Consider the following 72,089-nt stretch of genomic DNA (forward strand, 5'->3'; position numbering starts at 1 on the left):
TTGCTGGGTCATAGGGTAGGTCTATTTTTAATTTTTTGAGGAACCTCCACACTGTTTTCCAGAGTGGCTGCACCAATTTGCATTCCCACCAACAGTGCAAGAGGGTTCCCGTTTCTCCACATCCTCTCCAGCATCTATAGTCTCCTGATTTGTTCATTTAGGCCACTCTGACTGGTGTGAGGTGATATCTGAGTGTGGTTTTGATTTGTATTTCCCTGATGAGGAGCGATGTTGAGCATCTTTTCATGTGCCTGTTGGCCATCCAGATGTCTTCTTTAGAGAAGTGTCTATTCATGTTTTCTGCCCATTTCTTCACTGGGTTATTTGTTTTTCAGGTGTGGAGTTTGGTGAGCTCTTTATAGATTTTGGATACTGGCCCTTTGTCCGATATATCATTTGCAAATATCTTTTCCCATTCCGTTGGTTGCCTTTTAGTTTTGTTGGTTGTTTCCTTTGCTGTGCAGAAGCTTTTTATCTTCATAAGTTCCCAGTAGTTCATTTTTGCTTTTAATTCCCTTGCCTTTGGGGATGTGTCAAGTAAGAAATTGCTATGGCTGAGGTCAGAGAGGTCTTTTCCTGCTTTCTCCTCTAGGGTTTTGATGGTTTCCTGTCTCACATTCAGGTCCTTTATCCATTTTGAGTTTATTTTTGTTAAAGGTGTGAGAAAATGGTCTAGTTTCAATCTTCTGCATGTTGCTGTCCAGTTCTCCCAGCACCATTTGTTAAAGAGACTGTCTTTTTTCCATTGGATGTTCTTTCCTGCTTTGTCAAAGATTAGTTGGCCATACGTTTGTGGGTATAGTTCTGGAGTTTCTATTCTATTCCATTGGTCTATGTGTCTGTTTTTGTGCCAATACCATGCTGTCTTGATGATGACAGCTTTGTAGTAGAGGCTAAAAGTCTGGGATTGTGATGCTTCCTGCTTTGGTCTTCTTCTTCAAAATGACTTGGCTATTCGGGGCCTTTTGTGGTTCCATATGAATTTTAGGATTGCTTGTTCTAGTTTCAAGAAGAATGCTGGTGCAATTTTGATTGGGATTGCATTGAATGTGTAGATAGCTTTGGGTAGTATTGACATTTTGATGATATTTATTCTTCCAATCCATGAGCAGGGAATGTTTTTCCATTTCTTTATATCTTCTTCAATTTCCAAATATACTTTATTTTATATCAGTTCTTGTAATTTCTTGAAATTTGTTTTATAGACAAGGTCTAAGTGGTATATTTTGGCTAATGTTTGGTAAGTACTTAAATTCAATGTACTGTTACTGAGTCTTGTGCTTTATAAATATTGATTAGGTCAAATTGGTTTACATTTTTTTTAAAGGTTCTGTACATCCTTATTGATTTTTCTCTTAGATCTGTCAATTAGTTAGAAAGGGTTGAAATCTTCAAAAAATTTTAAAGAATGTCTTCTTTAAAAAAACAGGTTATGAAAAGTTGTATAATTGATTTCAGCTCACATTCCATTGGTGTAATTTAAGTTATATTCATAATAGTTAAATGTAGTTTTTAGATGGGAGTCATGTGTGTAGATAAAAAGAGGATTCTGTTACTTAAATGAAAGAAGTTTAGAAACTGGGGGAAAATGTTCCATCTCTGCCATGATAATTCAATCATAACCTACCTAGAACAGACCATAAATTCTGTAGGAGTTCAGAGGAAGGAGTCTTCAGTGTCAAACAAATTATTGGGTAGTGGGACATCAATGCTGACTAGGCTTAACACAGATTGGGGATTTGATGAAGGTGGAAGGAGAATGACAGCAGTAGAAGTGAGAACAGTGTATATCGGGCAGAGGTTGAGGAGGTTCAAGCAGTGAGTTAATATTGGATGTTACTGGGAAATCAGGATTGGAAGGCACATTGTGGGGTCAAATTAAGGAGGTCCTGAAATAGCCAGATAACAGAACTTACATTTGCTTCAGCAAGCCAGAATTCAAGTTTTTGAGCAGGGAGATCATTTAATGAAAGAGATGCTTCCTAAGGTAAGAGAAACCACCTGGTTTAGTGTTCCAGGTGTGACATGATGAGTCTTCAGTGGGAATGGAGAGAATGCAACAATATTGCTTTTATTCTTTGCTGGATATATTGACAGGTGCATCAGCTACTACTTCCATTGTTGCTACCAGAGCTGGGTCATGTGGCCTGTGAGGTCTAAGTGACCATGCACTGGTGGGCAGATTAAGATATCTCAATGTCTCCATCTTCTTAATGGAGGTCGGTGGAGGTACTGAGACTCCTTTTCAGGGCAATCAAAGCTCTTTTAGATTCATATTGAACAAACACGTCGGAAAGTTTTTTTGCGACTCAAAGTCCAGTTCATCTCCAACCATTCAGGGTTTTTTGTTTTATAAAAATGCTGCAAGTCAATTCAGAACAATGAATAAACCAGTAGGAACAAAAGCCAAGTTGTCTGCCCCGCCTTTGGGTAGTAATCAGCATTTGCTTCCTGGGGAGCACATATTCCTGGGAGTGTCATATTTCTTTCCATATGTGGCAGGCTCCAAACTGCTGCTGCTTTGCAGGCTTCCCCGTGCTCTCCTGACTGAGTCTTTCTGTTTGGTAGCCGAATATCTCCAACTCTGTGCTTACTGTTTTACATTGGGGTTGCATGAAAAATAAGGGAAACATGAGGCAGCTAATGACTACATCATGGATGAGCCACAACCATTTGAGTTCACATCTAATTCTTTGGTGTCTCTGAGGGAGGGTATGGTCTCAATTAGGTTAGGAATGAAGTAGGAGGGATGGAAGAAAGAGACAGCTTTTCCTTGATCTATGGCTTCTGGGTGGGATTCAAATCCACATGTTTCTCTAGACCTGCACACCAAAGTCAAAACTCCCTACATGAGTCATGTGTGGGATGCTTATTTTGTTTCCCAGAGCTTAATTCCAAGGCTCCCCCACCATCCTTTCCTTCTTCCCTTACCATATCAACACTTGAAAACTGCTTGAATCCATAGTGGATATGGAGGGAAGGAGGGAAGGAAAGAAGGAATGAAAGAAGAAGGGAAGGAAGGGAGGGAGGGAGGAAGGAAAGAATGAAGTAAGGAAGGAAGTGACAGTATATCATCAAGAAAGCACAAAAGAGATATATTGTGGGCAAAAGAAGAAGATGAGAAGGATAAAGGTATCTGTATATTTTGTTCTGCTTATATTTTCTTTCCTTGTCCCTAAGATGATCCCAACCCGAAATAGAAAACAGCTAGTTGGGCTATATCTTTTCTGTCTCAACTTCTAACCTGGCAAAGACTGCAACATTAGTTTGCTGGTGCAGCTCCTGAGGTTAGGTGAAGATGCCATGGAAAGCATTAAGACTCTAGCATTCCTCTTTGGCCCTAGTCTTGACCAAGAACTATGTCTTCCATGTGTATGCTGTTCGGTCATTATGAGTTTTGTTAGGGTATGGCTCTTCCCCTAAATGACCACTAGTCTGACCCAAACCAGCTTTTATGAGCAAAGATCAAGGGTAATGAGTTAATGAGAGTAGCACGCTTGGTTAAGCAAGCTTTATTTGGTCTTCAGGAATCTATTTTATAGATGCAAAAGAGTTCACTTAAATACTGTATGGTTCTGATTAGCTGGCTTTTGGTTAACCCAAACATGCAGTTAAGCAAATGTGATCCAGCTTGCCCTCCAGCCCTGAGGCCAGCTTCCCTAAACTCTGGTGTTAGCAAAGTATCTCCACACTTAGAGGGCTTTTATGATGTGGAGTGAATTTTTTTAAAGACAAGTTGCCAAAGATGAACCTCCCACTAACACACAGCTAAAGGAAAATCTATAGGCTGACACACATATTTTCTCACATCTACAATTTATGCATGTGAACAAAGCCATGTGATTTTATTAAACTGATGAAACAAAACATGTCTCAAAGTGATTAAGGACAAATAATCTATGTTTGCTTTATTCTGGTGGAGTACTGAAGTGCCTGCAAAATCACAAAACTGGCTTTGTGATAGTTGTGCTTAGGGTGGCAAATTTGTCCTCTTTGGGGATGTTAATACCCTTCTGAGATTTTATATTATTGCCTTCTGCTGAGCATTCTTCCTTGTCATATTCTGTTGTAGTGAAGGGAAGTGGTCAATATCCATATTCTCCCTACCACCCCCATGAGTAGTTCAGAATATATGCTGTGCCCAAAGAGGGACAGTTGCATAGGTATGAAGGTGGAGAGCTGAAAGAAGGCTTTGTGGTTGACGATAGTGGAGTTCAGAAAAGCAAGAAGTCAGAAGGGCTGGAGGTAAGTGATGAGAAACAAGCACTTAAGTATGTTTGTGGGTAGAGGCCCTGGGTGGCTCACTCGTTTCAGCATCCAACTCTTGATTTTGGCTCAGGTCATGATCTCTTGGTTCCTGAGTTCCAGCCTCACGTTGGGCTCTGTGCTGTTGGTGTGGAGCCTGCCTGGGATTCTCACTCCCTCTCTCTCTCTCTGCCCTTACCCTGCTTTCTCTCTCTCTCTCTCTCTCTCTCTCTCTCTCTCTCTCCCTCCCTCCCTCCCTCCCTCCCTTAAGAGAAAAATAAACTTAAAAAAAAGTGTGTATGTAGGTTCTTTCCCATTTTTGTTTTTAATTTTGTAGGATTTAAACCTGGGACTGCAATTAATTGCCCAGAAATAGGTTAATCACTATATCATTTGGGCAAGCATGGGGCTACAAGCTCTGGGACTAGATCAACCTGGATTTAGTTCTTGGTTTTGCTACTTATTTTTGTGGCTTTGGAGAAATGACTTTGTCTCTGAGTTTTAGTTTCTTCATCTGTAAGATGGGTGGAATCATAACAGTGTGCCAACAGGTTGGTGTAAGGATGAACAGTACTCTATACAAAGGGCCTGATGCCAAGTAGGTACTTAATAAATGGCAAGTGTTATTATCTACTGGGTAACTTGATGTTGTCTTTATAGAGCCACTAGCTGAGAAACTAAAGGTAGATGGCCTGCGGTAAGTCAGCAGCAGTGCTGAGAATGCCTTAAATAGCCTGAGTAGTAGTTGGCTGTGTTTAAGAGAATAAAAGAGAATGTGGCATATTAAAGAGAATGAAAGCTTTAACATGAAGCACTATTTCAGGACTGTTTATGCCTTTCAGCTGTGACAGAAGTACTGTCCACAGTGGAGCGCGTGGGATCCAAGAGGCAGCTCTACCAGCTATTTCTGAGGCAGAAGTGTCCAAGTGCATGTGAATTGCCATATTAAAAATTTTTATGTATATTTGGGTCTTGTGGAGGGCATCTTTAATACTGCTGACTTAGAAGTTAAGAGAGAAGCCATTATTCCTTTGTCTCTCAAGTGCCTTACCCAAGTGTGTTTTCCTTTTTCTTTCCCACTCACTTTATAATTCTCCTGGGTTCCTGGTGTACAAGACAGGGGTTTTCTTTTCTACTATATTAAGCAAACTTGCAGGGTACATACTAATCTTATCAAATTACCTCATTCGGGCCAGTCTAGCTCCTTTCAGAAAGCCCTTGAATCCCATTTGCCATTTAAAAAGAAAAGGTTTAAAGCTGGGTGAGATGGTATGACTTCAATGTTTGTGAAGTCTGCCTTGGCTGAATATCTAATACCATGAACTAGGGGGAATAAAAAACTCATTGTACCCAGAACAACACTGGCTCTGAGATGCATTGGGCAGAAAATAACCATTTAGGCAGCAAATGCATCAAGGAGGGGCAGATCCCCAGTGTACAGGGATGCGGTTTGCTCCTTGCTCCTCAGTGGCCCTCAGGTGGGAATAATTCTGGAGGAAGGTAGCTGGTGTGATGGGGAGAATGACCTGAGTGGATAGGTGTTTTATCTATCCATCCATCCATCCAAATACTCTTTTTGGAGAAAGGTGAAACACTTTGCCACATTTGTAATGCATTGTCCTAAAAGAGAGGGTGTTTTTGTGAGACTCGAGTTGGAGGACTGTGATTCTTGAAGATGTGCTTTTTTAGTCACTTACTACTCTGCAGTGCAGGGGTAGGACTTCATCAAATGCTGTTTTAGGAAGAGATGGAGCTTAGAGAAATTAAGTTTGGGGTGAGCTACAAGGCATCCTCAAGACACCATCTGAGTTTCTTGAAGGCTGTGTGAATGATGAGAATAAACCTTACTTGTGATTTGGAAAGGACTCTCCCATCATTCTATTGCTTTGAGGCTCCACATAGCCATTCACAGATGGTTCTCTCTGAATTGATGACACAGGAAACAAATACAATGGACAAGCATGCATCACACGAACACCTAGGTATTTAAATGGATTTATCTCCCATGGATAAGAGACAAAGGCTCTTCTCTCAGCCCATTGCAGTAAGCTTTCAGTTCCCAGTCATAGTCTCTGTTTCTGAATCTACTATGATTCTTTGGCACATGGTCCAGATTCAGTCCTGAACAGCTGTGGTGATAAAAGCCCTGTTTTGATCATGTCACTGCTCTGGAACAGTCAATATCTTTCTCATTTTTTCAAAATAAAGTTCTAATGTTTCTGTTTGGTATTTGAGCTCTTCCTTTTTATGAACCCTATATTGCAGGTAAATGGAACTACTTGTATAGACCCCTTTTGTGTTATAATATCCTAACTTCATTTCTACTCATTCTAGTTTTGCTGTGGAATGTTCTCCTCCACATCTTTTTAGAGTCAAATCCTCCCATTTTTCAAGGTCTGTTTCACAGGTTGTCTCCTTGGGAAACATTTTCTGACTTGTCTGCTGGAAATGACTTCTTCAGATAGGATTTGTTTTCAACTTTTGTACTTAACAATAGTACTTCCCATACTTTTCTAATAGTGAGACTCACCTGCAGGTATGTGATAAAAATAAAAAAGCCTGGGCCCATCCCACACCAAGAATGAAAGTTCCCCCAGGAGAAGTCTGGGAAAGAGTACTTTTTTTTTTGTCCTGGAAGGAGTAGTTTTTAACAAATACCCCAGATGATTCCTATCATTAGAGAATGGAACCACATATGACATTCGCTTTGTAAACTGTGGTCCTCAGGCTAGCAGCATCAGCATCATCTGGGTGCTTGCTAGAGATGCAGAATCTCCAAACTACTGAATCAGGATCTACATTTTAATCACATCTCCAGGCAGATGCTATGCATGTTGAAGTTTGAGAAGCACTATCCTGCCGTGTTTGCTTGCCACTTTTATAGTTATTATGCAACCCAAACCCTTTATTATCTCATTAATTATGCAAAGGACTATTATTCCTATGTTTTTCCAGATTGGTGAGACTTCAATTAAATTGGACCATGTAGAGTTGTAAGTATTAGATAGTTTTTTGCCTTACCTACCTAAAAAAAGGCATTTTCATATGATTCATCTTAATAGTAAGTACTGGTAGCGCTGGGATTAGAAATTGGGTAGTTTGAATCTGGAGCCCTCTCTGAAGATTTACACTATTATTATGCCTATAATACATGCCAATTAACTGCTGATTTTGAAAAAAGAAAAACCATCGGATTAAAATACATTATTGAGTTCCAAGGTTAGTATGCAATAGGGTTCTGAAAATGGAAACGTGCTTATATAAACAGTATGGATATGAGATGGATATGAGGGAGTGGGGGAATGAGAAAGTAAAGGAAGCAACTGAAATTATATACTTTTACCTCCCCTCAGTCCATATGGACTTGGAGACTACAGGTATTAATGCTAATTTTCGTCCAGACATATGAGACTGAAATATCCTTTGTTCTCACTTATAATTTTCTGCTTGGTTCCAAATCTCAAGAACTGCAATTTTAGACCATGTCTGGAATATAAAGTGGCTCTGTCTATTAATTTTCAGGCACAGAAAGTTTACAGTAATAGGCTTGTATGGTTTTGTGTGTTCAACGGCCAAAGTTTGTAAAATCTGTGGGAAATTGGAAAAGGAAGGAAAGGTTTCTTGCCAAACTCTTTGATATGTTTGATCTTTCCAAGTGACTAAGTACATGATGAAGACACAGCAAGAATAGACATCCTTCACGAGGCCAGCAGGTAGTTGCATCCCTCCCCCTGAAATGGTATAAAAATGTTTCCTATTTGAGGGTTATAATCAACTAATTTTTAGTGTCTGTGGTTCGCAGTAGATTGAAACTTCTTAAAAGGAGTGCTTGTTTCTTTGTGGTTTTTGCTGACAACTCTTATCATGCTACAGTTCTTAGTCTTAACAAAAGGGCTTTATATGAAAAATGCTTGCTGTATTTTAACATGATGAATGAGTCAAGGTGGTGATGGCTTGGGCATAAGAGAAAAAATAAGGTATGCTCTCAAGACAGTTAGGATTACTGGATTGGGATCTGGCAGGAGTAACTGGAGATAAAAACTTCATGACTTGTAGTTGGAAAGGAGTCTGTGAGAATCCCACTGTGGAAGTCAAGCAAGTTGCTCTGTTAATGCAGTTGGGTTATGAGGTGCATGTGTCTGAGTCACGCAGCTGGCCCTTGGTCTCGAGTGGCTAGCTAAAAATGTACCTGTGGGGAAACAATATTCTGAGTCCATGTTCATTCCTTTTTCTTTTTCATTTTATGTAGTTGATCTCTTTGCTTCTAAACATAAGAAGAGTGGCCTTGAATTTGTTCAGATTGCTGTAGCAAAGTGTTATTTGGGAGATATGACCTAAGCACTTATAAGTTTGATCTGGGTAGAAAAAGTGCTTTTTTTTTTGTTTTATTTTTATATAATCAAGAAAAGGAATGTGTTCTGTATGTTTTGTGAGTAGGCCTTTGTATATCAATATATCTCACATATAATCATATAAATAGACATTCCTCTGCACCTCAACCTGTGTGACTGGTCTCATATATGATTTAAAGTATGTTGTTCTTGAACACTCTACCTTTCTTTCTTTTACTATTCTAAAATAAATTCTCCTTTGGAAAGTTTAGAAGGCATGAATAAAAGTAAAGAATGAATAAGAAGTAGGAAAATACATTATTTAAGAACTTAATAAATTAATCTATTCAAATATGGGCCTGGTGGGGGAAAAAAGAACATAGGGTAGAGTAGTTCTAGTTTTGCATTAATAATGTGGTATTGGATGTTTTCCTTTGTCTAGTTGTATTATCACTTCTTACTCCTGGCAGAATCCTGAAAATATCTTACCTTTGTTGTGACCTCACAGGACTCAATGAATAGGACTACACAACTAGATATCACTAATTCACCATGACTCTTAATTTACAAATAGTAATAATAATAGAATAACATAATAATAACAGTAACAATAATAGCATCCCCAATCTGTCTTAGTATTCTCAGGATTAATAAGAAAAATTTATCAACACCACTGTTGCTATTCCCACTGAAAAGAACATTAAAAGTAGAAAATAGCCCATTGGGTCAAATGGGTTTTGGCATTGGCACAAGAGAAACCTGTGAATACTCTAAGAGTGAAAGTTTGAGACCCGAAGACTATAAACCTAGTTTATCAGAATTAAAACCATAAATGCCAAAAGGCTTTCCTTGGAGAACAGGTGTTATGGGTTGAATATCATCTCCCCCAAATTCATGTTAAAGTTTTAATTCCTGGTTCTTCAGAACATGACCTTGTTTGGAGATAGGGTCTTTACAAAGGTAATCAAGTAAAAGTGAGATCATTAGCATGGGCTCTAACCCCCTACATCTATCTTTCTTATAAAAGGAGAAATTGGTAGATAGACATGTACCCAGAGAGAACATTAGGTGAAGATCAAAGCAGACCAAGATCAAGGTGATGCTTCAAAAGCCAAGTAACACCAAAGGTTGCCAGAAAACCACCAGAAGACAGGAGAGAGGCATGGGACAGATTCTCCTTAACATCCATCATAAAAATTTAACCCTCTCAATACCTTGAGTTTGAACTTTGAGCCTCTAGAACTGTGAGACAATAAGTTTCTGTTGTTTAAGCCACCCAGTTTGTGGTGCTTTGTTATGGCAGCCCTAGCAAATTAATATAGCAGGGTAGGAATTAGGATTTGAGATTCTATTTATAGGGGTCAGAACTATGACTCCAAAGAACTCTTAGACTTTGGCAAATAAAGCTCAATAACTAGTAGTATTAGTACTATGATAACTATTCCAAATGATGGCCTCATGTAGCAATAACTTAAATAAAGCCTTGCCTAATTACCTTAGCTGCAGCAATAAGAGCTAAGTGAAAATTGACATGAATGATCTTTCAGTTCACATACCAAAGACTGTTGAGTTCTGATTTGTGAATGAAAGACTGATGGAACAAACAATTCCTCACTGAACATAGTTGCTCTCATTTTTCTAGGTCACTCTATCATAGAAAGAGGCTGGCTGATTCACACGTGAATTATACCAATTTGCATAAACTAATGAAATTGCAACTCAACCACTGTTGTGAGGAGTTATTCAATTCATTATGCTGACAGAAGCAGGACATGAGGGAAGGGAAACGACTGTCAACGCCCTGGAAAGCCATCAGTGTTACTCTGCTGTAATCTAAAAAATGTAGGAGAGGATTTTAAATGTATGCATCATCTCAACCCCTGGTGAACAAGCAACACTGGTATAGGAAATAAATATAAGCAAACCTTAGGAATATGTTTGGTTCTCGAAAGGAGGCAACCAAGAAAATATAACACAGATACTTTAATAAGGGGATTTAATATGCTAAACTCATCATAAAGGTGTTAGAAGAGCTACACAAACAGAGGAAGTTGAGGCCACCCAAAAATTGGATTGGAAGGACAAGGTGAAGCAGCGGTATTTCTAGAGCCCATGACCCTGGCTGATAGGAGAGGAACTGAAACTGCTGGAGCCATTGCCTGGAGTGAGAAGAGGGGAAAGTAACACCCCGGTTTCTCTCTTCTTCCCAACTTCCAGTCTTGTTCCAGCACCTCCCATTGCTAAGCAGAGCTGGAAGCATCAAGGAAGCCTGAGAAACGTCGTTGGCTACTGTTAGCTTCTTGAATGACTGGGCAAGGAGGGGAGAATCAATTTTCCTTTACTTCTTTGGCCAGATACCACAAAATTAGTGACTTAAACTAATGCACATTTATTCTGTTATAGTTCTATAGTCAGATATCTAAAAATCAAGGTATTGGCAGAGCTGTATTTCTTTTGGAGAGTCCTGGGGAAAATCTGTTTCCTTTCCCAGCTTCTAGAGGCTACCTGCATTTCTTGTCTCTTGTACCCTTCCTCCATTTTCCAAGTACATTATTCTAACCCCTGGTTTTATTGTCACATCTCCTTTTTCTGATGTTAATCCTCTTGCGATTATGTAAGGGCTGCTCAGATAATCCAGGAGGATCTCCCCATCTCAAGGTTCTTAACCAAGTCTGTGAAGTCCCTTTTGCCAAGTAAGACAGTGTATTTATAAGTGCCAGGGGTTAGGATGTGGACATTTTTGGGGGCCATTACTCTGCCTGTCATAGGAGGGAAGGTAACAGACCTGCAGTTAAACAAGTAAATGACTCACACAAAAGCCTTTGCCAGTGTTTAACAGGCCATTTCTATCATCCCCAAATGCTTTTTTTTTTTTTTTGCACACAGCACCATTGTATTTCAAATAGCCTGTTTCTTCTATAATATTTTTTGGAACATTATTTAGAGGCATAGCAAGTTTGCTTATGTATAAGATATTGACTGAAGACTTCGTAGGGTGTTATCCTAGCAGACCTCATTGGAAATGTTTATTTAATAGAATAATTTTTAGAAGTTTTTTTAATGTTTATTTATTTATTTTGAGAGAGAGAGCGAGCAAGAGAGCGAGCAAGCAGGGGAGGTGCAGAGAGAGGGAGAGAGAATCTCAAGTGGGCTCCACGCTATCAGCACAGAGCCCTGTGGAGGCTCAAACCCGCAAACTGTGAGTGAGATCATGACCTGATCTGAAACCAAGAGTCGGACACTTAACTGACTGAGCCATCCAGGTGCCCCTTAATAGAACTGTTTTGAACCAGGCCAAAACTCTATCTGCTGAAATAGAAGCAGAGGGTGGAGAACAAAGCAAGAGGGTTTACTTCCATCCAGGAGCCTCTGGACATTTGACTAGCCAGACCCCTGAATGAGGAGGACCCTGTATATAAATGGAGTAGTTGTCAAGAGAAAGGATCTGGCATCTTAGCATGCTTGTTATTTTTGTTTTGTTTTGTGTCTTCTGTGGGAAGCAAACCAGCAGGAGCCTTCTGGTCTTTGGTCTTTAAACTCTTCCCTTGAGATGACTGGAGTGAGCATGCCCCATCCAGCTGTTCCACCCATCTCAAGTCGGCCACACAGAGAGATGAGTTGTTTCTGGAGAAGGTGAAGGCCTACTCAGACAATGGATCTACTCTAGGCATTTGGAAAATGTGGAAATACTTTTTAGGGAAAACAAAACCCAAACTCAAATAACATACAAATTATAAACAGTTGCTCTTTTACTCTTCCATTCTCTGAGAGTTTCCTGAGTATTTGCTCTCCTTTTCCACTAAAGAAGTCCAATAGAAGATTCTGATTTGTGAGTGATGATGCCTTCCATATGAGGTTTCCCAAAGAAAGGCTCACAGGATAAAGGTGGTGGAATGTAGTATGTTTTCCAAAGCAATCATATCATTATTAATTCTGTCTAGAAATTTGTGAATAATGATAACTGTGAGATAAGCTCAGATACAAATAGGCCCAACTGCAGGGTGTGTGTGTGTGTGTGTGTGTGTTTTAAACTCACTGAAACTAGTCTATTCAATCTTAGTCTTTATAATTGTGGTGGCCTAATCTATGTAAGAGTGTATTATTTTGAGTGTGCATGAGCCTAAACAGAGATTTAATTCTCTGAAGAGTGTAGGTCCTTCCATTTCAGGAGCATGATGAGCTTTCCCCCAGTCAGCTCTCTGATGAAACTCCATGCTCATTCTGTTTGATACACTGTGAGGCCTGGCAGAGGGAAAGTTTGAGGTCACAGAGGGATTTGCAATTTATCCTGTTTTTTTTTTGAAGTGGGAGTTTGATAAGGAAAGAGAGGGCTAGGATGAAAGGGCTTGCCCCTCATGTGATAACTTGTTCTGACTGGTACTTCTATTAGGTTATAACTTCCTGGCTATGTCCATTTAGCCAGGGCAGCCTCTTTTTGGTTTAATTTAGGATTGTGAAGATCCATAGCCTGGGAAGGGAAGGGACATTGTTTTCAAAGGTGTGTGTGTGTGTGTGTGTGTGTGTGTGTGTGTGTGTGTAAGAGAAAGAAAGAGAAAGAGAAGGAGAAAAAGAGAGAGAGTGAAAGACAGTCTTTGTTTGGCTAGCTGGGGAAGGGGGCAGTAGGACAGGGAAAAAGAAAGTCTAACAATAAAAGTAGCATCTGGAAACAACACTTTTTTCCTGAACATTTATTTCAAGGGTCAAATGCCTCTGTAATGTCCTCCTTCTTGGCATCAAGTGACATAAGTGAACAGCAAAGGAACTATATGTTTGGGTCTGGTTTAATGTTCTCAAGTAATGTGGGGCTTATTTGGCAGTGGAGATATATTTATGATAAGGACTTTTGGAATTGCTTCTAAATTTTTGATCCTAGGAGGCTTATTGTGCCTGCTCTACCAATGGACCTTAATCTTAAGTGAAAGATCCATTCATCCATTCAAGTTTGTGTGTAAGAATTAATGCCTTTTTTTTTTTTTTTGAGTTGTCTGTAAATATATCGGCTTTAGCTGCTTGGAATCAACTGTGTTGTCATGACAACTAGATTGCGGTCCATAGCACCTGGTTTCCTGTGAAGACTCCAGTGTGTGGTATGTGGTGGGGGGTGGTGGTGGGGGTGTGTAGAAAAAGGTTATAAAGGAGGTATGGAAATAAATTATGGTCTCTGTATCCCTTGGTCTTCTAGAAGCTCAGGTTATAGAAAAAGGCTTTGAGCAAGAATCTCATTTTCTCCAAAAATAAATCTTCATGATACTTTTGGCTCTTGAAGTTGTATACACTGAGCCCAGGGTCTGTATTTCCCCAGTGCTGCTTACTTATCTCTGACATGCAGAAAGTGTTATAGTATTCTCTATACTGAATGGGAGCTCAGAGAAAGGCTAATGGTGAGATAATAATAGTAAAGTAATACAGTTTCTTTGTTGGTTCAGATAAAAGAGTTTATGTATGAATGCTTAGTAAACTAAAATGAATTCTTATTTTTAGCTTAAATTCAAGTATTTGATATGTTTCAAGAATCCCTCTTGCAATGAGGAAGTGATTTTAAAATTGGGAGATTAAAACCAGTGTATTGATTTAAAAAAACTAATTGTGGTAAAGTTAATTGTTTCTGGAGTTCAGCTATTTCCTGAGAGAATGTTTCTTCTTCTACAGCCCTTTCACACCAAAGAGGAAACTGGGGCAAATTTTCTTCTTATCTCTGGTTGCTGTTCTCAGGAGTCCCCCTCCTTAAAAATCCGAGTTATTTTGAAGGGCCTAAACTTCAAACTGTACCCCGCACTACCTTTCCTTGTAGCAGAAATTCCACCACTTGTGACTCTTCCTCATTCATTGCAGATTTGCTCTCTTCCTCTTCATACTTCAGTCATGATTCCTGGTAACTTCATCATCCACTGAGTTCCTGGACCTTCTCATTTTCAGTGATTCTCCATTCCCTCGGTCATCTTTTAGATCTTGTCATATACACCAACTGTACCAACTTTGAAATCTCATTATCAAGCTGATTACCACCTCCAGTCTTTCCAGCTCACTACTCTACTAGCTTGATGGCAGCAATATTTTGACAAACCCTTCCATCTTTTGGGGCCTTTAGTCTTTTAGCCTGCCATTTTTCCTCTGTGCTAACACCCCTTCCTATCTCTTTTCACTGTTGTTCTTATCCACCTTAGATTCTGTGGTTCCTTACCATATCATCCACTTGTAAACACTCCCTAGCTCCTTTCCATATCTCACTTTTTACTGGGAAAAATGCTCCAACCCACAGTTAAATTCAAATTTCCAACCTGTTTACATCTAAGCGGCTGAATGTAGACAGAACAAAACAGTCTTGCTTGGTTTATATTTATAACCAGAAATTTCGTGCGTGTTTCCATTATTGCTCAATAATTCTAATATGTATCCCCAATAAATTTGCCTTTCCATATTCCTGATGAGTAATTCATACCTTCTTCTCTTTCTAATTTTTTTTAATGTTTTTATTTATTTTTGAGACAGAGAGAGACAGAGCATGAGCAGGGGAAGGGCAGAGAGAGAGGGAGACACAGAATCCGAAGCAGGCTCCAGGCTCTGAGCTGTCAGCACAGAGCCTGACGCGGGGCTCAAACTCACAGACCGTGAGATCATGACCTGAGCTAGAGTCAGACGCTTAACCGACTGAGCCACCCAGGCACCCAGATAACTTCTTCTCTTTCTAAAACCAACCCTTCAGTCTCCCCCAACCCATTCCTTCTTACCCAATGTTTGACTTTTATTTTGTTGGAAATAAAAAAGGAAGTGTAAATACCCTTGAATATTTCCATCTACCAACCTACCTGTATTTGTACTCATGTTCTCTGTCTGGCTTCCTGTCATAATGGACAATTTGTCGTATTCTCAACCAAGGTGAGTTTTCTGACTTACCCACTAGCCTCTATTCCCTTTTACCTACTTTGGGACTTCCCCTCAGGTTTTCCCCATTCACTTGTATCATCAAGTTTTTTTTTTTTTTTTGTTTGTTTTTTTTCCCAGATCATTCCCAAAAGCATACTAAAATGTAATATTATTGGTCTTGAAAAAGTTCTTCTTTGACACTGTATTCCCCTTCAGCTACCCTCTGTACCAGCCCCAAACTCCCATAACTTTCTTTACCTTTACAACAGACATTTCTTGGAAGAAGTATCTATATTCACTATTTGTACTTCCTTATTTCCTATTCTACCTACAACCAACTTTTGTCATATACACATACTTTCACAAAATCCATTCTTAGTTGGTCACTGATAATCAACAGCTTTTAAAATCCAATAACCGATACTTTGATTTTACAGATTTTACAGGAGTCTGTCAGCAGCACTGTACAGAGGAGACCCTTCCCTTCTTATAGCTCTTCCTGGTTTCTGGAGCACTACACTCTGAATTTTCTTCTACTCCACTGGATGGCCTTTGTGTATTCTTTATTAATTCCATTTTTCTCTTCATCTCTCTATTTCCCACATTCATCATATTCTACCTGACATTCCTTTCGAAAAAAGGAACTCATTTTACAGTAGAAAAAGATAATCTAAAAATTACATAAAATACTAAGAAAAAGGAGAGGGAAAATTGATCAAGATACACAAATATATAAACTTTAACACTAGAAAAAAATATAAATAGTTACTGCAGTCCTTGTTTATTTCAACTGGTCATGCAGCTATGGTTGGAATTTATAACTGTCTTCGTTCATGTTATATTTGCCCTCATCCAGAAGCTCAGTTAGTCAGGATATTTTTTACCTGATGAGGTAATTAGACTGTCTCCTGAAAAGTCTGAGCTCTCAGTGATCTTAATTATGCTGGATTTCTTTAGGGTCTGAGTCATTAAAAGTCCTATTTATGTTTTAAAACTTTTATCACAGGGTATAGATATAGTAGAAGGTCCTCCAGAGAGGTCCCTGGGTTCCAGACATCATTTTTTTCTGCCCCTTTGTTTAGTAACAACCTTAATTTCCTTTGATAACTAAGAATAACCATTCCAGAGGGAGAGTAATCACTTTGTTTGATGGTTGGTTCAGTGGCATGAATGGCCTTAAATGACAGGAGGCCAGTTTCAACTTCCCATTCAATGGAACACTTGTCTTGTGTCCTGGTGGGACTCTTTTTTCCCCATGGGAACCAATACCTCTGTCTAGTGGACTGCAAAGAGGTAAGGAAGGTACTGGACATTTCATGACTGGTTCATAAGTTGTATTAATGAGATAAGCCACTTCTGCTTCTGTCCTTATCTTATGGAATTATTGTGACTAGGGTAGAAACAATGCAGTTTATTGGATATTTTGGGGGACCATATACTAAACTTTTAGAACAGCACCTAGCCTTGCAAGGTACTGTTTTCCAGGTGGTACTGTAATTGAGTTTTCAAAAGACTATTGCATAATTCTAGAAAATTTTTTAATGTTTATTATTTTGAGAGGGAAAGGGAGAGGGAGAAAGAATGAGCAGGGGAAGGGCAGAGAGAGAGAGAGGGAGACAAAATCCCAAGCACTCTCCAGGCTCTGAGCTCTCAGCACAGAGCCCAATGTGGGGCTCAAACTCACTAACCACGAGATCATGACCTGAGCCGAAGTTGGATGCTCAATCAACTGAGTCACCAAGGTGCCCAACTATTGCATCATTCTAAAATGCCACCTTTGTCTGGGTGATGAGTTACATAGTAAGACCCTGGTGAGGGTCTTACATAGCAATGGACCCTGTTGGCATGAGCCTGTTTCCTCCCCTGCACATTCCAGCTCTCATGTGAGTTCATCATGTTGGCTGAAACTACCTGTATCCAGAACCTGCTGTAAAGGAAGTCTAAGAAATATAGATTTCAGCCTCTGCAGTATGGTGGAATGCATAGAAGGGAGTGGGGATGAATGCTCATTACCACTAGACACCATTAGTATGCACAGCTTGCTCTGTTACATCATGTAGGTTTCTGCACAGATATAGCTTCTCTAGAAAGACTTTCCCTGGCCACATTATTCAAAATATCATCCTGCTTCTATTTCCTTACTTTGCTTTACTTTATGGAGAAAACATGACTATGTAAAGCAGTGATATTTACTTACATGCTTGATTGCTTATTGCCCATTTATCCCACCATTGTGTAAGCTACATGATGGAACAATAATAAATCTAGAATTTGATTCTGATTATTTTAACTCAGGAAACAAAGTACAGAAGAAGTTAAAAAGTGTGATAACATATTTTTCTTTTTCATCTTCTTTGTATGTATATGTGGGCATGTGTGTAAGGATGGGATGTAGATACTCATTAACACTGGAGATAGATAGGGAAATGTATAAAAATATGTATGTTAAAGTCTAATACTAAGAAGCTTCTGTGGTGAATCAAACATGTTTGTTATCTTCCATTCTGTTTCCATTACAGTTATAGGGGAAAAATTTTTTAAAGATATAATCCCACAAGAAAAATAAATCTGGAGAGGAAATAACAACATTTTCAAAGCTAGAAAGCAGGGCATGAAGGGCTGTTGATCCAGCAGAACAGAGGAGCTGATTCTTTGTGTCCACGTAATGCATTTAATTATTTATTTTATTTTATTTTTTCTATTCTATTCTATTCTATTCTATTCTGTTATTCTATTCTATTTCTAATATAGTTAACTTACAGTGTTACATTAGTTTCAGACGTATAATATAGTGATTCAACATTTCCATACATCATCAGTGCTCATCACGACAAGTGCCCTCCTTAATCCCCATCACCTGTTTAACCTATCCCCCCACCCATCTCCCCTCTTGTAACCGTAACTTTGTTCTCAATAGTTAAGAGTCTACTTCTTGCATTCTTTCCCTCTTTCTGTTTCATTTTTTCCCCTTGCTCATTTGTTTTGTTTCTTAAATTCCATATATGAGTGAACTCATATGGTATTTGCCTTTCTCTAACTGACTTATTTCACTTAGCATTACACTCTCTAGTTCCATCCACGTCATTGCAAATGGCAAGATTTCATTCTTTTTTGTGGCTGCGTAATATTCCAAGGACACTTGAGTTCCTTCCATAGTTGGCTCTGTAAATAATACTGCTGTAAATATAGGGATGCTTGTATCCCTATGAATTAGTTTTTGTGGGTTTTTTTGGTAAATACCCAGTAGTGTGATTACTGGATTGTAGGATAGTCCTATTTTTAACTTTTTAAGGATCCTCCATACTGTTTTCCAAACTGGGTGCACCAGTTTGCACTCCTGCCAGTAGTACAAAAGTGTTCTTTTTTCTCCACATTCTTGCCAGGACTTGTTATTTCTTGTGTTAGAGAAGCTGATTAAAAAAACTTTTTTAATGTTTATTTTTGAGAGAGAGAGAGAGAGAGAGAGAGAGAGAGAGAGAAAGCAAGAGCGAGTGAGCGTGAGCAGGGGCGGGGCAGAGAGAGAAGGAGACAGAATCCCAAGCATGCTCCAGGCTCTGAGCTGTCAGCACATAGCTCTATGTGGGGCTCAAACTCACAGACTGTGATATCATGACCTGAGCTGAAGTTGGATGCTTAACTAACTGAGCCACCCAGATGCCTCTAGAGGAGCTAATTTTTAAATAAACAGTAAGGAAAGTGGAGAAGAAACCTGATACACATCATGGAATCCCTAGTCTCAGGAAATTGTAGTGCCAAGTACCTTGGAAGTGAGAGGTTGAAGAAGGGCTTAATTTAGTATATAGTAGGTTGAAACTTGTTTATAGGTAATAAGACTCTTTGATCTTAACCCATTCCATGCAGTTGCAGCCTGTTCCATCCTGTCTTGTCAGTCACTGAAAGTTTATTGTCTGAAGTGTATAAACAGAGGATCTGGACTGGGAGCACTAGTCTTGGTTGAGGGTGGGGTACCACACTGAAAATAAGGTTAAATGAAAGTTTACTTCCTGACTGTTAGATCATCTGCCTTCTTTCTCAATGTTGTAAAGTTTGGGTAGAATTATACCCTCTTGCCATGATACCTACCAGTCCAAGAAAAGACCTGAAGAAAACTAACATTGAGGCTTCCTTAACATAGTAGCACAAGCAGACCTCCCCGACAGTGAAGCCTCATGCACAGAGCATATACCCAGCTTTGTAGCACCTCACTCTTAAATGTGAGTGGATGGCAAAGATCATGAGCCATTTAAAGGATGTCTATTATGTGAAACCAGAGACTAGGGGATAACAGAAGAAAAACCAACTGGAGGAAAATAGAAACTATGCAGGAAGATGGAAACACACAAAAAAACCCCAAAACAAACAAACAAACTTAGTTTCATTAATATCCTTGGAGAGATAATGTATTCCACTGATGGTATAAAAAGTAGAAAGCTATAAAAATAAAACATTTAAAAGACAAAAATAAGGTAGCTTGAAATTTAAAAATATGAAAACAAATATATCTCTGTAGAAGATTTGGAAGATGAAATTGAAAAAATCTCTCAGAAACTGTATGGCAAACATACCAGAAGATAGATTAGAGAGAAAAGAAAAGAAATTTAAAGGACCAGTCCAGGAGTTCCAGATGTTTGGGAAAGTGAGAATGGAGAAAATAGAGGGGAGGACATTATTAAACAATTCAAGAACATTTCCAAATTTGAAGAACTGTTTCCAGATTTAAAGAGTACAGTAAATGGATAAGAATTTCAGAGCTATGTGGACAGAGAGAAAGAAAGAAGGAAGTTTTATGTTTTTATAAGTTTTCGTATTTTTATAGTTATGAGATTTGAAGAGGTTCACACACTTTACTATACAAAAATTCAATATTCATATCCACAAAGAAACCAATTAATCAATGGCAAACATGAGAGTAGGAGAAAATATTGAAAATATAGGACAAATATATGCTTGAAAAGGGAAAAGAAGGTTTACTCTATACTATATATAGAGAGAATATATGTGAGTCAGTGAGGAAAAGATATTCCAAGAAGAAAATAGGAAAAGGCTGAGTGGCAAGTAGAAGAAATGCAAATGCTCTATAAACATCAGAAAACTGCTCAATATTATTATTAATCCTAGAAATAAATATATTCAGATACCATTTTTGCCTATGAGTTTGGGAAATCATTTTAATGATCAGTAGTATCCATTTTTGCAAGCAATTTGTGGAGGGGTATGAGAACATCATAGACTAGGTAGGAGTATAGAATGCTACCACATTAAAAAAAATAAATTTGTTAGTATCTCTTTAAACTGATATATAACCTCTTTGACCAATCATATCCAATCGTCAGCACCTGTCCGTAGAATACTTCCAAAGAGGCACAGTGATATATTTACAACTATGATCAATATAACTTTGTTCATAATTGTGAAACAATGAAGTGGTGAATCTAAATGTCCACCAACAGGGGATTGATTAAAAGCAATAAGTTCATACAATGAAAGAGGATATCCTTAAAAGGAAAAAAGAGGCTAATTTCTAGACAAAAATTTCTATACCAAATCTCCTAAATAGTCTCAGGAAAATTTAGGCAGTACTAATAGACTGAGCCTTCATAGTGTTTTGCTGATGAGGATGATTGCTATGGAAATTTAAATAAACCAAAACTCCTTTGGGGAATGGGTTAGTCTAAGCAGGCTTTCTTGAAGAAGTGAGTAGGTGGGAAGAAAATGTTGAGCCAGAAAAACACTTGAAAGGTGGGCATTTCAGGAGTGCAGAATAAGGACAAAGGATTGTGTGGAAAAGAGAAGAAAAAAGGAAAACAGATAGCTTATAAAGGATGGAGTAGAGACCTGCTCACCAAATGTGAAAGATCTTAGTAGAGACATGTCTTCAAGTTGGTAAAAGGCGAAAGATTTATACGATCTGAAGAGAAACCAGAGTATGAGACATGTCTTCAAGTTGGAAAACAACAACTTGAATTATATTGCTGCCTTGTTATTTTATTTCTTTTAAGATAAGAATTAAGAGACCTAACTAGAAGATGTGTTGGTAAAGAGATAATTCATATAATAGGAGAACTTTTGAGGGATTGGTTGTAATAATTCCATTTTCATTCATGATTTTATCTATTTGGGTCATCTCCCTTTTCTTTTTGAGAAGCCTGGGTAGAGGTTTATCAATTTTGTTTTTTTTTTTCAAAAAGCCAACTCTTGGTTTCATTGATTTGCTGTACAGTTTATTTTAGATTCTATAGTGTTTATTTCTGCTCTGAACTTAAAAAAAATTCTTAGGAATACAAGGGTGCCTTTTAAATTGCAATCAAATATGCTATCTGAAGTCACTGTGCTCCCTGAGCCTGGTCCAGGGCAAGTGGTGTGCCTCACTGGGCCACAGGGGCTGGGGCATGGCCACTGCCCTTCACCCCATTGTGTCTCTAAGCCACTGTCTCCTCTGCAGGTGGCCCAGCCTCCAGTTGCTGGGATAGGGGAGTCAGGGCGGAGGGTGAGGTGTGAGAATAGGAAAAAGTTAATGCAAGTTCTTGAACGTCTTCAATTTATGGAAGAAATTATGTGCAAGAGTTCTGTAACTTCTGCCTCCAACATAATATAAAAATAAGATAGTCAGTTGCCCTTCTTACATAGTCAAGCTCAGGATTTGGAAACCTTTAGGTGCAGTGGGCCAAACCTCTAACTTGTTACCTCCTGGCATTAAGAAGGTGTTGAATCTCTTGACCTATGTGTATAGGTGTGTATGGGGCAATGGGATGGGAAGTTTTCATAGTTAAATGAACAAAGTCATACTACTTGTGCATTTGTGGTCCTTGAATGCAATGAGAGGCCAGTGATGGCCCACCTTCTGTACCAGAATCTCGTTTGCCCCTCCAAATTCTGCCCTCCCCTTTCAAGCCTGCTTGCTGCTGTGGGAGGCTGACCTGTGTAGATTATATTGAGAACCCCTTGCATCTGCACTTCTGTTTTGCTTCAGCCAACAGGAGCATCTGCAAGAGATACACAGAAGTGTTGAGAGGGAGTTTCAAGGTGTGATTCCTGACTCCCCTTCTGCTAGGCTGCCCTGGGTTGGTGGTGTTCCTCCAGCAAAGGTCCCTGCTCTTCACAGAGTGGCCTGACTCCATGCAAGAGCTGTCCCCTCTGGGCCATTTTACTGGTCAGTAGTTTTTGTGACCCTTTCTGAGTTTCTTTTCATTTTATTTCTGTCATTTACTATATGTGTGACCTGAAATAAGTGTCTGAACCATTCTTAACCTCAATTTCCTTACTTGTAAAATAGGAAAAAAAAATTACTTGTCTTACAGGGCTCTAGTGCGAATGAAATGAGACAGCATGTAAGGGTTAGCATTGCCCTGGTGGTGCTGGTATGAAAAATGTGTATCATATGACCTAAGCTGCAGCCTCCTCTATCTTCTTGCCCCTCTCTTGTTAGCATCATCACACCTCTTCATTCCCACCTGGATCTTCGGTCTAACAGTTTCAGAAGTGAATTATGTCTCTTGCCAGTTTGTATTACTAGTTACTTCCAGTATTTACTATTACATTTTGATGTTTAGGAGGATTTTCCCTAGAAAGCATCTTCTAAAGCTCTAAACAACACATGCAACTTAGAGTCTCTGTTACAAACCTGAAAGACATTGTCAGATTTGGGGATGGCGCTAGTATGCAGTGCCAACCGGTACAGGTCAGGGAAGACTAGGGTGGAGAGAAAATAGCTTAGTGCTATGCAATGCTTGGAGAATATTACCATTTCACGGACACGTTTCAATATCCCAGAAGAGAAGCCTTCATTTCCATGGGTAGAGACTACCAATTGCCTCCCCAAATCTATTCTCTGCTTCCTGCTAAGCTGGTGTTAGAAGATAAACTGAGGCATATTATAATTTTTTTAAGCATTTGTTTGAGCAAAAATCAATTTGAATCAGGAAACATCCAATCTAGCAGAGAAAAAGGAACTCTGAGGGGTTATATAAAAATGAAAAACTTTTATAGGCAGAAGAGAGTGGGAAGGAGGAAGTTGTAAAAAAGCAGAGTGGTTATTGCAAGGTTACTTTCCTTTAGGGGTTGGCTGGGGTCTATCAGGCAGACTGCTTAACTCGAGCTGATCAGGAGATTCCTGATTGCCTGGTTTAAGATATCATTTCTGGCACAGCTGAAACTGTAATTAAGTCTTGGTTTGGTTACCTGAGGCTTAGATAACTAATTCCACTTTGGGCCTGTTGTTTTGTTTGTAACACTGGGCCCTTTGCTACTTGGTAAAAGTCTACCTTTTCTTGCTTCTTTATGACAAGGGTGTGGCCATGTGACTAAGTTTGGAAAATGAAATGCGATATGGAAGAATGCTTCTAAAATATTCTTTAAGCACAGAAGCATGTTTCTTTTCTAGTCCTTCCTTTTCCTTGTTGTTTGGAATGTGGCCATGGTAGCTGGAGGTCAAGGAACCATCTTAAACCGTGAGTTGGAAAGCCAAGGATGGAGAAGGGCCACAGAGTGGAAGCCTGGGTCCCTAACTATGGGTTGATCAGATCAGCCCTCAACTGTCTGCCTCAGACTTTTATTATGTGTTTATACCACTGTTGTTACTATCTTTTTAAATAATGCAGCCCAGCTTGGTTTTAACTGATGCATCCAATCTCTGGGTTTGGGAGTTGGGAGACAACAGCCTAAGGATGTTTTCATTTATTTTTGGATCACAGTGAAACACTTGGAGAGGTGAAATTAATATTCATTTTTGGATTCCAGAACTTTTTTTTGCTAGTGATCCATGCTACCTCTATAATATTCTCTCATTGTCTCCTCCCTTCCCCCCCATTCTTTTCCTCTCAGATGCTAAAGTTCAGAGTTAAATATTCAAAATCTCTTCCTTATGGGATTTGGATTAAAGTGTTATTTGAAGGAATCTTTGATGTGTTTCCAAAACCACTGCCGAATTGCAAAAATGAAGTGTCAAGAAACAATAGAATCCTGCTGTAAGCAAGAGTCCAATAAATTATTCAGAGTATTTAAAAGGATACTTTATCATCAGATGTTTATAGTTTTATAGCTGAAAAGCAGAAAGAACACACAAATGCCCTTTAAACCTTCTTCTTTCTGATGGTGCAATGTTCCTATGAACTCTGCTGCTGCTGTCCTCGCTGTCGGCTCTCTCCCTGGGATTTAATGGAGGTGGCGCTTTGATTATTACCAGAAGCCCACCCAGATAGTTACACACAGGTCAATAATAACTCACTGAAGAAGTTGAGCTCATGCAGTGCAGAATGGGGAACAACTAGTCCTTTTTAGGCCAGAGAAAAACCAATATTACAACATAAATTTGGAGTTATAACATTACCACTCTCTCCAGGTCATCACAAAATAAAGCTAATCTAAGGAAAATGGTGAGATATGTATAATACTGCCACACAAAAGACCTACAGATAGATGTGGATCAAACTGATTTTTCAGGGTACAACCATGTGATTTGAATGCCGAATTAAGAAAGAAAACGAGTCCCCTAAAATAAGACAAACCAACACGCCCTTCTAACAAGTAGTGTCATAGATATTTGAGATATAAAGCCATTAAGGTTTTTTTTGTTTTCCTTTTTTCCAGCTCAAGGGAAGTGTCTGTTTGCTACAGTTGATCAAAACAATTATTTGTAAGTTATAAAAGCAGTGCCTCTGTTTAATGGGACCATATAATCTCTACATCTTGACAATTAGGTGGTAGAAAATATTAGGGGCTCAGTCATTTTAAGCATCCAACTTTGGCTCAGTTCATGATTTCATGGTTCCTGAGGTTGAGCCCTGTGTGGGGCTCTGTGCTGACAGCTCAGAGCCTGGAGCCTGCTTCAGATTCTGGGTCTTCCCCTCTCTTTGCCCCTCCCCCATTTGCATTGTGTCTCTGTCACTCTTTCAAAAAATGAATAAACATTAAAAGAATTAAAAAAAAGAAGGAAATATTATAAATAAGCCTTCTTTTGTGAGAGGGCTTGTGAGAGGTTTCCAGATTGGTTCTTTTTGGTGTGGGGTGAGGGTGGGGAGGAAGAAAGGGTGGTGAAACAATTGGAAGCCTGAAATTCCCAAGTAATGTTTGATTGTGAGCAGGGAATCTGTGCTGCTACCTTATCAACCTGCTGAGATCACTTTTTTGTCTCCTCTACCTGAGGGTAAGTGTTCTTCAGTTTAGGCCACACTATCACTCATTTTCCATCCATCCTTTCTTAAAAGCACCCATTTGTGCCCTACCCAGAAAGTTGTAGAGTATAGCAGGTGAGAGATGGATTCAGGAACTAGATTCTTCCATCTTAGAATCTTGGCCCTTCACTTTCTAGTGAGTGATCTTGGGCAAGGTACTTCCCTGTGTCAGTTTTCTTATCTGTGAAATGAAACATGGATTGTTAGGATTAAATGTGCCATTACTTTTAAGTACTTAAAACAGCATCTGGTATATTGTAGGTCCCATGTAAGTGTTTGTTAAATGCTTTTAAAAATAATTCGTGTGAATTTCAGAGCTATAAATTGACCTACTCAGAATGGATAGCTGATTAGGACATTACCATTTCTCCAACTGAGGCAAAATGAATGTGTGTGTGGTGGGAGAGATGGTGGGGGATGGTGGTGGGGATTTGGTGGAATTAGGAGTTGTGAAGGATGGACATGCCCACGAATTTCTGGTTCACGTGCTCTCACCAGTGTTTGATCATGGCAGCACCAGCAGTGAGGGCTTCACCAAAGGTGCCCTGGGTTTCATTGTCGTATGTTTGATCAGGAGACACGCAGAGAAGAGAGGAATCGAGGTGTGCACTTGAACTTGTAGACAGTGAATCCATATGGGCAGACATGGGGGTCATGCTTTGCTGAGGCAGGATGGTCAGAACAAAAGCATTAAAGACACAACGAGAGACAACTTTAGAAGCTGAGGTCTCACCATGGAGGGCTGTACAGCAGCCTGGTTGCCAGGCCAGCACAGCAGGCTGCACCGAGTGGTAGTGGCCCCGATGCTGCTGCCTGACCTCAGCCAGGTACAACACACAGACTCTCCTCTGCCAAGTTCTCCGGATCTGGACTAGAGCATGCTGCCAGTGAGCTCTCAGTGTGAAAGGACCGTTTTGTAGTAGCAGCTACATCTTGAACAACATCTGTTCTAAAGGCAGAAAGAATATGGGTGCTCTTGATCTTCTGAACTTTTTCCTCATTTACAGTGAGGATTTTAATAATAATTTCTACCTCAAAGATTTGTTGTAAGGATTTTAAAAAGTGAGTATAAAAGTTCTTTGTAAGTAGAAAGTATATTTCACTAATATCAGTTATTATTATATAGATGATATATACACATTGTGTTTTGTTTATAGAGAACTGGCCTACTGCATACAGTAGAGATATTCCTGAAAAAGGTGTGTAAATATTTTTTCATATACTAGAGACCACCCCTTCCCTTTAGGAGACAAGTCTATGATGTATTAATTTCAGTAAGCATTCACTCTGTCCTAACACACTGCTTTTCTCTAGTTAGATATGGAACAGAGTATTTTGTTACTCCAAGAAACCCGATGGAAAAGAATCATTTTATAAGGGAACATAGTGCCTCATTAGCAGTTTTTAAATTCTAATTTTTTTACTGTTTATTTTTGCGAGAGCACAAGTGGAGGAGGGGCAGAGAGAGAGAGGGAGAGAGAGAATACCAAGCAGGATCTGCATTGACAGCAGCAAGCCCAATGCAGGGCTCGAACTGATGAACCATGAGATCATGACCTGAGCTGAAGTCGGATGCTTGACTGATTGAGCCAGCCAGGCGCCCCTAAAATCTAATTTTTTTATATGCAGTCTGCTTAAAGTGAGATATTGGCACCTCTATATCCACACTTCCTCTTACTTCCTCTCCCCTACTGTCTTCCCCAGTCCCCCCCAGGACCACAGCTTTCTGTATGGATGACAGTGTAAGTAGCTGGCTTAACAAAATTTTGGGAAATGTCTCATTTTGAAAGTTGTGGAGACATTTAAAGTGAAACTGTCTCCTGCATTTTCTGGGAATATTCCCTTTTTAAATATGCCCTATATTTACCCTATGTATTATAGGACTTTTAAAATCAGTTATCTTGATAAACCTGAGATCAATTCAAGGTCATAGAAAATGGTAAATCATTTTGAGTAACTGTACACTGTAATTTGTGCATTTGTAAATTTTTATTTATTTTTATTTTTATAATTCCATTAACAAAATAAAATCAGGGAATAGAACAAGATCCAGAAATTTTTATTACATTAAAGAGAAACATTTGAGATGTCTTACATTTCTTCTTTTAAAAATATGAAAGCAGAGTGGAGCTGTCATTTTGAAAGATAAAGATAAATCACTGGAAAGGAGTTTAAAAGTTTACAACTATTTGGCAAAAAGATATATGAAATCTAAAAACTAGGAAGAAAGAACATAATGCATCAATCAAACATCCTCTTTTGACACATCTTGTTTAGAATATTTTATGGGCTGATTTTTCAAATATGGGATTTGATAAACTGTGAAGTTTCAGCTAATATTTTAAAATTCCTCCAGTAAACTTGATTTCAAAGGCAGACTCTTTTCCTAATGAAGTATCTATCTTTTTTTCTTAATATGTATTGTTTTTTTTAACCCCATGCAAATAAAAATTCTGATCTGTATTCCATATTTTACCCAAGGAGCTCTCCTTTTTGCAATTTTTTTCCCCAATAAAGAAACAAACTCAAAGATGGTATGTATGTGTATGGGACATATGTAAAAATTTAAAATTTCTTTCCTATATGTATTTATGTGAAAATCATAAATTCTCTTAGGAGAATTTACCCCTAAGTGCAAGATATGCTATATTGCTTTTCTTTTGTTTTCAAGTTAAAATAAATCTGGCTCCATGATCACATTTACCAAAATATTGTCATACCTAATTTTAGTCATGGTTTTGGAGTTCTTGTTGTTACCTAGGCTTACACCATGGGGTGGTTGGCAGAGGATTTACAAGGTCCCCCAGATCATGGAGTAAGGCCTAGGTTTAGTGTTGGCTGGTCATTTTGCTTGCTCTGCAAAGTTTTTGAAGTATTGTGGTTGAGTGTCCCTCCATCACCTATGGTGGGCTCTCATACACTTCTCACAGCTGCCCGCTCACTGAGTCAGTCTTGGCCACAGGTACCTTCTGTGTTATGCCCAAGGCTTCAGTGGTGAATGACTGGCTGTCTGTGAGTCATAACTGGTATATGAGTGCCCTCCCCTCCAGAGCTGCTCCCACAGCCTTGTGTCTCTTTTTCATGCATGGTAAATCCTGAGCCCTTGTGTCTTTATTCACCATATTGAGTTCTTTGCTCTTCTTTTACCTTCCGCTCTAAAGTCTCTAGGAATCTTAGCTTTTGAACCCAAAGGCCTCTAATTCTGTTGTGGGACAAGAGAAGTTAGGACACTAGGGCTCAGATATTTCATAATTCACTGATGTGGAGGAAGGAGAAGTAAGTCTGCACTGCAGCACTGAGAACAGAACACAGATAGATACCTCCATGGATTACCCTCCATGTACATGTGTTAGATGGAGAGTTAGGACCATCCAAAGGAAGCCACGATGGCCTAGGATGCTTTCACGGAGCCCTGGCCTTTTGTAGGCACTCTCTGACATTATTTGGCACTATTACTTCTCATTTCATAGAGATATGACTCTTTTGGCTTACTATGTGAGCCATGCACAGAGAAAGTAGAACAGTGGAGTAAAGCATGGATCTCTATTGCTATGTGGGTTGTGAAATCATTCTCATTACTCTGTAGTCATCCTGTGGTTAGTGTTGCAATCCAATAAAACTTAAAACTGAGTTTTAAGTGAAAAGTTGATCTGATATATTTATGAGAGATTGGCTCTTCACACAAAGAATATAATTAATAGTGTGTTTTCATAGCTGAAACAAATTTTCATTTTTAACTCTGTTTTTGTGAATATACTATAAGTTGTCTAAATAGGTGCTGATGGTGACCTTTTTTTTTTTCCATCAAGGCAGAAAGATTCCAAAAATGAAGACCTTGGGTTTGGTTTCCCTTTGTTCTTCACACTTATGCCCATCCTATCTGTAATTCTCTTTCAGGAGCATTCTTTCCTCTCCCTTCAAAGCAGAAATTTCTTTAAAAAATTATTTTTAATGTTTATTTATTTTTGAGAGAGAGAGAGAGAGAGACAGAGAGAGCGACAGAGTGCAAGTGGGGAGGGGCAGAGTGAGAGAGACACAGAATCTGAAGCAGGTTCCAGGCTCTGAGCTGTCAGCACAGAGCCTGATGTGGGGCTCGAATCCGCGAACTGCGAGATCATGACCTGAGCCGAAGTCATACGCTTAGCTGATTGAGCCATCAGGCGCCCCTCAAAGCAGAAATTTCTTAAACAGTTTATCCTAGCCCCAGGTCGAGGCAGGTCTTAGGCCACAGTGGGGACAGCAGAATCATAGCTGCAGGCCCGGTATTATATTCCTGGGATAGAAATAGGAGCAGATACCATGAATGAGGGATAGGGCATGAACAGAGTAGGAAGAACCAGGCCACAGTGAAAGCCATGGGGCAAAGGAGTGTCATAGTGAGACTCAAGAGTTTGGTGTAATAGGTATTTAGTGGTTTTAAGACAAAGGAATTGGAAAGAATTGGTGAAAAAGAGAGAAGATGGGAACAGGCTGACTAGAGGTCAGGCAGGGAGGGCTCCAGGTCTTAGGCTATAGGAAGCCAGCAATGCTGAGACATTTTCTGTCGAGCAGGTACCAGCATCTGTGATAAGTGAAATCATGCACTTTCCATCTCCCTCCCATGCACCCCCGTCCAAGATGTCCACATCCTAATCCTCAAAACCTGTGAATATGTTCCTGTACATGGCCACACATTTGTAGGTGTGATTAAGTTAAAGATCTTGCGATGAGGAGATTATCCTGGTGGGCTCAGTGGAATCTCGTATGTTTCATGCTGGACCCGATGCAAATTATTTCCTCATTCTAGCTGACAGAAGCAGGCTGGAGACGTCTCTGTCATAGCCACCAGGGCCCTGCTATTCAATCTCTTTCAACCTTCACAAAGCAAATCACCACTTCTGGGGCTGTCTGAACCCACAACTTGTGTCAAGGGGACAGGGTGCCATGTTACACATAGCTTCTAATTGTCATGGTGCCACCTATGTACTTGTTGTTCCATTTTAGTCTTTTGTAGAATGGCTTTTACTAGTCAATTAAAATTGTCTGCTTGAGGTGCTGACTCCTTGTTTTTCAGTATTGTTAAGTTTAAATCATTTTCCACTGAGGGGACCAGTATTGACTTTTAAACTGTATTGACCTTTGTATCATTTGAGTTCATTTATTTGTTTCCTTTGCATGGAATAAATTAAAAGACTTAAAAACTAAGCATTTTGAATTTAGAAAACAAGAATTTTTCAACTGTAGTAACCTATGATTAACCTATGATTAAGGTAATCATCCTTAAGTTTGGTTTCATTTTCTCCTGCATTTTGCCATGAGTTTGCCCTACAGGAATTTGGAAAGATGTAAAATGAATACTGTTTCAATGTCTCCAGCTTTGAGGTCTTATAATTCATTAATTAGGAATAGAACAAATGTCTCCAATTAAGAGTAAAATAGAATTGAATATTTTCTTTGCTCCATTACAGAAAGAATTATGAGGCTTTATTTGGCTTTCAAAGTCTCATAGTAAGTGTGTCTCATATTATGAATAGAATAAAAAGAAAATGTAATAGCCAAACCTCAACAATGTGTATAAAGTTGGGGAGAAAAAAACAGTGTGAATCAGAAGACAAGAATGAATCATACTATAGTGAAAATAAATATTACTTTGAATATATAAGGTACATGAAATAAAGCTTATATTTAATTATATTTAATAATAGCAATTATTATGATGATGATGGTAATAGTAACAATAAAGTTATAATGTCTATTGCTTATGCAGTGCTTATTACATTCTAGGCACTATTCTGAGAGCTTTATGTTTATTAAGTCCTTTGGTCCTCACAACAACTCCCTGAGTTGGGTACTAGTATTGCCCACATATTATAAATTAGAAAAATGATGCACAGAGGTTAAGTAATTTGCATAAGATGTTAAATAACTTGTATACTGAGGGGTGGTGTTTAGTTCCTTTTAATGAAGTAATGCTTAAATGAACATTATAAATGCCTCACTTTGGCTGTTCGTGCAATGAGGTAAATCAGCATTTTCAAGACCAAATCTAGTTTGGATGTACACATGATTCTGTGAGTGAAACTCTCTAGGCCAGAAGCATTCCAAATGCATGCATATTTCCTAGTAAATAAATGTGGGAAACCCCATTCTTTCCAAACCCATAAATAGAAAATTTGTAATGATAAAATTTAGAGAGATTGATAAGCTGGCATTTACCTTTCTTACTTCCCATGTATAAAGTATAAAGGAGCACCTAGAACAAGTATAAAGGAGCACCTAGAACATACACTGCACAAATTAGTTTGGGAATACTGGGAAAGGCACCAGTTGCACAAAATTGATATGCAAATATAAATAATACTTCGTTTATACTGTTTATTCTCTCAGTCCCTCTATTTGGTAACAGAAGACTGATTCTCAGCCTTCAACTTCACTGTAATTGCATTCAAGACTCTTTTCTAGAAGAAACATAGAAGCACTCAACATGCCAATATGTACCCACACACTCAGCCCTTGTGATTAGCCTAAATACATTAAAATGGATGTAAAGTATAGAGTCATAGATGCCTTGAAACATAATTCAAGATAATGTCAAGTATGTTTATATATAATTCCAGCTTATACATGGAAAACTTTGTATGGCTTTGGCTTCACTTATTTGCTGTTGTTCATTTGAACGTACCAGGACTCTGGTTGGAATGTGGCTTTAATGAGATTATTATATACTGTTGTATAACTGTGAAACTTGATATGAACAGAAGCTGTAACCCTCTGGACTCCTGATAGCTGTTTTGAAATATTTTATGTTATACCTATAAACTAAAATAAGGGTTAGTGTGACATTGGATACTTATAATGGCCTTGTGCAGTAAAATAGGCTATCTCATTGGATGGTTGTAAAAGTCATCACCATCATCTAAATGTTTGCTATATAGCAGGAATCATCTTTCCATTAATTCACTAATTTGATCACCACCCATCTGAGGTAGGAACTAACAGCAGCCCCCTCTTGGTAAACGAGGCACCTAAAGCAGATACAGGTTAGATAATTTGGCAAAAGGTGAATCTGGGTCTGAACACAGGCAGGTTCTGGGTTCCAGAGCCTATGCCCTTCATGGTTTAAGATCACATGGATCAAGTGACTCACACACAGCCTCTGAAAAACACATAGTAGGTTCTCTGTAAGCATGAGTGAGATGTGAGTAATAGAAGAGATTTTAATGATAATAGTGAGTGGATTAGCAGTGAACATCTTGCATTCTATTAAATTTTGCTGAGACTTTTCAAGTTTTAAAGACAATAAGCGTAGCTCTTAGTATTGTGCATCAGTGAAAAAAAGATGCTCTGCCCGTCTTGGTTCCCAGGAGACAGGCTCTGAGGTAGGGATTATGTATAGAAGGCTTGCTAGAGGTGCTTTCTGGAGAAGTCAGGATGACATGAGTAGGCAGAGGGAGATGCGGATATGCAATATCTGCTCAATTTTACTGGGAGTTGGGCTGGCCTTTCAGAGTTGTCCCCAGTTCAGGCCAGGGTCAAGCCTTCATGCTACCACATCAGTCAGTCACGGTCATGTCCTGCCCCTGGAAGAGGGAGGAACCATGGATGAGCCAGCTTCCTGCCAGTGGAAAGAATTCCCAGGGAGAGATGCAACTATGAGCCATCAACAGCTAATACTCCCAGCCGCTGGGAGATGAGTGCTCTAGCCCCGAAGATGAGATCTGGGTGGGGTACCACAATATCCACTGCACCCCCATTAGAAAAAGTGGAAAAAACCACAGATAATTGACTGAAAGTAAAAATACAAAAGGCAAAAAAAAAAAAAAAAAAGGAAAAAAGAAAAAAAACAAAATACAAAATACAAAAGGCAAAGGAAAAAAAAAACCCTTATGCTCATTAACAAAGAAATGTAAATTAGGACAACCCTTTCCTTCTAGGAAATAGGCATAGGTGGAAAAACACTTATCTAATATTCACTCATGGAGTGCTCCAAGATAGGCATACTTTTTAATTTAGTAATTTATTTTGAGATAATTTCAAACTTACAACTAGTTATAAGTATAGCAAAAAGAACTCTTCTGTTAACGTTTCAAATTCTCTGGTAATATTTGACCACATTTGTGCACTGTGTATGTGTGTAACTTTCTCCCCACCCTACTCTATTTCATAAAATACCCCTTGTAAACAGAGTTCTCATCTCTTAAGCCAAGAGGTTAAGAGGTTAAGAGCAGAGACTTAGAATTTGGACCTGAGTTTGAGTTCCAGTCACTTAACTTTGTACATGACCTTGGGCAAGACACTTTTTCTTGGTGTCTCCCTTCATTTCCAGAATAGGGATAATGGTAATTCTGGTGTTCTTCTGGTTTCCTTTGGTGTTTAGATTAGATCCTCTACACGGGACTCAGCACATGATAAGGTCTCAGTCCATGTTAGCTGTTGTCATTACTGTTATTGTTATTATTGGCTACTTGAGGTCAGGAACCATACCTAACACATGGCTGTGAAACTCTGAGTTTTACTGTAGCACCTTGCAATGATGTGTCCTCAGGAAACGTTTTTGAATTAATTTTCTTTTTTGGTCAACACATTATGAAGCTCAGGCACATGGAGGAGTGGGAGGGGGGCTCATTTCCAGGACTGGAGACATCCTTTGGACTTCAGTGGGAGAGGCTGGAAAGAATGAAAGCAGACTCAGAAGCTGGAAACTTTAATGACTGTGCTGCAGCCAAAAGAGGCGATTCATTGGTTGACCAAATAAAAGGGTATTATTCCAGAAATTCTCCTCTCTCCCTCTTTCTTTAAATGTCCTCATGAATGTTTGGCCTGTGTATATTATCTGCCATACAGTATTCTGGAACAATAACAACCAAAGCTGGTGAACCGGAGAGAAACTTTTGTCATGCTCTGTCTTTAATGTTCCTTAAAAGGAATATTTATAGGGGCGCCTGGGTGGCGCAGTCGGTTAAGCGTCCGACTTCAGCCAGGTCACGATCTCGCGGTCCGTGGGTTCGAGCCCCGCGTCGGGCTCTGAGCTGATGGCTCGGAGCCTGGAGCCTGTTTCCGATTCTGTGTCTCCCTCTCTCTCTGCCCCTCCCACGTTCATGCTCTGTCTCTCTGTCCCAAAAATAAAATAAAAAACGTTGAAAAAAAAATTAAAAAAAATAAAATAAAATAAAAGGAATATTTATAGCTAAAGAATTGCTCACCCCCTCTGTCTGCCTCCTGCAGTGGGCTGCTCTCCTCCACCTTCTGTAGATTAGGGGACACCATAAAACGTGGTTTCAGCAGCATTTGCACATCATGGCCAGGAAGCTAACCCAGATGTGGGCAGAAGTAAGGTGATGCGTGCAGGCAGGGAGGGCTCCTCTTCAGAAACTGTGGTATATGAAGTGAAGCAGGAGCCTACGTAAGCTTTGTGTTGCTTTTTGTTGCTTGGCTGTATATATACCCAGTGCCCCTGAAAGACTTTTTGTTCACAGTGACTGGCAACTGATTTCAAACAGATTAAGCCACAGGGAGAGTTATTGGTGTGGTTGGTGAAATTCAAAGAATAGCTAAACGAATGAGGGTGACCCCTGGGGACTTCCAAGGGTTCAGGCCAGCCAGGAGTCTCCTTTTCATCTTTCTGTCTCTCTGAGCCTTGACCCCATTCTCTCAGCTTCTTCTTGTGGGGGAGGGTGGGAGAATGTGGCTGTGGCAACGTGGATCACATCCTTACAGCCACTATCAAGGAAGACAGAAATTGCTCTCTGCCAACAACTGTCTGAAAAATCCTTGGGGAAGGACCCTGGCCTGGATGCGATTACATACCTACCCCTAGTACAAAGCCTTGTGGACCGAATGAGAGAAATTGTGATTTCCTGAGCCCACCCTGCATTCAGGGGGACAGATCTTTTCCCATATGAAAATGAGAAGTCAGAAAGCCACCTCCATTTGGAGAACATTATCTATTTCTGCAAACAACACTGGAGTGCATTATTGCCTCCCTGATACCACTTCTGTTACTACTGCAGCATTTTGTCCCAGTAGTTTAAGAAACAAATTTAGAGGCCTTCTCCCTGACCCCAAGTCCTTCCTTCCTTACAAGGATCTGCCCTGGGTCCCAGCCTTAAAAACTGGCCACCCACTCATTACTCCCACCTAGGTCAAATCTAAACGAGACTTTAGCCTATACAGCCCCACTCATGGGAAACACCTCTTGCCTTCTTACTCCTTTCTGATCTTACTGTAATCAAACCCCCATTCTAGGGCCTCTTGCCTTCTGACCCTTTCACTTTTCTCAAAATTCTCACCATGAACTGGACTTTCGGACTCTACAATAAAATGTGGTTTCTTCTGAGATTGTGACTCTCAGTGTTCTTTAGAGCCTGGTTTCAGAGCCTTTCCAGTGCTTTTGGTCTGCATCCTGCTGGCTCAGCTCTGACCTACCATACCACACTGACACTGTATTGCTCTGTGAGTGAGGGCTGGGGAAAGCTCAACCCCTGAGGCACAGGGAACAGAGTTTGCATCACTGAGCAGTATTTCTTGTCTTTGCTGTGGGAGGATTCAGTAGAGAGAATCCATATTGTTCCTTGAGGATGCTGACTGTTAAGCTAAGGCCAATAGGATGTTACCTACCATCCCTGCTCAGGTGTATAGATCCACATTTGCCTGAAGTGCAAGGGCCAAAGTTATAGCTCTGTATTTACAACCTACACCCTTATTAGAAAGAGATCTTGCTGTTAATTTTTCTTAAATGTGCCCAGTATTGCCAGTTCTGGCATGAAGCTAACACGTAGCTATGAAGTTGGACAGTGCTGTCATTAGTTTTTTGTGATTTAGGGTCTATCTAGGGGATTTTTAGATGGGGCTGCAATTTTTTATTTTTTAAATTTTCTAATTTTCTAATTTTTTTAATTTTTAATTTTTTTTTATTTTCCAGCTAATAGATATTTATGAAATGATTTTTGTGGGTCAGAAACCTGTGTTATGTATTATTGAAGATGAAAAAAGGAAAAGACAGTGTCTACCCTAGAGATGCTCAGAGTCCAGTTAGAGATAGTTAGCAAATGAATATATTATTATACTACAGTGGTTAAGCATGGTAATCAAAGGAAATACATGAAGAAAATGCAAGAATCTCAGTGTGTGGCAAATACTGGGACTGGGGAGTCATTTACAAAATGAAGTAATAGGATGTTTAAGTGTCCTATCACTGCTGTAACAAACTGCCACAACTTAGTGTCTTAAAACAACACACGTTTATTCTCTTAAAGCTCTGGAGGTCAAAAGTCTAAAATCTGTGTGTTGACAGAGCTACATTCTCTCTGGAGCCTGTAGGGGAGAATCAGTTCCCTTACCTTCTCCAGCCTTTATAGGCTGTATTGCTTTGCTTAGAGGAGCCCTTCCAGCTAGCTACTGTTTCCCTCTGATCTCTGCTACCAGTAACATATCCCATTTCTGACTTTCCTGCCCCTCCCCTTGTACTTATAAGGACTCTTGTGATTACTTTGGGCCCACCCAGATAATCTTGGTTAATTTCCATCTCAAATTTGTTAATTTAATAATGTGTAACTTCATTTTGCCATGTAAGTTTACATAGTTACAGATTCTGAGTATTAGCATGTGGACATCTTTGAGGCAGGCAGGCATTACTTTGCCTACCACAGAGGGCTAGATTGTCTTGAAGGTCTCTTCTAAGTCCAAAATTCCATGGTTGATTGGAGCCATGTCAGCATGATTTGTTTCATTTAATTACTAGCCCTGACTGTATACTCTCATTGTGTTTCATTGTGCTGAATGAAGAGACAACTTTGTGGAGCTCCAATTCCTTCTGTAGATGTTGACCTTTGGGCTGCTACAGAAGAAGTCATGTGGGGGAATTAGAATATGTAATGCTGAGGGTTTTAAAACCCAAGCTGTTTTGTGATAAACACAACAGTAACTAAAGGACATCTTTTGTCCCCTGTTCAGTTACAAAGCAAATCCTGATCCCACATGCTTACTCTTTCCTCTTAGATCATGGCCTATCTGTATCAAATAAGGCTTGGAACATAGTCACCAGAAAATATACTCTTGCTACTGTGGTCCAAAAAGTGTGGGGACTATGGAAAGGCAGAGACGTAGAACATCAAGATGGGCTAAGTATGTCTGCTGGAAATGAAGCAAAAGCTGAGTAAGGATTATTTGATTCTTTGCCATTTATGCAAATGAGCGGACAACAAATAACCAACCAACAGATATTTTGAAAGTTATTGACATTCAGCTTTGGAACAGGACCTTTGTTTTTATAATGCTTTTACTTTCCTAATGAACTATTGCTTTAACCACTTAAAATTAGGTGGTTTTCCCTGAGCCACACCAGTTGTGGGGCTCACATGAAGCTGAGGAAAGCTATCTGAGGACTGAATAATTGGCTAGAGGTATTATTCCCTCTTTCGTGTTTTTAAGCTTCCCCCCCATTGTCTCCTTCTTATTTGTATTTAAACAGAGTTGCTGGGGACTCTGGGTTGTCCGCCAGCCAAATTCCCTGCCCTCTTCCCCCTAACACAACCTGAATACTTCCCAAGTACCTACCTCTCCCTATTGTGAGGCAAAGTGCTCTGGGGAGGCAGCCTATCTCCTCAGCTCTGGAAAAGGGAACCTGATCGGTTTGAGTATAATTCCAACACCCTGGCCATTGATTGGTTCAAGAATGGGCACGTGCCTCAAGTCTAGCAAGTGAGATGCAAGGAGAGTTCGCTGATAGCCCTTGGGAAAGATAATTGCTCTTAACATAGTCACCTGGGTAGTAAGTTTTTAACTTTAAGGTTGTATATAAAGAAATAATGTAGCTTCAGATACAGCTAGTAACAATTATAACCATGAGAAACAACAACAACAACAACAACAACAACAACAACAACAACAACAACAAAGCAGCATTTTATGAACTCTAATAGCATGTGTGGGAAAAGGAGACAAACAAAAACAAACTGGATGCTTGCTCACAGCTCTGAACTGTGTTGATCAACAAACTTCGGACCTTGCATTATCTCTGAATTTTCTGTTGTGTGAGACATTCCCCTATTGCTTATGCTACTTTGAATTAAGTTTTCTTACTTGCAGCTAAAAGGATCCTAACATATTTTCTTCAAGTAGTTACTATAGCTGTACTGCCTTTAGTAGTTTGAGATTATGAATAATTTCACATTGGCTCCAAACCTCAGCTCCTAATTTAGGAACTCTAGCTCCTTTCACAATCTCCAACTACTATTTTGGGCATTCTAGGGGTTCTTGAATGATTTGAGAACGCTCTCAAGGCTGATCTCTGAAGATCAAGGCACTATTCCTACAGGAAGGACCTCACTTGTTGCTTAGCTGCCTTTTTAAAAATAGGTGGGGGGCGCCTGTGTGGCTCAGTCGGTTAAGCTGCCGACTTCGGCTCAGGTCATGATCTCGCGGTCCGTGAGTTCAAGCCCTGCGTCAGGCTCTGTGCTGACAGCTCAGAGCCTGGACCTGTTTCGGATTCTGTTTCTCCCTCTCTCTGACCCTCCCCAGTTCATGCTTTGTCTCTCTCTGTCTCAAAAATAAATAAACGTTAAAAAAAATTTAAAAAAAAATTAAAAAAAATAAAAATAGGTGGAAGAATGCTCAGCTGGTGGCAAGAATCGTCCCAAAGCAGAGTTGCTTGAGTTCCAAGTAGTTTTTTCTAATTTTTTACTGATTTTTGAGAGTGAGAGGATGAGAGAACCCGAAGCAGGCTCCATGCTATCTGCACAGAGCTGGATGTGGGGCTGGAACTCAGGAACCGTGAGATTATTACCTGAACCAAAATCAAGAGTTGTATGCTTAAATGACTGAGCTCTCTGGATGCCTCTTGAGTTCCAAGTATTAAAGAGATTAGTAAGTCAGTTTTATTATTTCTTAAAATTTAGATACACAATTTCCTGTTGATCTTCAGGGCCTGTAGCTGTTTGTCGAGATCTGCACTGTCCCATAGAAATATAGTACAAGGTACAAGTGTAATTTTAAATTTTCTAGTATCCACCTTTGAAAGGTAAACAGTCAGATAACATTAATTTTAATAATATGTTTTATTTAACCCAATATACCCCAAATATTATTGTTTCAAAATGTAATCAATATAAAAGCTATTTTTATTTTATACCATTTTTTTCCCCCAAATCAAGTCTTCAAAACCCAGTGTGTATTTTTTTCTACTTAGAGCAGTTTGGATTAGCCACCTTTTCAGTGTTTAATAGCCATCTGTGTCTAGTGTCTGCCTTATTGGATAGACAGGGCTAGACTCTGCCAAAGTTCTTCCTACAGAGGGGATTTATTACAAGTTGCCCTTTCATCCTTTCTTGAATTCTGATTTCTTTCTTTACCCTATAAGCTCATACTTTTCTCTTTTTTCAGATGTTTTTTGTATGTCTGAATCTAATTTTGAACATGGCTAGAGATAATTCTTCCCCCAGAAACCTCAGATCTTATTTAAGTCAATAAATTTGTCATAAATAGGGGTAAGTGGATGGGGAGAAGCTGTTTATGCATGTAAACGTACATTTACTTGAGGGGATAGGTATTATCCAAGTAAAATTTCTATTACCAGGATGATAATTCCTTTCTTTTTATTAATCCTAATGGATACTTCTCAAATGTTTTTTATCTGACCTGTCCATTGACTTTGTTGAACATCATTTTCTTCCTGAATTCTTGCTTCTTTTGGGTTCTGACATGTGCCTTCCCCATCTCCTCTCCTGTCTCTCTGACCTCTCCTTCCTCGGGGCTCCTCTTTTTCTGCCATTTCCTTAACGGCAATGTTCCGATGGTTTCTTCTGTGATCCTCCTATCTTTGTATTCCATATATTCACCCTCCATACTTTCATCCATCAGTGACTTAATTGTAACTTATATACAAATATTTCCCGAATATGTATGTCCAACCCATACCTGAGCTTTAGGCCCATTTCTACCACCAGTCATTCAGTTGCCCAAGTCTGAAACTGGGCATTCTTTAAAAAAATTTTTTTAAATGTTTATTTATTTTTGAGACAGAGAGAGAGCACAAGCAGGGGAGGGTCAGAAAGAGAGGGAGGCACAGAATCTGAAACAGGCTCTAGGCTCCACACTGTCAGCACAGAGCCCGACGCGGGCTCAAACCCACGAACCACGAGATCATGACCCGAGCTGAAGTTGGATGCTCAATCAACTGAGCCACCCAGGCACCCCTAAACTGGGCATTATTTTAAATCAAATGCTTCTCTGTCTCTCACCTTCCACACTAAACAATTTCTAAGTTCTTCTGATTCACTTTAATTAATATCTCCTTACTGATTTGCATATCCCCCCTTTCCATTGACATTATTTTGTGTTTTCTTAATTAACCTCCTGACTAGTTCTTTGCCTTCAGTTTTGTCCTCTCCATCTGTCCTCCTTACTGCATTTAGAGGACCATTTCTCAAACAAAAATCGCTAGTCAATCCTTTCTTTGCATAAAGCTAAACTCCTTCAGAATTTATACAAGGCCTTTGAAATCTGCCTTCCACTTTCCTCTCCCATCTTTCTGCCCCCTTGTACTCTGTGTGCCACTTACTTTGAGCTTGCAGTTCCTCTTTGTGTTCTAGGCCCTTGCACATGCTGTTCCTAGGTCTTGGATAATCCTTTCCCTGCTTTCTTTCCTTGGCTAAGTTGTTCCCAGAAGATCTCAAAATTATTTGTCTCTACCACTTTTAAACTGTCAAAAATTACTGAGGGCCCCAAAGAATTATTGTTGATGGGAATTATAGTTATCAATATTTACTATATTAACAAAAGTAAGAAATTTAAAAATAGTTATTCATTGCTTTATTTTATTTTTTTAAAAGTTTAGTTATTTTGAGAGAGGGGGTTAGAGAATGAGAAGGGGAAGGGCAGAGAGAGAGAGACAGAAACAGAGACAGAGACAGAGACACAGAGAATCCCAAGCAGGCTCCACACTGTCAGCATGGAGTCTGACGTGGGGTTCAAACCCATGAACTGTGAGATCTTGAGCCAAAACCAAGAGTCGGACACTTAACTGACTGAGCCACCCACGTGCCCCTCATTGGTTGATTTTAGGTAACAGTAATGGCAATAACAGAGCATATAAAAATGGATTTGACAAGACAAAAAAAAATTAGTGAAAAGAGTGGCATTGCTTTACATTTTTGCAAATGTCTTTATGCAGATGGCTCAATAGAAGGCACTGGAGTCTCATATTTAGTTTTGAATTCATATTGCTCTGCAATACATTGTTTTGGTTGAAGCACATGAAATGTATCTGGCCTCAAGCAGATATGTACTTGTTAGGTACTTGTTTACTAGGGCTGTCATAACAAAGTATCACAAACCAAGTGGCTCAAACAACAGAAATTTATGATCTTCTAGTTCTGGAGGCTCAGGTCTGAGATCAAGGTGTCAGTATGACTGTGCTCCCTCTGCAGGTGCTGAGGAAGATTAGTTCTCTCTCATAATTTCTGGAGGTTCTTTGGCTTGTCCCAACAAACTTCAATCCTTATATGTTGTTCTGTGTGTGCGTATGTGTGTGTGTGTGTGTGTGTGTGTGTGTGTGTGTGTCTGTGTGTCAAAAATTTCCATCTTTTAAGGACACCGGTCATACTGGATTAGGCCCTACTCTAACGACTCGTTTTAACTTATTTCTGTAAAGGTTCCATTTCCAAATAAAGTCACATTCTGAGGCACTGGGGATTAGGACTTCAACACATCTTTTTTTGAAAAACAAAATTCATCCCACAGCAGTTGGAAAAGGCAGGACTTCATAAGACTCCTCTGAGAGGGTCTCAGAGTCTCCCAGATCCCTTTGGATTACATTTGGAGAAATGCTGCTTGAGCCCATCCTTTGCATTTAGCCTAGAAGTCCTCAACTCTGCAACACCGTTCTTGATGCAAGCCTGTTTTAGGTACTTTTGCAGCATCCTGGGCTTCCTCCTCTTATCACAGGACTTATCATCTTCTTTTGGAATTCCTTATTAAATAATGTATAAATCAGCTTGGGCTGCTATAACAAAACACCACAGTGTGGGTGGTCTTAAACAAGAGAAATCTATTTTCTCACAGTTTTGGAGGCTGAAGTCCAAGATCAGGGTGCTGTCAGGGTTGACTTATGGTGAGAGTTCTTCTCCTGGCTAGTAGATAGCTGCCTTCTCATTGTGTCCCCACAAGGCCTTTCCTTTGTGCTTGTGCAGGAAAGAGAGGGGGAGGGAGGAAGGGAGAGAGATATAGCTGCTGTCTCTTCTATTATTATAAACACGAGGCTGATTAGATGAGGGCTCACCTTAACAACCTCATTTAATGTTAATTACCCCCCTAAAGTCTTTATCTCTAAATACATTGGGGATTAGGTCTTGAACATATGAATTTTGGAGGGACATAATTCAGTCCATAACAAGAGGTCAGTTTCCTTTACTAGACCTGACCATTAAAATTTATGATCAGTTGACCAGTGGTCAGGGATCATTATTTTTAAGGTGAATTTTGATCAATATGGTAAAATATAACTTAATTTGCCTTTTGTAAGTTTTAAATTTCTTACTTAGAAAAGTCTCTAAACTTTCTTTCCGTGGATTGTTTAAAATAATCCTCTAAGTGCAGAAAATCTCAAAGTCACATCCTTTAGATCGGTGAGAGTAAGGGTAATTTAAAGAGTCATTAATACATTTATTAAAGTGCTTAAAACCATCTTGTGGGAGATATATTTGCCAGTGTTTGTAAAAAGAAGTTTTTATAGCTCCATTAGAAGTTCCTAAAATATAACTTGATTGTAGAAATACAAGAGACTATAGTACTGAAGGGACTTCAATTTTCCACGAAATGTTTGGGCCATCATATTCCTAAAAGTGAGATTACTTATATGCATTTTAACTGGGATTTAATGAACAGTGCATAGCAACACAATGGAAGAAGCATGATTTATTTACTCTGGACCAAAATGTTGGAAGAGATCTGTCTTATTGTACCCAGGTAATTCTAATGTCCTGCCCCTGTTCCGTCCATTCTCTTTTATATATGATTGTCAAAAGTAGTTAAATCTTGATTGCAGCTTAGTTCATGCCATTCTATGGCCACCTGCCTCCTCATGTCTGTTCATGGACCTGGCTTCTTTAGAGAGAAAACTCCAGTGCTTCCAAGCCAAGAATGTCAGCATTAGTGAAGATCCATGAAAACACACTTAGATTAGAAACATATTTATTTTGAACTAAACTTCAAGTGATGTAAATTTTATTGGCTATATTTGGCAAGATGGTCACTGCTGAGGTTACAGCTCCTTTGGCTGTTCCCTTTTGAAGTCAGGATCAGCCCTTCTGGCGGACGAGAATGGCGGGCATTCTGCATTCGATCCATTTTAACTTCCAGAAGAGGAGTGTGACACATGAGATCGTAACTGAATGTGGTAAAGTTCTCCATCTTGTCCATTGGATTGATTTGGATTCCTTCGCAGTCATGACCCACAACAAAAGAGAGAGCATTCTGGAAAAGATTTCATCAAATTCTTACAGCCTGACTCACTGCTTCTCCCCATCTCTCTCCTTTTCCAACCCGGTTCTCTGAAAAACTCTCCCAAGTGTAAATCATTTTTCTGAAGTTATTTATCTGTCTGTCTCTCTACCTAATTGGAGATGTGCCTAGATTTATGTGAATGTGATGTTGATTGTTATTTTAGGTACTTGGATTTGGAATGACTTTGGGATTTTTTTTTTCTTGTATTTTTTTTTCCACTTAAAAATTTTAAGTCCCGTACAGTTGAAATATAGTGTTATCTTAGTTTCAGCATTTTTTTGTACGTTTTAATTGGTTGAATTTAAAAAACCTTTACAAGTATTGCTTCTATAAAAATAATAATGCTGCTTTAAGAAAATTTATTGAATTATTGTATGTTTTTCAACTAACCATTACTAACAGTCATGTGTAAACTTTTAAAACTGGTTGAAAAAAGAGCCGTCTATACTCACAAATGTTGAGACTTATTAACTTGTGATTTTGAGAGGTTTAATTAATGAGAGTATTAAAAAAGATAAAAAAATGGTAGTAATAAATGCAAAAAAGTAGTTAAAAGCCTTACTTCTATGAGATCTTGCTGAGTAAATAACATTGATGTTAATAACTATACTGGCCCTTTATATAGTGTCCCTCCACATTAGGTACCTGTAACACTCACAACAACCCCTGAGATACATTCTAGCATTTCTCCATTGTACATTGGAGGAGGCAAAGCACAGGGTAGTTAAGTGGCTTGCTTAAGGTAACACAGCTAGGAAGTGGTGGGACCGAAGTTCAAATCCGGGCAGTCAGGCTCCAGAATCCTTAGGTACACTCTCGAGGCAAATTTGTAGGAGAGTCATATTTTGTATCCAACACCTTGTTATCTCAGTTTTGAAGGTTCTTCCTGTGGAACATGCGGGGCATTTATTCTGATTTCCTATTGCCCAAACACGCATACCAGGCATATACTGTATGTCCCCATGTTTCCTTCTTACTTTCCTGTCATCAAAATTTGTCAGTCTTATTTCTCAGTCTTCAGAATTCTGGCATTTGTGTGTTGGTTTTTATTAGCACACACAGGCATGATGACATCACTAGAGACAAACAATTGCTCCTAGATAGGGAATGTCCGACAATTTATAATGTGCATACATCCAGAAGTCTCTAGTAAACAGTAATAACAATAAAACATAACGAGGATTTCAGGTCATATCGATAGCTACTATTTAGTAGGTACTTACTATATGCCATGGACTTCTACAGAATTTCTAATTCTTTAACCGTGCTGTGAGCTGGCCATTGTATACTCAATCTATAAATAAGAACATAGGCACAGCAACCAATTTTTTACCCAGGATCACATAGGTATACTTTGAGCTCTCTAACTCCTGGTTCCCTCCTTCTTTCAGTCTGTCCTCTGGCTGCCCCCACAGGGCTCTTGAGACATAGATCTTAATGTGCCACATCTGGGGCTCCATCTGAGGTAGCCGGTAACCCCACAGAAAACCACAACTTGCCTCTTTCCCTCTCTTCCACCTTTTCCTTTAGGAAACTCATTATCAAAGGGGTTCTCAGTATATTTCTTTTCTACTTTAAGCACACTAAGTCACTTTCTCTTATTCTTAAATTTTATTTTATATGGAATTAACATTCCAGACATGTTGTCTTATTTACCAGTGTTTTAATCACTTGATTGCATTTCTTTGGAGTGGTTGCAGTTATTGTTTTGGAACTTCATTCAGTGTTCTAGATTTCCTTCTTGAAAATCTTAGTTTTATTTGAACATTGGGTATAAATGGCATTTTGTCACTTATATTTTTATATTGCATGAGTGATTTGAAGCATTCAAATCTGAATTAAAATTTGTTCAGATGTCAATTCCTTTCTAAGTAATTGGAGTAGCGAGGGGAGACATGCCTTGGGTGATGAGCAGCTATTTTTTCAAGGATGATTAAGTGTCATACAAACTGTCCTTTCCTTTCCTCTGCCCTTTATGGATGCCTGAGCTTGAATCTGACATACTGTCCACAGCACATCTAAAAATGTGCTGCAGATGATTTTCTAAATGTTCACCTCCAAGTTGAGTCAACTGCGTGCGTGTGTTAAATGTGTTGCTGAGCAGAAAGTTGCAGTATTTTGGGGAATGAAACAGCTTGCTCCATTACTACTTCAGTGGTATCGCATTTCCCCCTTTTAACACTCATGTTGCAATTCTTAGTGAGAGTGTAAGTGGGCCGGCTTCTCCCGCAGGAATATTGGGAACATCTGGCCATAATTTTTATATGAAGAGGTAAAGTAAGACTGTCCTGGGGCACACTGATATAATGTCATGACAGTCCCCCATCTGTGCTGTAGGTCACTCCTGTCTCCCCCAAGTGCCTGTTGTATTCCTTCTGCACTCAGGATCCTCCAGTTTCAAGTATCCTTTCCAACAGGGCTTTGCTTTCCTTCTCACTCTGTGGCCTCTTTATATTGACCTCTTCTCTGCTTTGTTCCCTCTCATGTGTCAGTCCCCTGGATCATAGCTGGAGGCCTTGTTATGGGATCTAGTGGTGCAGAATCCTAGAGTGCTAGAGTTGGGAAGGACATTGAGGTCTTTCTGGCCCAAGCCCAAAAAAGGTGAGAATTAGACCTAGAGATGTAAGGTGAGCTGCCACATTGGATCTTCGCTCCAGGACTCAACTGAGCCAGTTGATGTTAATCCTTCCCTATTGGAAATGCCTCTGTTTGCATTTTAACATGGACTCTAAGTGCTTAGACCAGGGTTTCCTAAACTTGGCTAAGCATTCAAATCACCCCCAACTTGGTTCCAAATATCCAAGTCTAGGCTGGGGGTCAGAAACTGTACTCTTAACAGGCCCAGGTCATGCTGATGATTCAGGTATGTTGGAAAACTACATTAAACTCAAAGGCTGACTTGTAACATTGTACATTTTGGGTAACCAGTCAGGCTAGTGGGCTGGGCAGTTTGAGGCAATCCAGCTTTTCTAGCTCACATTGGTCCACTCAGAGGGCCAATGTTGAGTGGAAAACAGAGGCAGATGTCCCTAACTGAATACTAAAATGCAGAAAATGGCTCCCCAAACTCAAATGGCACCAAATTAATATTTATTAACATTGAAGATATTAACATAATCATGGAACTGGGTGAAAAATAAATGCCTTTCCAAGGTGGAACTAGGATCCCTCATAAAGAAGGGCCTATCTTTGTTGAGAGCTACATCTTGGTAAGACACATCAAGCAGAAGATGAAAAGGAAACTAGAGAGGTTGCTCAACCACACTTTATTGGAGAAGAATGGGAATTGGGATTTGGAGAAGAGCAGAGAAGACCAGGGAAAATAGAACAGGATGAGGACAAGACTAGACAAAATAGTGAAATGACAGTAACCCTATAGAACAAGGCACCTCTTCTGCAATTTTCAGTTGTTTGTGTTGCTACAATGTTAACCCCCCCTTCCTCCACCGCCACCTTCCTCCTCAGACCTCCAGCAAAGTGAGGTGGACATATGAATTCCTACATGGGGAACTCCCGACAGAACACACAGGATTGCAAGTAGACTTAATAAATCAAACCAATTCAGTGAGGGAAGGAGCTTGGACTGAGACATGTCCATGGGTCATAGGATTGCCAGGCATTCTGTATATAGAACAAGCTGTTGTATTTCACAGTTTTGTCCTGAAGCATGTATTGACTTTGTCAGGATGCCCTAAATGTCTTGTATTCTGCCCTTTTCAATAAATTGAAAAATTCTGCTATTGAACTCGGTATCCTATATTGTTACTTGCTGAATCTGGTAACCCTACAATGTAAATGTGAAGAAACCTTGGCAAGGACATTGGACTTTCTACAAGCGGTAAATGGTATTTCAATCTTACCTAGATTATCTGTAGCAGAGTGATTTAAGCTGACACTGAAGTTATAATTAAAACTGGCCAGTCAAATCCAGGACCTGTCAACCTTGGCTCACCATGGTCATCTGGGAACTAAAAAAAAAAAAAAAAAATCATGCCCAGGCTCTATCCCCAGGATTCAGGATCATATGGTCTGGTGTGGGGCCAGGTCTCAGTATTGTTAAAGCTTACCCCAGGGCATTCCAAAGTGAAGCCAGGATTGAGAATCAGTGGCCTATCCTTCAGGAAGTCTTACGTATATATAGCTGTGATGGGTAAGTGTCAAAGACTTGGGGTTGGGGTAGAAAAGAAGGAGGGGAATGGTTCCCAGGAAGGGGACTATTTCCACTGGGATCTAACTGCCTACTGGAAGGCGTAGACCTGGATACAACTGAAATATATGTCACTTGGAAATCTATGGCCTCCTCTCCTGCTATATAATTCTATAACAAAAGGGAAAAAAGCCAAGAGTCTCCTGCTCCACTATGTCATTCAGGCTTAAACTAAAGAAACAGTGGTGGGAGTTAGAGATTAAGAGATTTATTGCAAGGCATTGGCTTATAGGATTGTGGGGACAGGTAAGACAAGTTCAAAATCTATGGGTTGTTTGAAATCCATATGACTGTGCCTCAGGAAGAGCAGGCTGGGATTCTTGCACAGGAGGTTAAGTGGCTGTCCACAGGCAGACTTCCTTCTTCCTCTGCTTTTAAGGCCTTTTAGATGACTGAATCATTCCCCAAACTATTTTGGATAATCTCCCTGAGAGTCAACTAATGGTAGATTTAGTCACATCTAAAAAATGCTTTCACAGCAACACCTGGCTTATTGTCTGATTGAACAACTGGACACTATAGTCTAGCCAAGTTGACACATAAAACTGACCATCACACCTACCTCATGCTTTTTTTTTTTAGTAAAACATGTGACAGAAAATTTACCATATTAACCTTTTTAAAGTGTATAGTACAATAGGGTTACCTCTATGCACATTGTAGTGCATAGATCTCTAGAAAAATTTCATTTTATGAAACTAAAACTCTCTGCCCTTCATTTTAAAATTTTTTTCAAAGCTGTGAAGTATTTATTATTTATGTATTTATTTTTTAATAAAAAATTAAATTTAATCCAACTTAGATGACATATATTGTAATAATGATTTCAGGAGTAGAATTTAGTGATTTATCACTTACATTTAACACCCTGTGCTCATCACAACAAATGCCCTCAACGCTCTCCACCCATTTAGCCCATCTTTCCATCCAACATCCCTCCAGCAGCCCTCAGTTTTTTTTCTCTGTATATAAAAGTCTCTTATGGTTTGTATCCCTCTCTGTTTTTATCTTATTTTTGCTTCCCTTTCTGTATGTTCACCTGTTTTGCTTTTTAAATTCACTCAAATATATGAGTGAAATCATATATTTGTCTTTTTCGGATGGACTTATTTCACTTAGCATAATACATTCTAGTTCCATCCATATTGTTGCAAATGGCAAGATTTAGTTCTTTCTGATCACCGAGTAATATTCCAGTGTGTATGTGTGTGTGTGTGTGTGTGTGTGTGTGTGTGTGTGTGTATATACATATACACGACATCTTCTTTATCCATTCATCAGTTGATGGACATATGGGCTCTTTCCATAATTTGGCTGTTGTTGATAGTGCTGCTATAAACATTGGGGTGCATGTACCCTTTGAATCAGCATTTTTGTATACTTTGGATAAATACATAGTATTGCAATTGCTGGGTCATAGGGTAGTTCTAGTTTTCATTTTTTGAGAAATCCCCATACTGTTTTCCAGAGTAATTGCATTCGTTTGCATTCTCACCAGCAGTGCAAAAGGCTACCTGTTTCTCCACATCCTCACCAACATCTGTTGTTTCCTAAGTTGTTAATTTTAGCCATTCTGACAGGTGTGAGGTGGTATCTCATTGTGGTTTTGATTTGTATTTCCCTGATGATAAGTGATGTTGAGCATCTTTTCATGTGTCTGTTGGTCATCTGGATGTCTTCTTTGGAAAAGTGTCTATTCATGTATTTTGCCCATTTCTTCACTGGATTATTTTTTGGGTGTTGAGTTTGATAAATTCTTTGTAGATATTGGATACTAGCCCTTTATCTGACATTTCATTTGCAAATATCTTCTCCCATTCCCTCGGTTACCTTTTAGTTTTGCTGATTGTTTCCTTCGCTGTGCAGAAGCTTTTTATTTTGATGAGGTCCCAATTGTTCATTTTTGCTTTTCTTTCCCTTGCCTCCAGAGATGTGTTGAGTAAGAAGTTGCTGTGGCCGAGGTCAAAGGGGTTTTTACCGGCTTTATCCTTGAGGATTTTGATGGCTTCCTGTCTTACATTTAGGTATTTCATCCATTTTGAATTTATTTTTGTGTATGGTGTAAGAAAGTGGTCCAGGTTCATTTCTCTGCATGTGGCTGCCCAGTTTTCCCAGAACTGTTTGCTAAAGAGATTGTCTTTATTCTATTGGATATCCTTTTCTGCTTTGTCAAAGATTAGTTGGCCACACATTTCTGGGTCTATTTCTGGGTTCTCTATTCTGTTCCACTGATCTGAGTGTCTGTTCTTGTGCCAATACCATACTGTCTTGATGATTACAGCTTTGTAATACAGCTTGAAGTCCAGAATTGTGATGCCTCCAACTTTTTCAACATTACTTTGGCTAGTCATGTATTTTTTTAAGTTTATTTATATGTTTTGAGAGAGAGGGGGGGAGAGGCAAAGAAAGGGAGAGAGAGAGAGAATCCCAAGCAGGCTCTGCACTGTCACCATGGAGCTGGACATGGGGCTCTATCTCAGGAACCATGAGATCATGGCATGAGCCAAAACCAAGAGTCAGAGATTTAACCAAGTGAGCCACCCAGGTGCCCCTTAAACTTCTGGGCTTTAAACAACAACTCCCCTTTCCCCACTACCCCCTGCCTACCTCATACTTGTAATCCTTTCCTAAAACTCCTTTGAAGCTGCTGGAGTGCAACAATTCAAAGCAGAAAGAGGAAATACATTATAAGGTAACTTGGCTCTGGTGCCCTATTGTTTGTTACTACTCTTCCAGGCATTGTGGCCCTGGCAGCAGCAGCAAAGGAATGATGGGAGGCTCAGGCTTGGTACCTGGTTCTTCTACTCATAGTGGAGAGATGCAAGGGAAGAAAGAAGACCAGAACACAAAGGAAAGGCAAGGAGCTGAGATCCTGCTCAGAGGCTAGGGAAAAAATAAGTGCACAAAAGAATTTGGAGACTTATTTATAATTTTGTTTGGGCAGTTTGGTATGAGGTCCCAGTTTTAATTAAAAATGCACTTAGGTTTTCTTTCTTTACTGCACAGGTGGTGTCAATGAACTTGAGGTTGTGAGTGTGATTTCTCTCTGAGTTATTTAGCTTTACTACTTCACAAGAACATATTGCACCCCTCACCCCAGAGAGTCCTCTTAGATGCTGCCATGACTGCAGGCACAGAAGAATGTAAACAGCTCAATACAAATTTATTCCTAATATGGGTGAAAAAAAGTCTTTCTCAGATTCGCAACTTCCTGATTATATTCATTGTTTGCAGAATGAAAACACCCTGGGTCAAGGGTTAGAAGGCACAAATGCCTGTATCTGGTTCCATCATCAGCTAGTTGTGCTTTCCTTTGCTCTTTGCTGAAATGGCAGAATTGCTTGAATTGGAAGGTGGCTTCCAGCCTGTAGGCTCCATGATCTTAAAGGGCAGTGTTCTCTGTGTCATAACTGTCTAGGGTGAATGGCCGCAGAGTGTTTAGTTGGCCCCTTGGATTTGCTGGGGTCGCAGGCTTATGTTTAACACATTATGTCTGGAGCAATTTCTGTGCAAGAGTGGTATGAACCATCAGCCAGAGTTTCAACTTCACTTTGTATTTGAACAATAATGTTACTCTCCAAACCTGGGACACTTTTGAGAGTTACAAGGGGACACTCTTAACATTTGTATTGCAACAATGACTGTAAGTTGGGCAAACTGAAACCCAGAACCTCTGGGTGGAGGGCATTGAGGAATCACTGAATAGATTTGGTCAGGGAAATGATTTAGTTTTTCTCAGATTGCTCTAATAATTAAACAAGAAAATATGTATCAGCATATGTGGAAAGGCAAAGTATACTTGCTAGGTTTGCTTAAGGAAGACTCATCTGCTGCCAAGCATTAGAAGAGTAGGAGAAGGGACACTAGCAGCAAGGAGCTCAATAAAAGACTACCAGAATAATCCAGGCAAGAGGTGATGGGGGGATGGGGTGGAACCGTTCTGGGAAAAGACCCGGGAATTCATAATCTTAGGCAATCAAAAGTCATGGTAGCAAGGAAGATGAAGCTTACTCCAGCTTTTCAGAAGAAAATCATTAGCTATACATAATAAATAAAGAGAATAGCCTGGTTTTGTGGTTATTAAAAATGTCATAATTTAGCGACTTAAAAAATTTTTTTTTAATTAATTTATTTTTGAGACAGAGAGAGGCAGAGCATGAACGGGAGAGGGTCAGAGAGAGAGGGAGACACAGAATCTGAAACAGGCTCCAAGCACTCAGCACAGAGCCCGACGCGGGGCTCGAACTCACATACCGCGAGATCGTGACCTGAGCTGAAGTCGGACACTTAACCGACTGAGCCACCCAGGCACCCCATAATTTAGCGACTTTAAACTTAGGGGTTGGTTCTGAATAATCATTTATTGTTCAGCAGCACAAAAAAGGCATCAACTCCCTGAACCCTGAGATTCTGCGCCTGCCTTTTCTCAAAATAGAACCACTTGATAGCTTTCTCAGTCGAATACCCTCACTTAAAGTTAGGCCAGTCTGAGACATGAATTGGATGAATGTTTCTGGAGATATTTGGTCATGGGACTGTATCATTAGGACTTGTAAAGCATGTCTAATTTACTTAATGGATTATAATGTCTTGGAATTGGCTATAATGATCTATTTACATAGAATGCCTGAGTGCACAGACCATTTGTATAAATAAGCAATTATGTTCCCTGGTGTCAGGATATTTTGGTCTGAAGATCAGTTACCTGATGCCTTTCCTCTATAGTGTTAATTCGGGTAGTGATTATACCCTGCATATTATAAATCTTCAAATAATCATTATGAATAGCAGCTGCTTGGGCCTTGGCTATTTTTATCCAGATATAAAAGTGTTCCTGCAAAATTTCATTTAAGATGGGAAGTGATATGGAGGAGTCCAAAGGAACATTCTTGGGTCTGTTTTATGTGCAGTCCTGATATGTCCTGAAATATGTGTCTGTTCCTTTCTTTTTCTGTAAACAAATGAAAAAAATACTTAGGCTAATATGGTAAATGGTAAGAACCATTGAGTACATTCATTCATTTGCTGTGAGTGCCTTATCCCTAACCTGGGATTTTCTAGTGTCTTCAACTTTAAACCCATATTCACCAGCAGTTCTTTGCTGCCTGTCTGTAGTATTGACCAGATTGCTTAAGGAGGCCTTATAGGGTTATGCTGGAGAAGTCTTTCCCCCTTTTTCTGACTGGTGTACTTCAAAGGGTCCTAATTGTATTTTTGTAGTGTATGTGATACACTGCAAATAAATTTGAAATAAGAAAGTCAAATGAAGGGTAAATAAGATACAGTAACACAGTGGAGTCAGAAGCGAGGTTAGTTCACAGAAGGAATATCACAAAGTCCTATGCTGTGGTCACAGGTGGGCCACAATTTGGGCTTTAAATCTTCTAACAGCCAACTGAAATGGGAAAGATGGCATGAACAAGTTTTACAGAATCCATTAAGCAAAATCAAGCTAGTCATATAGGTGAAACAGAATTATTTCTGATACTGAACTCAGAAAATTTCACTTGTGTTCTTAGAGAGAAGACACTGAAATGTGATAAACAGTAGCTTTGATAATATTATTACATACCATTATTGAAAGATCAGGTGTTTTACTTGCCAAATAGGTTTTGGATGAATTCCTGCCAGTCTCTACTTTGTATTAAGACCTCCCTATTTGTGCCCAGTGATACCTGGTGTTAAGTCTGGCTGGCCTTCAGGGAAGGGGTTATCACTTTTGCTCTCTCGTGAACCAGTGATCTTGTGATTCTTCCAGGAGTGTCCATAGATTCTTTTAGTGTTCTCTGGTCCCTGGGGTGGGTGATACTTGCAGCATGTATTAACTTCCTGTTGCTGTAACAAACTAGAACAAACTTAGTGGCTTTAAATAATGCAAGTTTATTATCTTTTAGTTTTAGAGGTCATGAATCCAAAATGGGTTTCATGGGCTAAAACCAAGGTATCAGAAGCGCTTGAATGCTCTTGGCTTTTCTTTCCATCTAGAGACAATCTGCATTCATTGGCCTCTGGCCTTCTCCAACAACTGTATCACTTCAACCTCTGCTTCCGCAGAGGTCATATCTTTTCTGACTCTGACCTTCTATTTCCCTTTGTCCCTTATAAAAGCTTTGTGATTACATTGGGTCCGCCTAGACAATCCAGGATAGTCTTCCCATCTCAAGACATTTAACTTTATCACATCTGGGGAATTCCTTTTACCATGTAGGAGAACACATTTGCAGGTTTCTGGGGTTAGGATGTGGATAACTTAGGGTGGAAGTGCACATTATTCTGCCAGTCACCCAAGAGAACAGAAAACAGGAGGGGTGGGTTGTGTACTATCCTATACTGTATGAACATGCTTGGCAAGAGTTTCAAACAGGGTCCAGGCAGAAAAACCCAGATAGTTCAGTAGAGGAAACTCTACTGAGTATGGAGACCTGGATATAGAGATGCTGCAGGAGCAGAAAACAAGGGAAGGTAGCGTAACTGAGAGGTGAACTGCTAAAGATGCTGCTAGCATCTCTAGGGTGGAGGGACAACAGGAGGAGATAGTGCTACCAGAGCCCAGCCACCAGGCTGGAGCTGAAAACTTGGAGGATGCGTGTTTGGCAGGAGCTGAGGTCATGGAAGAGAGGCATAGGCACCACTGGAGACACTGTCTTCAGTGAGGGAAATGGAAGAAATACCCTGGCTTCTTTCTCTTCTGAACTGCTCATTCCCCACTAAACTTGGCTAAACTATTCCTTGGCAAAACTAACCAAAAGCTAGTAGGCAAAGGGCTATGGAAGCTATAGTTGGCAAGCCCCTGTGATATAAAGCCTAAGAAAGGACAGACAGGCTCTTGATCTGAAAGCAAATGAGAAATTGGCCCACACATCACACATGGTGAGGTACCCACATATAAATAAAACGGGGAAGACATCTGGTGCCATTTTTGTTCAACCTGCACATAAACTCTGGCTCTTAATACAGTGGAGAAAAGAGGTGTTTGTGTGTGGGGAGATGGGGTGTGGGGAGAGTATATGCAACTGATTTTCAATTTAGTAGGATTTCTCCAGGGACTAGACTTGAAAAGATTTTCAGCTACTTTGTAAAGGGTGTGTTTATTTTTATGAAACTGAATGGATGATTTGTTCCCTTTGCTCTTCATCTTAGCTTGCCCTCCTTTTTCTCCGTCTCCCCTCTGCTTCCCCCCATTCCCTCTCCTTCCCCTCCCCCTCCTTCCTTCCTTTCCCTCTCTTTCCTTTTCATGCTGTCCCCCTTCCTCCCTCCCTCGTTCCCAGATCTTTTGTTGGCATTCATTTCTAAAAACACAGCTTTTATTAGTTAACAGGCACCTTCTTCTAAGCAGCCTTACTGGTGACTGTCTCCTCCTTTCTCACCTTGCCTGCCAGTTCATGTACTGATTTCAGTGTCCTCAAGCTGGGGACTACAGAATTATTTTCATTACATCTCTTTTTAACCTTCTGTCTTAAGAAGCATTTTAGGACTTCTCCTCAGATACAAATTGTTGGTATTGAACTCACCTGATGCCCAGTTATCTGGATTCCTCTCTACCTTCAGTTCCCTAATATTTCCTTCCACATTCCAAAGTGTCTTTCATTTTTGTTCTTGATGTCCACTTTCCAGGGGGACGGTGGGGCTCATGTATAAGGCTTGACACAGCCAAAAGATCATAGCTTTGGTTCTAAAATAAAAGGAGCACACAACATAAAACTGTAGGTTTCTGTTGAGATTCTAAGCACTGTTCAAATATCATCGACTACACAATTAAAATGGTTTGAACTCCATGCTAGAGGGCAATGAGGAAAACATTTTTCATGAAAGTGACCTTCTGATAGAAATTGAAGCCTTCAGTGCAGTCATCCATACCCAGTTCTTCTATTTAATAATACATGGAGTAGTTGGTTGATTCATTTTGAGACTTCTAGGGCAGAATGTTGAGCTAGTCATACTCCTCAGCATTAGTATTGCTGTGGATCTGAAGCCCCAGGAGAGGCAGCACACATAAACTCTCATTCCAGATTTGCTAGGTTTCATTTCAGTCTTGGCTTGATCACTTACCAGCTGTGTGACACTGAGAGAGTTACTCAACCACTCAGTTTCCTTAACTGTAAAATAAGGATGGTAATAGCATTTGTATCCCAGTGCTGTTGAAATAATGTCAATGTAAAGCTCTTCGAACAGTGCCAGGTGCATAGTAAGGGTTACAAAAGTGTTTTCTTCTTATTTTCTTTTACTTTTACCCCTACCTTCCTTCCTGATAACCACTTCCATAGACGCCTGTTTCTAATATGTTTGTATTTTTAAGTATGTCTATATTCTTCTAAAATATGTAGTGTCATGATGGTTGCATGTGTGTCTGTGTGTGTGATTTGGCTTTAGGCTATACATTTTGTTCTATTTTTGTGTTTTTGATGTGTATCCAGTTGGCCGTATTTATGTCTAGTTCATTACTTCTCCCTGACTCATAGCACGTGATAGTGTATGTCTATCACATTTACTTATCTAGTGACCTAGTGGTGTCACCTGAAATGCCTCCAATTCCCTACCACAAACCACTCCATGACAACACACTTGTACAAGAAATGGAATCAATGGGTCACGAGGCATTCACAGTCCCACTATGAATAAACCAGGTCACTTTCCAGAATGGCTATAGCTGTTTATACTCTTTCCAGCAAGGCACAAGAGTTCCTGATTTGACATAACTTCCCTGTCACTAAACACTAAGTTTAGTTTCTAACTTGGTATAATGTGGTATTTTATAGTATGAATTTTCAGTTCTCTGATTATCTGTGGGACTGTACACCTGGTGCTTTTGCTACTTGAGCTGGTAGATTTCCTCTTCCGTGTATTGTTCAAATACCGTCATCTTCTCCTTCCAGGTATGATGGAGTGCTTGCAACAGACCAGTGCTCTCAACAAGGGTTAAGGGGTTTAGAAAAAAACACATTAAAAAAAAATGTTTAAAGGCATTGATGACCTTCTGAGGCAATCAATATTTAACGGGACAAAATCTTAGGAAAAAGGGAGATTGAATGAATGTTCTGCAGCCGCTTTTATCCGTGGGGCTTTTGCCAGTTCTAGGTGTGGGGCACATTTATTTTAGACTTCTGGCCTCTAGAACTGTGAGTGAATTAATTTATATTGTTGTAAGCCACCTAGTTTATGGTAGTTTTTTACAGCAGCCACTGGAAACTAACACATGTTATATTATGAAGTCATCTATATGCCACCTGTTTTACCAGCAAGCATTCTAGTGCTTTTGTGGATAGATGGGAGTTCTTCCTTAAATACTCCTTAAAGATCCCTGGAATGTATCTTCTGGGGGTCTGAGAATGAGCTCTTTTTGTTACTCATCTGCTGCTTCCTATTGCCATCTGCTGGGCCTGGATGACGCCATTCTCCAGCCTGATGTCTGTCCTAGGAAGTGAGCACTCTGCAGATATGACTGCTATCAGTGTCAGAAGATACTATAAAAGAGAGAATAATTCACAACCACTACTAGCTGTGGCTAATTTCAGGAGCCACGTGCCCTACATCACACAATTCCAAGGAAATGCCATTTATGTTTTTGGTACATGAAAGCTAGCCCCTTGGAGCAGTCCTGGCGTAGGCCCTTCTCATGGATTCCCCTACAGAACCAGCTCCTTTACCTAACACCACATCTCAGGTCCCAACCTAATTCCAGCTGTTTGGAGTGAATTTAAGCACCCCCATTATAGTCCAGAATCAAAACAGTCATATCACACACACACACACACACACACACACACACACACACACACACAAGCAAAAAAGAAAGAAAAGAAGAGGAAAAAGAAAAGGTCCCCCCCTTAGCCCCAGTCTAAAGCTCATCTCAGTTTTCTGTCTCAGGATCAGCCTTCTCTGATTAATGATGGAAATACCTTCACTTTTTTGAGATAACCTCACTTCCATCCCACCGTAACCTCGCCATGTAGTGCGCAAAACCAATATCATCAAAATTCAGCTGCACAAAATCACCTCATTTCTCACAGCCTGAGTTATTTAGTCTTGTGGTCATTCACTTAAGATTGCAGTAGCTGTCTCTAAGATGGTGTCATTAATGCCTTTTCTTCCTGAAAATTCATGTTAATCCCACACTGAAAGATGGAGAATATTCCTCTGCTCCTTTCAATTTGGTCTGGTCTTTAATGCCTTGATCAATAGAGAACTGCAGAGGTGATGTGCCAGCCCCAGGCCTTGCTTTTAAGGAGACTGGCAGCTTCCCCCTGGGCTGCCTTCTGAACAGCTGTGTGAGAAGTCCAGCTATAAGGAAGTTTAGGCCTAATTTAATCCATTACTTTGTGTGATCATTCTCACAGCTCTCCTGCTGTCTATTTTATGTCAGCTTTTGGGCTCTTGTCAGCATGCAAATAAGATACGTATATACCTATACCCCCTTCGCTAGAACAAGTAATATTATACCCACAGAGCAATATCTAAAGCAATACTTAGAAAAGGAGCATTTTTTCTTAGAAACAAAAGCCCACAGAAATAATATCCTTGATTCAACTGTACAAAAAAAAATTTCTGTCACTAAAACGCTTGCAATCAGATTAATAGTTTCTTCTCACTTTTCTCCAAGTAGGAACTTGCTTTTGTGTTTGTATTTAAAGAGTCTATTTAGTTACTTATCTCTGAACAAATAAAGAAGTTTGCCTCAAAAGAGTAGTCACGTTTCTAACTCTTTTAAGACTCGCACTCTGTGCAGCTTTGAAATGATAATTATTTCCTTTTCTATCACTTCCATCAAGATTTTTAAAGCCTTGGGAATGATGGCTAGGACACCATGTTATGCTTACATTGCCTGTATGCTGCAGTTTTAATTCTGAGAAACATTTAAGAAATAAAGGTGGCATTACATTGCTCTCAATGCTTGATTATCTCTAAAAAATGTTAATGCAAAGAGAAAGTGAAGGAAAAAGCAGAGACATGGAGCAGGTATGAAAAGGGCTCTCTCCTAGAGGGCTTTATGCAATTTCAGAAATATAAAAGCCAAAATGAAGATATGGAATTTCATTTCTAATCTATTTCTTCTTCCTCATATTCCGCCTATTGGCTGCATGCACTTCACAAACACATCGTCAAGACCACAGTATAACTCAGGCATAATCTTAGACTTAAGTGCTCTAAATGAATTTCAAAGTTTCCAAATATATGGAATTTTCCATAAGAAAATAACCTACTCTTTGAGAGCTAATCCCAATGGTTCCTTAAGGTATCTACTAGGGGACAATATTTACACTGTCAAATCTGTCACCATAATTTCTAGCTCCATGCTAAGTCTTTTGAAGATAAACTGAGTTCACTTTTAGGCTGTAGAAATTAATGTTCAATTTATCCAAATTACACTTATATAATGAAGGCAGTAACAACTGTTTCTAATTTATTAGTATATACAAAAAAATTTATCCTGAATGTCTTGTTTTCAAATTATTTTTAAGGGCAAATTACCAGCTTGCCTCAAACATGGAGTCTATATTTATTTTTGATACTTGACCAAAAATAGACACTTTTCAAAGAAGTAACAAAAGCTCTAAAAACATCTGTTTTATAATCCAATATGTAATTATAGATAAAATGTCAAAAATCTATAATGCAATTTGTCTATAAGCCTTCAAAAATCCTAAGCATGTACTAAGCAATAATTAACAATAAACTAAGAATAATGAAAAAGAAAATCAATGTGTCTGCAAAAAAAAAAGTTATTAAAGCCTTCAAAACCCACAGACAGAAACACAGGGACAATGATAAAAATTTTCTTTCACTTATTTACCGTAGAAGTGCAAAATTAATGTATTTCCCCTTTTCACAGGCTTTTAATTGCTTGATAGTTGTGTCTTCGTAAAGTTTTAGGTATAAAAAAGTTAATTTTAGGAATTCATGAGACTAGGAACAATATTTAATTGAACAGTGGATTAGCACTTGAAATAAACAACATTTAAAAAAGAAAAGCATGTGAAATCTAATAGAAAAATGACAAAGTACACCAGCCTACTCATGTAAACATTTTAATCATGGCCATGTTAAAGCTCTATCAAAGATCTGAATCACTGGTAGATCTGTTATCCCCTCCCCTCAGTCTATCTCTTATATCCTTTGTTCATGATTCATGGTATGCCTGGTAAATTTTGATTCAATGCCAGATATTGTACATGAAAAATTGTAGAGAGTCTGGATGATGTTATCATCTTCAAGAGAAGCTTAGCCCTTTCCTTTGCTAGGTAGATAAAATAGAGGCTGACCACCTTAATCCAATCTAATCACAGACTAAGCTATGTCAAGGTTGAGTTACACTGTGACAAGGCTCTCTCTACCCGTGTATGCCTCTGCTCCTAAGGTAAGTACCCCAGGATTCCAGGTGAAAAGTTTTTTGTGGTTACCTAGTGTGTCTAGAACTCTAATCCATATCCTCCCAGACCACTGTCCTGCTGAAAATTCCACTATGTTTTGAGAGCTTTTCTGCCTGGATTCTTAGCTTAATGTCCATTTAGCATCAACACTTAGTATTAAACAAACATCTTAAGGAGAAAACTGGCAGTGTGTTGAGTTCAGTTCTCCACTCGTCCCTTCTCAAAAGGATTCTGACCCCTCAAGGCTCTATGTTTTGTGTTTCAAGACCTGCTCAACTGGCAGAAACTCTACTGGTTTCTCTCTTAGTAACAGTTCTCTGCCTCTGAGGGAGAATCCACTCCATGACTCTCTCCTAACTTCTGATGGCTGTGGGCGATCCTTAGTATTCCTTGACTTGGAGACACATCATGCAAATCTCTGCCTCTGTCTTCATTCATTTATTTTCTTATGTGTGTTTTTTTGCTTTCTTTTATAAGGACACTTACCATTGGATTTAGTGTCCACTAGGGTAGTTGAGAGGACATCATCTTGAGATCCTTAACTAAAGTACATCTGGAAAGATCTTTTTTCCCAAATTAGGTCACATAAATGGGTTCCAGGTAGACAAAAATTTTTTGGGTAGGGAACACTCAACTCACTATAGGACATAAATATAAGCCATTGTCCATACTGATGTTTTGAAGATAGCAATGGAGTCTCCTATGGCATAAGTGATGATTTAGGGGGCATAATTCAAGACATATAAAGGTTATGATTATTGAAATGACAGGAAGTTGTGTGTATATTTGTGGGTGTATGTACTAGAGAAAGTTTCCAAGATTCAGACAATACACCTATGATAGAGTCCCAAATCCACAGTCTTATACTCTTTTACTTTCTGTCTTTATCTTGAAAGAAAAGAGAAGTGGAAGAGCAATAAAAAAATAGGAAGATAGATAAATAGAGAGAGAGTAGAATTCATGCTTTAGTAGCTTGCTAACTAAATTTGTTATCTGTTGATAACCTGTTACTCTTTGGTTGCAGATTTTATTTTCATTTTCTATCATTATCTCTTATTTTCTAATCATGTTGTTTCTGCCTATCATGCCTCACCCAAGTGGATTCTAAACAAGGTGAATGCAGAAGACAGATGATAGTACTCTTCCCAGTACCAAAACCTTTCTAGTTATGTGGTCAGGGTTGAAATCCAAGGGCATATTCAGTGGGAAATACAGGAGCTCAGTTCTCTCTGTGTACCTAGAATAAGGGTTTCCCCAGGAAGGCATGTTTTCTCAGAGGGCCTGGATCCCCTGGGTCTTGGTCTAGAATATATTTTTTCTCTAATGAGGGGCTGATAGAGACCTGTCCTCTGTTGCTAGTGGCTCCTGCTTGCTGGAGGTTGAGTGGAGACTTATTCTGCAAGTCATGTGAAGATAATATTACTTTATTGTCCTGATTCACTCTTATTCTCTAACTTCTGTACTTACAGAGTAGAGGTGATTCCTCAGTATAGTTTGAATTTTTAGAGGGCCTAAATTCTATAACTACTCCGATCTAAATGTAATACACCCTCTATTCAATACAAATCAACTTCTGGTCTGTGAATCTAAACCACTGACTACAGGTTTTGCTCAACCATTCCCACAAGGATTTCATGCTTATACAGCATCATCAGTTCAATCATAGTAGCACTTACTAGAAACTTTGTGTTTTGCTCTTGACTGTGAAACCATTTATTTTCATATGTTTGCTTATATGTCCTGTCTCTTTAAAATTTGTTCAGCTGTTTGTTTAGTAAACATTTTAAATATTGCTTCTGTGTGCCAGGCTCTGCACAGGTGCAACAAATTCAGAGACAGGGAGGATATGCCCTGCCCCACGAGGCTTATAGACACTGAAGTGGACAGTCATGATCAATATGACACTGTTAGGGAGAGGCACTGAGTATCAAAAGCCAAAAACCTTCTTCTGGGTTAAGGGATCTAGAAAAGACTCCTGGGAGTAGGTGATGTCCAAGTGGAGTTTTGGAGAATGGAGATGAAATATTCAAGCTGGGAGCAAGGAGATGGGTAAAGGGTACTGTAAGCCGAGAGGAGAGTAAGAACAAAGACATAGAAGCAAAGTGCCCAGTTTGCATTGTGCAGGGAAGGATAAACAACTTGTTTTTAGCTGGAGTAGAGAGTGAAAGGAAATGATAGAATCTGTAATGGGCAAAGTCTTCTGAGGCCAAATCTGGAGTCCTTATCTACCATGTTGAAGAATTTGAACCACTGAAAAGGAGGAATGGGAGAGAACGTGGCCAGTTTTGCAATAGTTATAGAAAACTCTCTCTGGCTACATGGTTTTGAGACTAAAACGCTGGAGACAGGAAGGCAAGTATGAAGTGATACTGGGATGGATCTATGTACTAGTGGCAGAGCTGAAGAGGAAAAGATAAAAAAAACACTTAGAAATAAAGTTGGTAATTCTGGCTGGTGGAGTCTATGTAAAGTCTAAAGGAGAGACGAGTTAAGCATGACTGCCAAAGAGAATCACAGATCTAGGACAGAGGGAATTTCTGAGGAAGCAGATTCCAGGACTAAGGCCAGGAGGTGTGCCTTGAATAGGGGAGGCAGTGCTGCTATGGGATGCTAGCCTTGTCCTTTATCCTGCCTGGGCCTCTAGTCTTGAGATGTCAGGTAGGCTGTGAACTCTAATACCTCTTGCACACAGAAGCCTTCACTTCCTCTTTTGGTAAACTGTGAACTACTTTTTAATTTTTGATTTTTTCCAGTTTTACAGAATCAAAACTGACATACCTCTCTGTATAAGGCATATAGCATGATGGTTTGATTTACATATGTTGTGAAATGTTTACTGCAATAGGCTTAGTTAACATTCATCATCTCATACAAATTCAGTAAGAAGAAAAGAAAAAAGATTTCCTTGTGATGAGAACTCTTAGAATCTATTCTTTTAACACCTTTCCTATAGATCATATAGCAGAGGTGTTAGCTATAGTCATTATATTGTATTTTACATCCTTGGTGCTTATTTATCTTATACCTGGAAGCTTGTACCTTTGACTACCTTCCTCCAATTCCATCTCCTCCTTCCCCACTTTTAGTAAAAATAGATCTGATCTCTTTTTGTATGAGTTTGGGTTTTTTTCTTTTTTAATTAACTATATATATATATATATATATATATATATATATACACACACACACACACATACATATATACACATATATACATACATATACACACACATATATATACACACATATACATATATATGTATATATACACATATGTATATGTGAGATCTTGCAATATTTGTCTTTCTTTGTCTGACTTATTTCACTTAGCACACAGCTCCTGTGATATATATATCACAACTGCTTTATTCATTCATCCATCAATAGATACTTAGGTTGTTTCCAGGTCTAAGCTATTGTAAATAATGCTACCATAAACATAAGGGTGAAGATATCTCTTTGAGTTAGTGCTTTTGTTTCCTTTGGATATATTTGCAAAAGTGGAATTTCTAGATCATATGGTAGTTCTATTTTTAATTTTTTGAGGAACCTCTATACTGTTTTGTATGGTGGCTATACTGATTTACAATCCCACGAAGAGTGCAGAAATGTTCTCTTTTCTTCCGTGTTCATGCCAATATTCATTATCTCTTGTGTTTTAAAATCATGGTCTTTTGGGACACCTGGGTGGCTCTGTCAGTTGAGTGCCTGACTTCAGCTCAGAACATGATCTTGCTGTTTGTGAGTTTGAACCCCATGTCAGGCTGTGTGCTGATAGCTCAGAGCCTGGAGACTGCTTTGGATTCTGTGTCTCCCCCTCTCTCTGCCCTTCCCCCATTCACGCTCTCTCTTTGTCTCTCATGACATGGTATCTCATTGTGGTTTTAGTTTACATTTCCCTAGTTACTAGTGATGTTGAGCACCTTTTCATGTATCTGTTGGCTGCTCATATATTTTCTTTGGAAAAATGTATATTCAAGTCCTTTGGTCATTTTTTTAAATTGGATTATTTGTTTTTTGCTATTGGGTTTTATGATTTCTTTATATGTTTTACATATTAACCCCTTATCACATATATAGTTTGCAAATATATTTTTCCATTCTGTAGGTTGGCTTTTCACTTTGTTCATGTTTTCTTTTGTTGCCATAAAAGTTTTTTGTTTGTTTGTTTTTAAAATGTGTATTTATTTTTGAGAGAGAGTGCATGCATGAGCAGGGTAGGGGCAGAGAGAGAGGGAACAGAGAATCTGAAGCAGGCTCTACACTAACAGAGAGGCCAATGTGGGCCTTGAATTCACAAACCATGAGATCATGACCTGAGTAATGTAATGCATAGATAGCAAAGATCTTTTGTGAGGTCTGAGATAGCAAGCACATGTAGAAAACTCACCTCCAGCTGGAGTTGTCCAGTAATGGTGTAAATGGCCAGTGAGTATGTCACTACTGGAATTCTTGAGTAGGCTTGATAACCCTCTTCTGGGGGTTACTGAAGAGAGCTAGCTCCATGCAGCAAGGTGGATTGAGAGATAAGGTGACGTCTGAGTCTCCACCACTTGGAGATGCTCTGATTCTGTGATGTTCCAGGAATAGCTCAGGGTGTGGCCCTTGTAACATCCTTGACTGTTACCTGACTCAAATCAGGGTTGTCACAAGACAATGACAACTGAGATTTTGATCTGGTTTTTCCTTATAACTTAGAGGGAGTACTTACATCAACTGTACTAAGCTTAAGTTTTCCTCAGTGGATATATACTAGAACAGGGAAATACAATGGTTTTGGTTTGAAATTACATATTCCAAGGCAGTTCTTTTAATGCTTGTTGAAATAAAGATTTTCAGCCATTCTGCCATGTAGGCTTTGCCTGAACAGCATTTACCAGAAGTGGGGTTGGAGTAAATACTATGTTTAAAGAACATTAGTGGGCTTTATTGCAATTTCATAAAATTAATGAGTTCATTTTGTGGGTGGCTAGATAGTTTGAGTTTTTCACCGTCTCCAAGTTCCTGGGAAGTTGCTCAGCTAACTTATTGGTGGAATAAAGGTGCTTAAGCATTCATCCCTTAAGTCATTTGTGTGCCTGTGAACAAGAAAATCTTTAGTGACTCACCTTATCCCATTAATTGAGATATTCTGTTAAATGTGAAGAATACATAGAAATCTTTGCAATGAGACTGGTAGTTGATCTTGAAAGATTATACATATGGTAACACTTACAAAAAAGAAGGAAACATAAAATATACAACAAAAGGCAACAAAAACAAGCATAAGCAGTGTTCTGAAAATCGTAGAGCCAGAACTTTTTTAGAAGACTAATGTTTTATAGCTAAGCTCAGAACACATTTTCCTTCTGGTTAACTTGGCACAGAACACTGCCACTTCCAAGTGTTATTTATTGCATGTTCTCTCAAGATATCACTGTATTAAGCAAGATGAACATATTAAAATTTTATATTAGCTCCAGTTCCTGTCCTCAAGATACAGTGTTTTCTTACTAGAACAGTATGACTGCCATTGCTGCACTCAGTGTTTGGCAGAGATGAAGAGACCTGTGTTTTCCAGTGAATTTGCATAATAACACTCTCATTGAATTATAGTTCAGTGAAGGGGAAAGTACGAACCTAATTTGATTTGACATTTATATACTGAAAGTTTCTGAGAAATGTCTCCTCTGTGTTGCTAATTCCTATTTCCACACAGAGGTGGTCTGACCTGTTCTAGAGGACAAAGATGGAGTTGAGGCATGCTTTTCCTTTAGTAGATTAAAATGAAAGATTTATTTTTCATAAACTTGAACTTAGATGTAAATGTGAGTTGTTTTGCCTGTCCTCTGTTTTGGTTTGAGAGAACTGGTCACTACCATTAGAAGTTACCACGCATTGAGGAGGGCACTTGCTGGGATGAGCACTGGGTATTGTATGTAAGCGATGAATCACTGGAATCTATCCCCCAAACCAAGAGCACACTGTATGCACTGTATGTTAGCCAACTTGACAATAAATTATACTAAAAATTTTTGAAAAAAACCTTCAAGGGCATAAGGCAGGAGAAGGGGAAATTACATGGCTATCATTGAAAAATACATGGCTTTCATATTTTTGTGGGTCTGTCCACAGCCAGGGGTTCTTTCCTGCTCCAGGGGTTCTTAGGGTGTGCAGGCCAGATTCTGCAGCTTTCTGAATGCTTAGCCTCAGCCTACACAGAACTTCTCTTCATACATAGTGGCTGGTGTGAGCAAACATCTATCACTGATGTGAAGGCATATTCTCACTCCACACTCGTCAACATTTGTATGGACAGTAAACCTGGATATATTCCTTAGGTGAAAAAGCCTTTAAATAGATCTCACAAATATTTGTGTTTTTTAATCTTGTGTTTGACCATTTTGTTTTTTTTTTCCCTGTGACTGGGAGTATTTCAACATGGCTATATTTGTATTTGGTCAGTTTGATTAATTCACCTGATTAGTTAGCATCTTTGAACAAGTTATTAAATCCTTTTTCTGTGAAAATTTGGTTTCCTGATGTGAAATCTAAAATAATAAGTGTTGATCTTCTTTACCTTTGAGATTACTCATAATTGTTGAATATATCTGGAGGTGTGGCAGATTTTGGAGGCCATATTTATAAGATGTTAGGGTTAATAATGTCACATTTTAGGCCCTTAAAGCCCCTTAAACATGTAAGGCTTCCTTTTCACGTGAATTTTTCTGGATGAATAAAATTTATTTTATCCATACTTAACAAAATCTGAAAATATAATTAAAAATTCTCAAATTTCTCCTTACGCTCCTATTCCAACAAGAAGCTTCTCCTAGAACCTTCCTTTAGAGCACAGATCCTAAAACAAAATGTCTTTTTCTTTTTTTTTTCCAGTTAATGAAGCTAATGGTCAGTACATGTTAGTATTAGTAGTATAGTATTGTAGTATCATGGATATTAGAGCTGTGGGAGACCTGAGATTTCCCTATCCATTCTCTCAATTTATCATTGAAGAACATAGCATGAAGCAAAAGATTAGACTGACTTCTATCAGATTTCCCCACCTCTAGAACTGAACTGGGAGAATGACCATAATTAGAGTTGGAAACAGCCTTAAGAGACAAAGTTAAAGGTAAAGCTACAAGAATGGCTCAGACTGGGAAGGGCTAGTAAGGACACTTAAAATAGTGCTGTATGCATGAAAAACTGTTCCGGATCTGCAAAGTTTTCAAAAACCATGGCAATGCCAACATAGTATTCAACCTATAGAGTTTGCATTGACTCCTTCCCCAGGTTTTTGACTCCCTTTCCGTGGTTTGCATCACTCTAGATCAAACCTCGTATTTTAGTCTAGACTTTTGACATTTATCTGGAAAGGCAAATGGCCCACAGAGCACCAGGACTGCGTCATGACTGAGGAGTATCCAAAGCCATGCCAAAGTGGGGCCTGTCTGGGAAAGTAAAGAAAGCATGTATGCAAAGTGGGAGGAGTGAGCTAGGGCATTAACCAGAAGGTTTAACTGGAGGGGTACCAGGGTGACTCAGTCAGTTAAGCATCTGACCTTGGCTCAGGTCACGATCTCATGGTTGGTGAGTTTCAGCCCCATGTTGGGCTCTGCACTTACAGCCTGGAGCCTGCTTGGGATTCTCTCTCCCTCTGCCCCTCCCTCATTTGCATTTTTTTCTCTCTCTTTCAAAAATAAACATTAAAAAAATAAAGAAAGGCATAGCTGGAAGGGTGCAGGAAGGAAGAAGCTAGATAAAGAAGGGATGGAACTCATATTCTCTCTCTCTCTCTCTCTCTCTCTCTCTCTTCCATCAGCCTGGTGTCTTTATGCTTTCACTGCTTCCTTGTAGTTTTTGCTCCTTGAAAACATCAACTTATGTATGGCATCACTTTGCTGTTTTCTCTGACCCCTCTCTGCCATGTGACATGTCCTGATGCCTCTTTTAGCTCTTCCTTCTATTAACATCTGCTTCAACTCTGAGCTTCCCAGTGCTGAATTATGAAGAATGGAATTTGGTTTGTTTAGGTCATTTTTTCCCACCAAGGTCAAATATCTAAGTCCAGCCTATGGGTAGATTGTCATATTTGTAAGGATAGAACTCCTGCTCCAACTGGCTCTGGGTCACATGGTACAAGTGTGGTCATTTATGCCATAGGGGCTGGGAGGCATTTTCCTTCAGGAAGGTTGTGGGCGACAGGCCTCATAAATCTAGCAGTGGCTCAGAGGGGTCATCTCAAAGCCATGCAGTTATGAATGGTAGGAGAGACTCCTGTTTCTACCCTAAGGCTTTTCTTTTCTACCTCAGTGCTCCTGCTGAAATAATGTTGGATAGGTTAAAATTCCTCACTTGATTTTTCCAGGAGACGAAAAAAAGCTTGTCCCATATGTATAAATTTTTCAGATGTTGCTTACTCTACAAAGTGAAATGTCAGGGCAAAAGAAACTCATATATATTGTGTAGCATGAAAAATATGCTGAAGGAAAGATTAACTGCTGATTTGGGTCTCCTGCTAAACTTGCTTCTCCCCCCCCCCCCCCACCTCATACCACAAAGCAATGGAATTAGGATTCACAGAGGGAGACTTAAACATGAGGCAGGAGAAGAAGAGGGTGGAAGATGTTCCCTTGGCATTCTGGGTCTCTCAGGGGGTTGATGGCAGACCCTTGGGTTGCCTTGTTGCCATGTCACAAGTCAATCTGAGGAGCCTGATGCTCTGAGAATGGCAAAGATGCTAGAAAAAGGTAACTGCGACTTTTGCAGACACTTTTCTTACAGTCGATAATGCTGCTAGCTGCTGTAAGTTCTGTTGAATGAGAATTGGAAACCTGGCTCATTGTTAAGGATGCCTATGTACATGCGTGTGTGTGCTGGAGGTCTGGATATTTTGTAGACACTCTGATCATCAGGACTGTGACACAGAACATCTGACAGATTTCTACCAGCCATATGTGAAAAAAGAGCTTTATTTTTTCATTGTTATACTTGGTATATTCCTCAGGTTTGTGTAAAACAGACATTCTCAGGACAAATAATAATGTTAATAATTGCTGTGATTTATTGAATGCTGATCTAAATTATTAAATGCATACTGTGTTCCAGATCTTTGATACTTCCCAGGAAACCAGATGAATTGATATTTTCCACAGTTCGCAAATTAGGAAGCTGAGGATCAATATGTTCAACAGTGGTTTACCTTGCAGATGCAAAAAGTGAAGAGGGAAGTTAGCATTCAGACTTTCCCACCTATTACATTTCTATAAGATTTCACTTATTTTACCATTCTGAACCTGAAAATTCTGGTGCCTAAGTTATCATTCTATTGTTAATTCTCTTGTACTTTGAAGGGAACAATTGTAAAGTAGCCCACCCATAATTATAGACTGAGCTTCTTGTAATCCAAAAGGGATAGAAATAAAAAGAGAGAAGAGAGAGGGGATGTGGGCAGGGAGAGACAGAGGGCAGGAGGCAAGGAAGGGAGAAAGGACTGACTTTAGACCTCAAAGATTAACTGGTTCACCCTCCTTTTTTTAAAAGTAACTTGGAGATATTTAATATCTCCCCAGATTACATGAGGCCAGAAACCCTAGGATTCTGTTTGATCCCAATTCCAGGTTATCACATATGAAGAAAAATGGCACAAATCCCTTCTTCAATATCACCAGTCGACTGGTGATGACGGAAGTAAGGAGACTAAGTTCTTACTGGAAGATTCTGAACGCTCATGGAGAAGGAGGAGGAGGGGGAGTAAGGGGAAGAGATGGACAAGGGATAGGAGGGGGAAGGATGAAGAGGAAGGGGAAAAGGAGGAGGAGGAGAAAGGAGGAGGAGGAAAAGGAGGAGCAAATGCTTTGGATGTTTTCAAAGGAGCAGCTAAGGAGACTTTTCCCAACAGGGCTGTGGAGGGCAAATTGCTCTATCCTGGGATCTGGGCAGGGGAGCAGAAGATAGGGCAGACACGTTATGGTGTTCATTTGATTCTATTTCAAGAGTAAGATGTTGTAGGAGATTTTGTCTTATCAAACCATAGGGCATCCTTGAGATACTCTCTTTTTCTTTTTCCAGGTGCTAAATATCTACCATTTCCCCTCTTTAAGATGTATATGAAGGTATCCTCTCAGGGCATTTGCTCAGGCACTAGTTTTCTGGTTGTTTTTGACCTCAAGATGCTTTGGAGACCTTGGCGCTTTCTCAGTAATTGTCTCACACTCCTGCATCCAAAGAAGGGATGCTTGACATTTTTGGGATTTCCGTGATGTGTGGTTTTTGTTGTTTGTTTTTCCCAACATGGATGATAGCCTTGGCAATGGTTTACATTATGTGTATTTTTGGCATTTGTGACTTGGGTTTATTTACATCTAGGCATTTGTTCCTCTTTTCCAGGGACGATGCTATGTTTTGAAGGAATTTATAAGCACAATATAATTTATTTTACTCTACTCCTTCTTTGTTTGGAGTATTGTCAATTTAACAAAATAGTGGAAGGAGCATTGGGCTGCAGTCAGAAGACTTGAATCCCGGTCCCAGATCTGCTACTAACTAGATGTTTGACCCTGAGAAGTCACTTCACCTGAATTATAGTCTTTGAGAAAGGTAGAGTATGTAGATACCTCACTCAATGTCTCTTCCAAGTGCTAAGTTTCTGTGATTCTGTGAATCAGACCACCAGAGAAGTATACTGTGGTGTTCTTCTGCATGGATTATAAATGGTAGTAAAAGGTTGAAATCTGCCCTAAGAATATTTTTGTAAGATTGTATTTATGTTCTGTCTTAGGGGTGTCAGGGAGGGATAGGGAAGAACTTTGGGACAAGCCTCAATTCTTTAGTGCCTGTTCTGGACTATCCACAGTTATTTGTAATAATTTCAGTTCTGAGTTCTTGGAAGATTTCTTATGAGTAAGGATATTTGATATAGAGATTATAGATAAGTAGGAAGTTTTTTTGAGAATGAGTGTGTGGAGAAGAAGGTAAAAGTGGGGGAGAAAGGGAAAGAGAAAGGAGAGCAGTATTTTATGTAGATTATTTAAGAGAAGGGCATTAGCTGAAAAAGAAAAAGTTAAGCTTGAGATGGGGGCTTAGATGCTATGTACTGAAAAGTTACTGTACTATGTAGTGTAAGTTTCTATGCTGTGCTGTAAGTTACAGCCATCTGTCATGACAGGGACTGATAGAATAGAGTGGCTGGATGTGAATGGATGTGTAGGAAGATACAGGCTTACTAATTCAGGCTTACTAATAGATGTGCCAAACTGTATCCAAACTTTGAACCAGACGCTCAGGCTGGAAAAGCTTCAGACACCTCTCCAGTCTCTGTCTATCATCCCAATCATCTGCTAGTGTATCTAGAACTTTCTCAACTTAGTTATGCCTAGGAAGGTATGGTTTCTTCATCAACATCAAGGTAATGGAGAGCCAGCAGGGAGATTGCTCACTTTTCTCCAGAAAA

This window comes from Lynx canadensis, chromosome A1, assembly GCF_007474595.2.
Source record: "Lynx canadensis isolate LIC74 chromosome A1, mLynCan4.pri.v2, whole genome shotgun sequence".
In the NCBI taxonomy this organism is placed as follows: Eukaryota; Metazoa; Chordata; class Mammalia; order Carnivora; family Felidae; genus Lynx; species Lynx canadensis.